The sequence below is a fragment of the Dendrobates tinctorius genome, unplaced genomic scaffold (genome assembly GCF_039654945.1).
Source record: "Dendrobates tinctorius isolate UK_male_01 unplaced genomic scaffold, ASM3965494v1 ptg000162l, whole genome shotgun sequence".
In the NCBI taxonomy this organism is placed as follows: domain Eukaryota; kingdom Metazoa; phylum Chordata; class Amphibia; order Anura; family Dendrobatidae; genus Dendrobates; species Dendrobates tinctorius.
In genome coordinates this window covers 69,937,896-70,009,984 of record NW_027361829.1, presented here as the reverse complement: position 1 = coordinate 70,009,984, position 72,089 = coordinate 69,937,896, and the positions used below count along the sequence as shown (strand labels likewise).

The window sequence follows — 72,089 nt, the reverse complement described above, 5'->3', positions numbered from 1 at the left end:
AAGCCAGGTTATCATTAAATATAAACATAATGGATATAGCATGACCAATAAATGACAAAGCACTTACCGAAAATAGATATATTTACAGGTCAGTGTCAAACCAGGCCAACTGATTGCTGTCACCTGGAGGCAGGCCATCCATAAGATCCTGAGCGTGGCCTAAATCAGGCAAGCCATCAACTGGGTATTCAGCACCAGGATGATGTCCTCCCATGTCGTGGTCCATCATTGGGTCCATTCCCATTGCATCTTGCCCATATCCACCAGCATGGAAAGATCGGTAGCTAGGATCTGCAAAAAGATATGGCATTATAAAGTTATATTGACTGCAAGAACTGCACTACTGCTAACACAGATCAGCTTCAGTTGAGAGTTTTAAGTCCAGAAGCTCAGGCCCCTGCAACGTGCAGAACACAGCCCTCAGCATTAGTACCGTTCTAGATGCTAAAGTTATTTAATGTAAAACTTAAAATAAGTGGGACGCGAGCTTATGTACAACTGAAAAGACAATCTTTGTAGTGCTACAGTCCGCAGCAAACTTTGGTCCCAAAAAAAAAAAAAAAAAAACCACCACACACACCATACGCATCTAATGGCAACTGCATAGAATTGGCAGACCACTGCACAGGAAGATGTTCCAGAAGTACTGATGCGGCCTACGATTGGCTGAAGAGAACAGCGCATCACAAGATGCGCTGCAAAAGTCACCCTAATGCCCCCAATAAGTCATAACATGTCATTCTACCAGCAGACCAAGGAGAAGTCTGCAAAGTTGCTGCAAATAGGCTTTTTTTGTAGCACCAGGCCCTGCATAACTTTTGTCCATACAACCTTTAGTTCCCAGGGCCAGTTCACACTGATGAAAATGTAATCCACCCCAAAAAAAAAAAAAAAAAAAAAAAAAAAGCACAAAAACTCACCATCTTGTCTATATCCAAGTGGTTCTCCAGGGGCACAGATGTCAACACCAAGATCTCCAGCCTGAATAGGAGGGGGACAATTGTATTAGAGGAAACATTTTCTAAGAGGTGCTGTACACAAGTAATCTCTGAAAATAACGCAATGTGAACAGTCATTATGGATTAATCTGAAAAATAAAGGGTCTCAAAATGACAATATAAAGAGCTAAATGTGCAATAAATAATTATCCAAAATATTTTACATGATCAACATATAAAGGTCACAAATGGCATAAAAAGGGCCAAATTTGCGAAAAAAAAAAAAAAAATATATATATGCCAAGATGTAAAAGAAATATATCCTGTGTTAACAATCGTTACATGAAAAGTGGAATATCCAAAGTGTGCAGTGAGTAACAAAAAAAAAAAAAAAAAAAAAAACAACCCATCACTTACAAAAGTAATATGGATCCCACACTCCTGGATGGCGTTCTCCCCTACACGCATTTCGGCACCATCCAGGAGTGTGGGATCCATATTACTTTTGTAAGTGGCCTTTTTTATTGCACATTTAGCACTTTATATTGTAATTTTGTGACCCTTATTTTGTATATTAATCCATAACGGTTTTTGGTCACATTGCATCATTTTCAATTCTTTATTTTTTCCACACATTTTCCTGGTTTCGGCCTTTTTTCATATTTCTGCATTGTCTTTTCCTGTTTTAAACCTGTATTTTACTATGAATAACACAACATTAAATGTCATTACTTTTGTGTTTTTTCATTTATCCGACTGTACGCAGTATATCACCATAGTCCTACTTCCAGGTATACAAGAGTCAATTATTTTTCTGCACTTTCACGTTCCTTTGTGAATTCACCGATTAGATTAATACCCCTATACCACGTGGTTATCCTTTGTTATTTCTCTTGTTACAAGTAATCTCTGCAGTTTTAAGCTAGAGAAGCTTTAGGTCAATCGGGCAAGTACTTTTTTTTTGCATTTTAATGTTACAGAAAGTTGGTTTAAAAGGTCAGTGTGTTTTCAGTGTCTTTTAAAGAGTGTAAAAGATTGAGCATTCTCACCTCCAGCAAGGGGTGCGGTTTTAATGCAACCATTGCTGCTCCCAGCAGACGCAACATTATGTCATATGACCTGAACATCCACCGACTGCCTGCAGCTTGTCAGTATTCCATCAGTGGCTGCAGTGGTTAAAATGACAAAATTTCACATCCCACGCTGGGAGTAACGGCGCTGACAGTTGGAACAGCACCGTGGGGAGGGGGATGGCATAAGTTTTTTGTTGGTTTTTTTTAATGGGAATTTGTTTAGCAGTGGACAACACCTTTAAAGGAAAATTGGGCTTTAAAAAGCTTACCTCATTCCAAGGCATTGGCTCAGTTCTGAACAGGGAGCTTGTAAGTTCAACTGACAAACGCTTCTTGTAGTCCTGAGGCTTGTCTTCAGACATACGGAATAATACAGCAGCTGCATATGTTGCTGTAGAGGGGGAACAAACATTCAATTAACTTAAGCTTGCAGTAGATGGGATATAATGGGGGGAAAAAACCCACAACCAACTACAACACTTTAGGCAGCCAAATCGGTTAGATCTTGATTCACTCTTGCCAAATTATACAAGTTTTAGGTTAATCCCAATTCCTATACATCTACAGGATAAGCAAAATGTGCAATTGCAGGAGGGAACCCAACCATGCACATATCTCCATTCACTTTAGTGCACTTAAGGACATTGACAGTTAAGAGCTGTACTATCACAAAAATGTTTACTATTGTGTGACTATTGGTCCATGTAACTGGTTCCTCCAGAGTCCAGCTCTTAGAACTGGCAGATGACAGGTTTGACATCCAGCAATGACATCTATCATGTATACTGTGGACAGGTGATTTTGTTGGGCCCTCTACACCCACACAAGACAGCCATTACTGCAAGTCAGCTGAAGACTTGATTGGGCTAGTCTTTAAAAGCAAGCATGAAATGCTAATTTAAGAACATTAAGCCAGAACGTAGCCTTCAATATTATAGGCTGGATGATTTGGACTGTTTTTACTCACCAACTCCTTCATTTCTTGAGTGAAGCAGTTCTGTCAGAGGGGCAGTAGCACCTTCAGCCTCAATAGCTTCAGCAGCTTCCTTGTCTTGAGCCAGTTCACAAAGCACACCAGCTGCAACCCTCTGGATGTTTTCAATGGGAGAGTATAACAGCTACAAATAGGAGGAGGAAATTAGATTTCCAAGAGCAGCCCCACATTACTTCAAATGTCATTATTTCAGCCACCACCCCCCATTTCCCCTCCAAAAGAAAATAAATTAAACTTACTGTAGCAAAGGGCTAACAAGAAATGCACCTGCAAGTGGTAAAGTAAGTTTTACCCAAAAGCCACAAGTTTACATTTACCTGTACAAAAAGTGGAATGGTATTTAGCCCTCGGATAACAATTCTGTTGTGCACATCCCGTGCAAGAATATGAAGAGCCCCTGTGCACCCTTCAACAATTTCTTCCATACGTACACCTTCCTATAAAAAAAAAAAAAAAAAAAAAAAAAAAAAAAGGTACAATTAATAAAATATATTATACATACACCCAAGGGGGGCAGAACATTTAACAATCCACTTATGGTAGTGTAACACTGCAAATTAAATTTTTAAAACACTTAAAGGAATCTGTCACCGGGTTTTTGCAATTTTATCGGAGAACCGCATAATGTAGAGACCCCCCCAGATTTCAGTGAATAAATGTTAAGTCCACATACCACCAATGACTAGTAAGCCTGCTGCTATGTAGTCTGCTATATTCATGAGCTTTGTATAACCACCACTGCTCATTGGCAGCTTCACAGTAAGTAGTCAGCGGTGTTGATGGGGTTATACAGAACTGCTAGATCTGCAGCAGATAAGTCATTTCATCAAAACAGTGTGCAGCCCAATAAGTGATGTTAAGCAACTCTCAAATGGGGTATCCTGGCAAAAGAATCTAATATTGATCTGAAATGATGTAAGTGAGCAACAGCTGCTTCATATTAGCAACTGTAGAAGTCACAGTAGTCTGACCTTAATTGATCACCCCTTTCTTGCATAGCTTTTGACCACAAATACAGTTGAGTGGGGAAACTTTAGTACAGCTATAAAGTCAGAAAAGCTAAAACATTATTAAAAAGTGATTACTACATTTGCCTTTTGTCTAGAAGAACTTGATTTTTTTATGCCATCTGTATATCAAAACTTCATTATGATGGAGCCCCTTTACTCAAAGTCGAGGAGTGTTAAGGATTGTTATAGAATCATCCAACATACCACAAACTGTTGCTGTGTTCCCCCCATAGATGTGCGACGTTGGGTGTCCTGGTGTGCACGGACCAGAAGCTGCACCAGCCTTGGAATAGCACCTTGTTCACGTAATGGTGCATGGTTAGCTGGGCACAATGCAAGGTTACGAATCAAGCCAACAGTTGCCTGCAAAAAAAAAAAAAAAAAAAAAAAAAACAACAACAACAGAAATAAGTCGTTTCATAACAAAAAAAAAAAAAATGACTGCCTCAGTTTTCTACCTGCACCAGTGAAAGAAAAGTTGGATAGTTTTGTAGGTGTGAAAAAAAGGTGGTGGGCAAACCAATGTCTGCAGGAACATGCAGAATATCTTGGGGATACAAGTAGCAAAAGCATTATCTTAAAGGTATTTTTAGGTTTTGTGTTCTTAAGTCTTGTGTAGTATGTGCAAGACTACAGTTTTTGGAGCAGAAACTGCAAATCCTATTCAAAATGCCTTAAAAAGGGAGTTTCTGCTCAGAAAACTGCACAGAAATTAAGGCCAAATACCTCATGTGCTTACCTTAATGAGGGGCCAGTGAGAAGGAGGGTGCAGTAACTTCACCACCACTGGGAGTCCATAGTGGAGTCGTACAGCATTCTGAGCCATCTCGGCTTCTTGGTGTCTGCTGGTAAGGTGACGAAGTGCACATATAGCAGGCTCTGTGATGTCCTCTCTGTCACCAGCACGTAGAACTGTGCGCACTAGTGCCTCAATACCTCCAACTTGACAGACCATCATCTTATTCTTGTAGTTGTTGCATGTGAGATTGGACAGAATACCAGCTGCACAAGTTACAACATTGATATCATCTGACCCAAGCAGCTGAACAAGGGTTCCTAGAAGACCTTCCATTCCCTCCTGTAATACAATCAAGTTGTAAACCAAAAAATAGCCAGGGATAGAGGCACAATCCACACTAGACGAAAGATGTAAGAAATGTATACCTGTTTAGTTGCAGCATCGGAAAGATTTCTTAATGTCCAAAGACAATTCTGTACCAGACGCTGGCTTGGGTCTGTGAGGTGCAACCCCAAAGCTTGCATGCCACCTAGAAGACCACAAGAAATGGTATTTAGCATGGACTATAGGTCTAAATAGAATGCAGACCAAGAATTCAAGTTGATTTTTACAGGTCACATTTGTTTATGCAAATACTGAACCCTACTTACTGAACCCTACAAAAGCACTGAGTTCAAGTGCACAAGTGTTGCATGAAAACTCTTCCAGTAATGGATCAATATGACCAAATTCAGTATAAAAAAAAAAAAAAATAAAAAAAAATAAATCCACTAAATCTTACCTGCTTCAACAATAGCAGGCTTGTTACTGGAGCAGACGGATAACACCTTCAGTACACGACTTGTGGTCCACAAAAGTTTCTCATAACTGTAAGTCCTCATTATTGTGACTAATGCTTGAGGACCACCACTTGCAAGAATGATTAACTAGAGGAGGAAAAAAAAAAAAGTCTTAGACTACCACCAACTCATCAACTGCCAAATGTGTAATGTATGAGTAAGTCAGGTTTTTACAATCTTGAACACCATTACACTGCTCACGACCCCATACAGCCATGTTACCATGACATACCTTGCTCTCTTGGTTCCCATAAGCTAAAATTTGTAGACAATCTGTGGTGATGGCTAAAAATTTGACATTTGTTTTGTTCAGCAGGGCAACCATTTTCTGCAATCCACCGGCTAAGCGAACAGCCATTTTTGCACCTTCTTGATGCAAGAGAAGATTGTGAAGTGTTGTGATTGCGTAGAAGAGCACAGAATCCACAGGTGACCTGAGTAAGGAATTATAGAAGAACATATTGAGCACCAAACATAGTTTTAACTGCTAAGTATTAACTTTGGAAACATGATCTAATAAAAATAAACAATGGTTAATTGATACATTTGTCGTTACTACAAGATTGCGATTACCGTTCAGAAAAAAACCTACCCAAGCATTTTGACCAAAGCAGGAATGCCTCCAGATTTGAAGATGGCCAGCAACCCTTCACGATGATGAGAAAGGTTGTGAAGGGTACCAGCAGTACACCGCGCCGTTTCAACATCATTTGTGTTTTGCATGGTACGAACAATAGCAGAAACCATCTGTGGAGAACGCATGATAGCATGGCGGGAAGCTTCCTTTTTTGACAACTGATGAACCATAACTGCAGCTTTGTTAACCACAACCTATAGAATAAAAATTAAGTGTTATGATGGTGATCTGAAGTAGTGTTTAAGTGTAAACATCACAAAACATTAAGCTTAACGCCTTGGTAATGGTTAGCACCAATCTTACATTTCCTTTAAATCTTAATTATACACAATAAATGCTGCTAGGCAACTACAGAAATGGAGCTTACTTGATCCTCATCATTAAGCAGTTTTGTTAGCTCAGGAATAGCACGGGTAGCCAATTCTGCATCATCTTGGTAGTTTATCAAGTTGACCACAGCATGTTTCAGCATCTGGGAAGGTTCTGCCAAGCGCTGCACATTTGTAGGATGAGCAGAATCAAACTGTGTTGAGGGAATCTGCATGCCTTCGTCTAGAGTTTCTGGAAACATGGCAGCACGTACCCTCTGGGCTCTGGTCATTGCAAACTGCCCATCAATATCTGCAAAATAATAGAAACACTAGAATATGGAAGCCTCTGCAAAATAGGAAAAAAAAATTATGAAATATTCTTGTCACCTGCCACTTGATCTTGAGTAAAAGGCTGCGAGAAGCCCTGTTCCCATTCATACAGTACTTGGGATGTGTCCACATCGTCCTCATCTGGATTTCCCTTCCCGCTAAGAGAAGGGGCAGTTGTAGTAGCTCCAGAATGAATTCCAGAATCCAAATAAGACTGCTGTTGCCAGTGACTGACTGCCGCTTTCCGATCTGGCTCCATTGCCATGTCTAGCTCCATTAGGTCAGCTAAGTGGTAAACAAATGCAAAAATTACAACTGACAGCTTCTTCCTGATATAACTATGCTACGCAAATTCATGTGCTGTGTGGTCTATCAAAACAAAAACATGCAGATATTATCCCCCCCCCCCATAACATGTCTAGAGCCTAAAAAAAGATTAGTCACCTTGATTTGCCATGTTTCAGTCCAAGACAGACTGCGGTAATGTAGAAGCCTTAAATAAAACATGAGAAAAAGATTTTTTGTTAGGACACACTTCAATTAAAGGTGGCATAAATATTCTTACAGTAAACTGAAGCAGACATTTAAGCTGAACACGTTATCAAGGGAATTACATAGAACACACTTTCAGTTTAGGTAAAGATATTTGATACTAGGTTTACAGTTATGGCTGCAGAGCTTAAGGTTCAGCTTCTTTCAGAATGCAGAATAGCTGACGACAAAACAGCTCAACATAGCAATAAGCACAGTCATGCACATCAGTTTTCATGTGGAGAGCTGCATGGATGAGCAGAGTTTGTGCACCCACATGGGTATAAGACAAATGCTATGACAGCACCAAGTGCACGTTTAACTCCTTGTAGTATCAAGACCCTAGAATTAACAGTCATCTGTTACACAACCTTTCAATAGACTGGAATAGCAGAGCTAATGCAGGTCCTGTTCAGGAAACCTACAAATTACACTTGCCCCAAAGGCCATTACACACTGTTCTCTTCAGCATATGATCCAGTGTTAGGATTGTGCACATGGAGAACAGTTTCAGCTTTTTGTAATGCAGCCCTATTCCAAGTCAGGAACCAAGCTGTTCCCATGAGTAAGAGAGTACCCATATCATATACAAAGCAGCATTGTGATAGAAAAATCTCCCAGAAAACCACTCCTACAAGTGCAGTGGGAAAAAAATATCAATAAAATTGTAATTTCCTCTGAGGAATTTCTCAAACAAGGTCTTAATTTTAGATTTAAAAAATTGGTGACATTAATACAAGTACCAACCAAGTTATAAAAAACAAACAAAAAAAAAACCTACTAAGGAAAGTTTACACAGAACTCTGGCTGGCAAAGAGTCCAGCACCTTTAAGAGTATGTGCACACGTTGCGGATTTGGCCCTGCGGATCTGCAGCAGATTCTCCTGCGGTGTACAGTACCATTATTTTCAGTGTAAAATAAACGCTGTGCACACGCTGCAGACTTTTCCGCTGGTTTGAATTTGCAGCATGTCAATTCTTTGTGCAGATCCCGCTGGGTTTTTACACCTCTTCCATTATAGGAATCCGCAGGTGTAAAAACACATACTAAATCCACACAAAAACTGCAGGTAAAACGCAGGTCATTTTACTTGCGGATTTAGCAAAATCCGAGCAGAAAAATCCACAGCAGAATCCACAACGTATGCACATACCCTAAATTAGTGTTTGTTTTTTTAAACAACTTTTTATTAACACTTGTATAATGAAATCACGTTGGCCATTCGTGGCTTAAAAACATTTTGCTACTGTGGTTTCGCCCCAAGACTTCTATACCCAATTGAAATCGGTAACAAACCAGCCAAGCAAGTCGTTTTTATTGGACCAAATTTCTCACTAAAACCCTAAACTAAAGTGTAGACACACTGGACACCCAAGACTTTTCTACATTAGACAACTCACGCAGATATGCCGCCAACAAGGTTTACCTGTCTGAGCTCCCAAGGTGCAGTATGGCTTCTATAGAGGGAGCAGGTAGCCACCATGTAACCACAATGAAGCCATTACTGTTATTGTCAGCCTAGAAATTCAACGACTAATCAATAGGCTCAAGAGCCACAAAGCAATGGACTTTCTACATATGTAAATAAAGCAGAGTTTTCAGCATCTTATGCCACACCAGCTTTTGCATTAAAGAGGCCAGGCTAAAACTTGAAGAAACTTGTAAGTGTACTCTGTCCTCAATAATTTGGCCAAGACTGGAAGGATATGGCTCAGCTGCTCACATTTCTTTGCTGTGTGTATGGTCCATAGCCCCAGTTTGTAAGACAAGGACTGACTTATTCCAACAAGGAGGTCAACTGCTGACCATCTAAAACCATTTCAGAGCTATACATTTACAGTCCACAACACCCACAAACCCCTCCAACACTGCAGTAGTCAATAAGGACTGCAAACAGTTCCTACGACTACATGTCCCTTTACATAAAACATTTGTTAGTCTGGAAACTCTGGTGAACAGCATTCACTTGTCATGGATTGGAAATGTTACACTTGTTTAGACTACAGCAAATAGATGAGACGCTGGTAGGCGTAGTTATAGAATTGTATTCAACACAAGTTAAATAAATATGTACTCTTAATCCCTGAAAGCAATTCCATATTCATAGAAATGGCTTGCTTAAGGAAACATATACTAATCAATACTATGATCTCAGGTAACGCTGAAAGCCAGGAAATGCTGAAAAACCAACTGGAATGGAGACTGGGAAAGTTGTCAAAAAAGTGACCGTCCTGAAATGTAGCTTATGGATATTAGTTAGCTGATAAGAACCACAAGCCAGTAATAGCATGTAAAAGCCAGAGGCCAGAAAAAAACAGGCATCTGCCATAAACATGCATTTCCCATATAAATACATATCAGAAGCTTCCCTGCATACACCAGACCACCATGAACATTACGGTTTAGTACATATATCATTCTCCAGCATTGGGAGGGGGAAACAACAATGGCTGCCTTCACCAGTTACCCAGCACATAGAGTCACCATCTGATGAACCCTCCTTTCCCCAATAATGGGAATTATGGAAACCTTGAATGTGATAGCAGTTCCTTCACCATTTTAATAGTCTTCAAAACAGTGGCATTCTACCTGATTTCCACACGAATCCACTGCCAATCTGTTAGGATGCAGAATAAATGGTCCACTGTATATTCACCTAAACATCACACTAGCCAAGATATTAGGCTTTAATGCAGATGTCCATCAATATGGTATATTGATTGTCAAGTTATTAGCAACTGACCTGCATATTAAAAGGCAATACCAGTGTGCCAGATCATTGTGTTCCACAGCAAACCCTGTACTATTACCACGGCTAGCATTGTTACTTTGCATCACTGGGTTCAAATCCCACCAAGGACAACATCTGCAAGGGAGTTTGTATGTTCTCCCCTGGAGTGTGGGAGGAAACCCACAGACATATACTGATAAGGACTTTAGATTATGAGCTCCAATGAGGAGAGTGATGACTAAAGCACTGTGGCATTAATAGCGCGAAAAGGAGTAAAATAATAAAGTTACTGTAAACATCCCTAATAGTATGGAAGTTAACACCTGTGCACACTTATGTACTGCAAAAACCCAGAGCGGAGGTTGTATGTGATCAATAGAAATGATTCTGCAGGCAACACAGGGTTAAGACTGTCCTCAAAGATCTTATTAAAAACGGAAATACCAGGCTGCCAGCCTCATCACTGGCCATCCAGAGAGAAGCAGGAACATCAGGTAACATGAACTGGAGTCCCACACAATGTTTCAGATATTAGAATGATAAACTTTTGCCCAAAAATGTATTGAAAAGTTTAAAGATGTACAAACTAAAGCAAAATTGAGATCAGTTGCATTTATAGTTTTGATTTCTATGAATTGTCACTATACTCACACACAGACTGGGATTAAATTAACAGGGGGGGGGTGAACCTCTAGACTTGCGAAACCCAAAATGCATCTTTAGCAAACACCAAATCTAAGGTGGCAAGGGCAAAATCTAGACCCAACACACCAGTTCAGCAAGGAGATTGTGCCAACAACTGATCTCCCATCTATTACAACCCTGACAATGGTGTCTATACTTAGAGAAGGGTCAGGTCATACAGGAGTGCCCAAACAATGTACATCACATACAACCACACCTACACTGCATTTCCATACCATTTACAGAAGAAAAAAACTAATGCAGCACTGGATCACAGGTAACAACCTGGGAGTTTCTCAAGAGTATGTGTCCCTGTGGAAAGTCATATTCCAGGCTGTACAGCAGGGCTTTACCGCCATGAAGCCCCCTCTCTGGCACATATGGCCATACTTCCCACAAGATCTCATGATCTTCCCATTACTAACCTACATGCAATGCAGTGTTACTAGGTCACAAGAGCTGGAGGTAAAGGGAAGCATTGTATGGTGCAGGGTCTCCGCAGCATTGCACCCTGTGTGTGACACAAAGCTGTGACCACGGAGCCCACACTGACCAGGCTCCCGATGGCCCGGCCATGCAGCAGAATGAGCGCAGCAGCCATCAGGAGAGGGAGCCCTGGACTGGGCAGGAACTCTGTAGAAGGGAGGAGGCAGGACAGGCACCTCCGCCCTAGCAGCCATTCTCACAGGAAGCTACACAGGAGCTCAGGTTACAGCTCCACCGAAAAGTAAACAGTCCCGAGACAAAGAGCAGCGGCGGCTGATCACCCGAGAGCCGGGGAACACAGCCGGGACAGGCGCCCCAGAGCGGCCGGGGCTGCAGGCCGCACCGCACACACAGGCACTGGACACACAGGGACCGCACACATACCGCTCAGTCCAGGCTCCGGCTGCTAGAACAATGTCGTCCGGTGTTGGCCTCCTCCTCCACCAACCCCCGCTCTCTTTATTCCGCGCCCCACGGCAGGAGTAACGTTACATAGGGTTCTGTAGCACGAGGTACGCAAGTCACACGGTAATGTTAATAAATCCCCGTTATCAGCAATGTGCCCGTGGCTTCCAAGCCAGCCGCGTACCTCTCCGCGCTCTCCCTCCTCACAACGCGACACAGAGGCTTAAAATGGCGTCGCACACTCTAGTTTTATACCAGGGCGCTGCGCCGGCTGTGGCTGTATCCCTCCGCCTGCTCGGCACGCAGCGAGGGGGGAGCGAGTGTAGGAAAGGGCGGAGTGATACGAAAAGTACTCCGCCTACGCTCGGTCTGCAAGCATCGCGCTGGTGGCTTGTAGGGTGAAGGTGAAGCCCGCTAACAATACGCCACACATTTTACATAACTACATTGTAAAAGCAGTCTGACACGTTTTCATGAGGAAAATAAGGCATTCATATAATTGATCTGAAAACATAATACAACCAGACAGCGGTGACATAGACAGTAGCGCAGCACATTCCTAGCTGAGCTCCAGGTGGAGGGCAGGGGACGCTTTTCCGCTGCTGCTCATTGTGTGGCTGGAGCTGGCTGGCGGAGTGATCCTAGACTGGTGATGCGGCCCACGCACCTTTTCCCCGGGGTTGGAATGTGGAGGAAGGCAGAGACAAAGCGGGAGGGGCGAGAGCCGGTCACTGCTCAGGACCAACTTCTCTCAGGATGCTGCTTACTTACAGTAAAGTTGTCTCTACACAATGACTGAACATGGCCTGAATTCCTTTATGATGCAAATATAAGGGAAAGTTGGCAGCTCTGGGGATTCCCAAGAATTTCCGCCTCCAAAATCACCTAAAGAGGCCAAAACTCAGCCATAACAAAGCTCAAGTGAGATACAAGTAGTAACCTCTCCACGGACACGGCTGCTGTGACCGTCCTACATTGGCTGGCTCTGTCCTACATCAGCCGGGACTGTCCTACATTGGCAGCTGGGATTGTCCTACATTGGCTGGTGCGGTCCTGCATCAGCCAGGACTGTCCTACATTGGCTGGTGCGGTCCTGCATCAGCCAGGACTGTCCTACATTGGCTGGCGCGGTCCTATATTTTAGCCAGGACTGTCCTACATTGGCTGGCTCTGTCCTGCATCAGCCAGGATTGTCCTACATTGGCTGGCGCGGTCCTATATTTTAGCCAGGACTGTCCTACATTGGCTGGCTCTGTCCTGCATCAGCCAGGATTGTCCTACATTGGCTGGCTCTGTCCTGCATCAGCCAGGACTGTCCTACATTGGCTGGCGCGGTCCTATATTTTAGCCAGGACTGTCCTACATTGGCTGGCTCTGTCTTGCATCAGCCAGGATTGTCCTACATTGGCTGGCGCAGTCCTATATTTTAGCCAGGACCGTCCTACATTGGCTGGCTCTGTCCTGCATCAGCCAGGATTGTCCTACATTGGCTGGCTCTGTCCTATATTTTAGCCAGGACTGTCCTACATTGGCTGGCGCGGTCCTATATTTTAGCCAGGACTGTCCTACATTGGCTGGCTCTGTCCTGCATCAGCCAGGATTGTCCTACATTGGCTGGCGCGGTCCTATATTTTAGCCAGGACTGTCCTACATTGGCTGGCTCTGTCCTGCATCAGCCAGGATTGTCCTACATTGGCTGGCGCGGTCCTATATTTTAGCCAGGACTGTCCTACATTGGCTGGCTCTGTCCTGCATCAGCCAGGATTGTCCTACATTGGCTGGCTCTGTCCTGCATCAGCCAGGACTGTCCTACATTGGCTGGCGCGGTCCTATATTTTAGCCAGGACTGTCCTACATTGGCTGGCTCTGTCCTGCATCAGCCAGGATTGTCCTACATTGGCTGGCGCGGTCCTATATTTTAGCCAGGACTGTCCTACATTGGCTGGCTCTGTCTTGCATCAGCCAGGATTGTCCTACATTGGCTGGCGCAGTCCTATATTTTAGCCAGGACCGTCCTACATTGGCTGGCTCTGTCCTGCATCAGCCAGGATTGTCCTACATTGGCTGGCGCGGTCCTATATTTTAGCCAGGACTGTCCTACATTGGCTGGCTCTGTCCTGCATCAGCCAGGATTGTCCTACATTGGCTAGCGCGGTCCTATATTTTAGCCAGGACCGTCCTACGTTGGCTGGCTCTGTCCTGCATCAGCCAGGATTGTCCTACATTGGCTGGCGCGGTCCTATATTTTAGCCAGGACTGTCCTACATTGGCTGACACGGTCCTATATTGTAGCTGGGACTGTCCTACATTGGCTGACACGGTCTTATATTGTAGCTGGGACTGTCCTACATTGGCTGGCTCTGTCCTATATTTTAGCCAGGACCGTCCTACATTGGTTGGCTCTGTCCTATATTTTAGTTGGACTGTCCTACATTGGCTGGCTCTGTCCTGCATCAGCCAGGATTGTCCTACTTTGGCTGGCGCGGTCCTATATTTTAGCCAGGACTGTCCTACATTGGCTGGTGCGGTCCTATATTTTAGCCGGGACTGTCCTACATTGGCTGGCTCTGTCCTGCATCAGCCAGGATTGTCCTACATTGGCTGGCGCGGTCCTATATTTTAGCCAGGACTGTCCTACATTGGCTGGCTCTGTCCTGCATCAGCCAGGATTGTCCTACATTGGCTGGCGCGGTCCTATATTTTAGCCAGGACTGTCCTACATTGGCTGGCTCTGTCCTGCATCAGCCAGGATTGTCCTACATTGGCTAGCGCGGTCCTATATTTTAGCCAGGACCGTCCTACATTGGCTGGCTCTGTCCTGCATCAGCCAGGATTGTCCTACATTGGCTAGCGCGGTCCTATATTTTAGCCAGGACCGTCCTACATTGGCTGGCTCTGTCCTGCATCAGCCAGGATTGTCCTACATTGGCTGGCGCGGTCCTATATTTTAGCCAGGACTGTCCTACATTGGCTGACACGGTCCTATATTGTAGCTGGGACTGTCCTACATTGGCTGGCTCTGTCCTATATTTTAGCCAGGACCGTCCTACATTGGCTTGCTCTGTCCTATATTTTAGCTGGGACTGCCCTACATTGGCTGGCTCTGTCCTGCATCAGCCGGGACTGTCCTACATTGGCTGGCTCTGTCCTATATTTTAGTTGGACTGTCCTACATTGGCTGGCTCTGTCCTGCATCAGCCAGGACTGTCCTACTTTGGCTGGCGCGGTCCTATATTTTAGCCAGGACTGTCCTACATTGGCTGGTGCGGTCCTATATTTTAGCCGGGACTGTCCTACATTGGCTGGTGCGGTCCTATATTTTAGCCAGGACTGTCCTACATTGGCTGGTGCGGTCCTATATTTTAGCCAGGACTGTCCTACATTGGCTGGTGCGGTCCTATATTTTAGCCAGGACTGTCCTACATTGGCTGGTGCGGTCCTATATTTTAGCCAGGACTGTCCTACATTGGCTAGCGCGGTCCTATATTTTAGCCAGGACTGTCCTACATTGGCTGGCTCTGTCCTGCATCAGCCAGGATTGTCCTACATTGGCTAGCGCGGTCCTATATTTTAGCCAGGACCGTCCTACGTTGGCTGGCTCTGTCCTGCATCAGCCAGGATTGTCCTACATTGGCTGGCGCGGTCCTATATTTTAGCCAGGACTGTCCTACATTGGCTGACACGGTCCTATATTGTAGCTGGGACTGTCCTACATTGGCTGACACGGTCTTATATTGTAGCTGGGACTGTCCTACATTGGCTGGCTCTGTCCTATATTTTAGCCAGGACCGTCCTACATTGGCTGGCTCTGTCCTATATTTTAGTTGGACCGTCCTACATTGGCTGGCTCTGTCCTGCATCAGCCAGGATTGTCCTACTTTGGCTGGCGCGGTCCTATATTTTAGCCAGGACTGTCCTACATTGGCTGGTGCGGTCCTATATTTTAGCCGGGACTGTCCTGCATCAGCCAGGATTGTCCTACATTGGCTGGCGCGGTCCTATATTTTAGCCAGGACTGTCCTGCATCAGCCAGGATTGTCCTACATTGGCTGGCGCGGTCCTATATTTTAGCCAGGACTGTCCTACATTGGCTGGCTCTGTCCTGCATCAGCCAGGATTGTCCTACATTGGCTAGCTCGGTCCTATATTTTAGCCAGGACCGTCCTACATTGGCTGGCTCTGTCCTGCATCAGCCAGGATTGTCCTACATTGGCTAGCGCGGTCCTATATTTTAGCCAGGACCGTCCTACATTGGCTGGCTCTGTCCTGCATCAGCCAGGATTGTCCTACATTGGCTGGCGCGGTCCTATATTTTAGCCAGGACTGTCCTACATTGGCTGACACGGTCCTATATTGTAGCTGGGACTGTCCTACATTGGCTGGCTCTGTCCTATATTTTAGCCAGGACCGTCCTACATTGGCTTGCTCTGTCCTATATTTTAGCTGGGACTGCCCTACATTGGCTGGCTCTGTCCTGCATCAGCCGGGACTGTCCTACATTGGCTGGCTCTGTCCTATATTTTAGTTGGACTGTCCTACATTGGCTGGCTCTGTCCTGCATCAGCCAGGACTGTCCTACTTTGGCTGGCGCGGTCCTATATTTTAGCCAGGACTGTCCTACATTGGCTGGTGCGGTCCTATATTTTAGCCGGGACTGTCCTACATTGGCTGGTGCGGTCCTATATTTTAGCCAGGACTGTCCTACATTGGCTGGTGCGGTCCTATATTTTAGCCAGGACTGTCCTACATTGGCTGGTGCGGTCCTATATTTTAGCCAGGACTGTCCTACATTGGCTGGTGCGGTCCTATATTTTAGCCAGGACTGTCCTACATTGGCTGGTGCGGTCCTATATTTTAGCCGGGACTGTCCTACATTGGCTGGTGCGGTCCTATATTTTAGCCAGGACCGTCCTACATTGGCTGGCTCTGTCCTGCATCAGCCAGGATTGTCCTACATTGGCTGGCGCGGTCCTATATTTTAGCCAGGACTGTCCTACATTGGCTGACACGGTCCTATATTGTAGCTGGGACTGTCCTATATTGGCTGTCTCTGTCCTATATTTTAGCCAGGACCATCCTACATTGGCTTGCTCTGTCCTATATTTTAGCCAGGACTGTCCTACATTGGCTGGCTCTGTCCTATATTTTAGTTGGACTTTCCTACATTGGCTGGCTCTGTCCTGCATCAGCCGGGACTGTCCTACATTGGCTGGTGCGGTCCTATATTTTAGCCAGGACTGTCCTACATTGGCTGGTGCGGTCCTGTATTTTAGCCGGGACTGTCCTACATTGGCTGGTGCGGTCCTATATTTTAGCCGGGACTGTCCTACATTGGCTGGTGCGGTCCTATATTTTAGCCGGGACTGTCCTACATTGGCTGGTGCGGTCCTATATTTTAGCCGGGACTGTCCTACATTGGCTGGTGCGGTCCTATATTTTAGCCGGGACTGTCTTACATTGGCTGGTGCGGTCCTATATTTTAGCCGGGACTGTCCTACATTGGCTGGTGCGGTCCTATATTTTAGCCGGGACTGTCCTACATTGGCTGGTGCGGTCCTATATTTTAGCCGGGACTGTCCTACATTGGCTGGTGCGGTCCTATATTTTAGCCGGGACTGTCCTACATTGGCTGGTGCGGTCCTATATTTTAGCCGGGACTGTCCTACATTGGCTGGTGCGGTCCTATATTTTAGCCGGGACTGTCCTACATTGGCTGGTGCGGTCCTATATTTTAGCCAGGACCGTCCTACATTGGCTGGCTCTGTCCTGCATCAGCCAGGATTGTCCTACATTGGCTGGCGCGGTCCTATATTTTAGCCAGGACTGTCCTACATTGGCTGACACGGTCCTATATTGTAGCTGGGACTGTCCTACATTGGCTGGCTCTGTCCTATATTTTAGCCAGGACCGTCCTACATTGGCTTGCTCTGTCCTATATTTTAGCTGGGACTGCCCTACATTGGCTGGCTCTGTCCTGCATCAGCCGGGACTGTCCTACATTGGCTGGCTCTGTCCTATATTTTAGTTGGACTGTCCTACATTGGCTGGCTCTGTCCTGCATCAGCCGAGACTGTCCTACATTGGCTGGTGCGGTCCTATATTTTAGCCAGGACTGTCCTACATTGGCTGGTGCGGTCCTATATTTTAGCCGGGACTGTCCTACATTGGCTGGTGCGGTCCTATATTTTAGCCAGGACTGTCCTACATTGGCTGGTGCGGTCCTATATTTTAGCCGGGACTGTCCTACATTGGCTGGTGCGGTCCTGCATCAGCCAGGATTGTCCTACATTGGCTGGCACGGTCCTATATTTTAGCCAGGACTGTCCTACATTGGCTGGTGCGGTCCTATATTTTAGCGGGACTGTCCTACATTGACTGTCTCTGTCGTATATTTTAGCTGGGACCCTCTTACATCGGCCAGGAATGCCCTGCATCAGCAGGATATGGATCCTCACGTATTGGTGCATGGCGATGTGTAAATAGCTGGTGTCCAGAATAATGGAACCTTCAAATGGAGGTCTCTATGGAGATACGCATTGAACAATGGGCTGCAGATCCCCCTTATTCCAATGATTGTAGGGTTCCCAATTATTGAAATAGAAGCTAACTATATGTGTATAACACATGCCATATATTGTATTATGGGCTGGTCACGCTCCTGCAGGTCATTCACATCTCACATTGGGGGTTTACAGTTTCACAGTCTGTTTTCTTTTCCGCACATTTGTTATACCACAATGCCATAAATAGATTTCCAGCAGCGACATTCCTGGCTGGCCGAAGCAGCAAGGTCCCTACAATGACTAGCTGGTATGCACTGTACATATGGAGGGACAGCTAATGTGTAGCACAAGTCCATCCATCTGCTGGGCTTCTAATATTGCAGGATGAGCACGTATCTAGACATGTGCAGTCAGTTCTTGTACCATACTCTTCTCCACAGTCCAGTAATAAAAATGATGGACTGCTGGTCATGTTCAACTGGGGTGCTATTTCTATAAATGGCTGCCTATCAGCTGTAATTCCACTTATCCTAAGAGTAATAGTAGGAACCGGTCCAATTTTTGTATCCCCATTGTGAACAGTCACCAAAGTCATGAGGTTACTGTGGCCAGTGGAACACACTCATCCCCCTTTGTGTATGCTATGGACACCTACTGCCTGGAAACTTTATCAAAACAACTATTATACCATACGACTGTATTTAAAGGCGAAAATACCCCACACAAAACAAATAAGGTAAAAACCCCTCTTAACCATAAGTGCCCAAAGTATTTTCAGTTCTTCATCATCTAAAATTTTCATGAGAAATAAATCTGAAAGATTGTGCAAAATAAAGAGTTGGATTGGAGTTGGTTTCAGCCCATCTCAATCTCCTCAGTTTTTGTGCACAAGACAACCAGGTTGTTTGTATCCAAAGATGGTTCAGTTACTGCAACCATGTATCCAGTCTATCGGGTCTCTACAATGTATCAGTGCAGCCCAAGCCAACTCATTGCCTCTAGACTAATTTCATGAAAAGGAATCCAACAGTAGGACCAACCCTCCTAAGCCATCTATATGGGTACGTAGGTCATAGGAAACTGAATAAAATGATACCTTGATAGCTGCAATCCGATTTCTTAATATGTAAATGAGCGGTTAAAAACCATTGTCCAGATACTAATGGATATGAGGATCTGCCTCTAGAGCTTGTTTTACATGAAGGGGAGTTACCAGTGTGATGTGTAATGACGCTCTCTGGTATCCTGATCTCACTGCAGAGCGGTTTGTGATTACACCTGACACTTCTGCAGGTTCCTCTCAGCTTCGGCTTCCTTCTCACAGGCAGACAGGGCTGCAATATTACTGCAATACAGCAGAGCTGTAGTTGCTAACATTTTTGTTATGAGACAAAGTGCAGTTCTTCTGTTCTGTGTTAGTTACATGTCTCACATTGGTAATTCCCTCTTTAATGAGAAATAAGCTCTGCAGGCAGATTCTCATGCAGATCAGTGTCCGGCCCATAGTCCTGAAGAGCACATTTACATTTTAGGAAAATGTGAATTTCTCTGGAATTAAGGGCATGTCACACTAAGCGATATCGCTAGCAATATCGCTATAACGTCACTGGTTTTTGTGACGTTATAGCGATATTGCTAGCGATCTCGCTATGTCTGATACTTACCTCCGACCGCTCCCCCGCTGGTTATCGCTGATCGCGCGAGAACGTCCTGGACCGTTTCTTGTAGTCAGCTTCCTGCTGTGACGACGAGCGACGCGTGGAGGCGGGCTGGAGGACGTCTGGATCGCCTCGTCTGACAGGTAAGTAGCGACCCCCGACCGCTGCTGTGTCGCTGGTGAGATCTGCCTGTGTGGCAGCTCACTAGCGACCACTTAGCGATGCACCAGCGATCCTGACCGCGTCATATCGCTGGTCGGGATCGCTGGTGCATCGCTAAGTGTGACACTACCTTAAGACATGATTATAGATGTGGATAAGAAAGCATCCATACATTTACAGTAAATAGAGATCTTAAAAATGCAAAGGAATAGAAAAAAAAGTATAATTATACAACTTTGTTGGCACAGTATTGCATTTAGATCTATAACTTGCATGTAGACTTTTGAGTCGACCCCAATAGTGCAGTTAAGTAACACATACTTGTTTTGATCTTCATAAATGTAATAGGGGGCTGCTCAGTATACTGTAAATGCCTGGTACGATGGGTGCACAAGCTTGATGTGAGGTGAATACAATAAAGATATCCATACACCTTCAACAGCTGTCAGCTGAACAACTATTTCTCCCAACCCTTACATATGCATGCTCAGCATGTGTATTCTATGACAAGATGGGACTAGGCCACCAGACACCTCTGGGGAACAAACAAAAGGAGGTTTGCCATTCAAATCAACTTGGTGTCCTTTCCTTCATTCCCTCAACACTATCTGTTGGGGGACATTCAGGAAGCCCCCCCCACAAATAACAGTCATTAGCCCTGCCGATATTGATGAATTTGGACAATGTGTTTCTCTAATTTCTATGGGTACTTTAAGGAATTTTCCACCACCTTGATATTGATAGATAGTTCAACAATATGAAATCAGTGGGGGGTCTGACAACCAGCACCCCAGCTGATCTGTTTACAGCGTCAGCAGAAGGCAGTGTATGAAGTGGTGTAACACAGATCTGCAGATCAGCTCTTCTTATTTGTAGTACCCATTAGTGGCCATTACATTGTGGCAGCTGATCAGTGGCTGTTGTCCCACCTCCACTCATCAGACATTGATGGCGTGCCCTAAAATCCTTCCATACACATTAGACTAATTTAGGCTGTACCCACCAATATTGATGGGTTTGGCTGACCTGCTAATGTGTATGGGGGCGAAGGCCAACTGATTGTGGTTGGAGGTGTTGATAAGTATGTCCGGTTTCATACTGCTTCTCTGATCTGGAGATAAGTCGCCGGCTTTCTCATAGAGAACAAAGGCGTGTTCAGCTGAGTGCTCCTGTGAATGGGAGAGTGGGCTGAGATTGTTGTCAGCTGAACGATGGTCCAAAGTATTGCTCGGCAGACAGCCATTTAATGTGTGTGGGTGGCTTAAGGATTGGTCATCAATATCAGAGTGGTAGAACATTCCTTTAAGTTTGTAATGAAACACAACAAATTTGTTTTTGAAATTTCTAAATGGGGCTTGCAGAAATCCATGAATAATGAACAGATCCTTCACATGTGACAATACACTGAAAATATTTTTTCCCAGGAAACATTTCTAAATTTTACAAGGGTCATTCATGTTTTGGGATGATGTATGCTAGGGAGGGTCTGTAGTGATATTAGAAAGCTACTGGCTAAATGTTTGTTTGCTATAGTTTTTCTCATTGGTTTTTACATCTCAATTAGTAGTAAAAGGATGGTATGTAAGAGCCATTCTGAGTTTTATAAAAGGACAGAAATGAATTTTGAGGACACAGTGGTGCTCCTACATATGTTCTCAACATGCCAGAAATCTCTGTCTTCTTGTATGCCAGCAGTGTGTCACTGAGGACATCTGGCTGCAGCGACTTCCTGCTATATTATTGTACACAGGAAGAAGAAGAGACTCATTTCGCTCTCTGTTCCACATATTAATGGAACACGGCAGTGATCCTTGCCAGAACGGCCAACTTCTTTCTCTCTACAGTAGCTGATTCCAGGATTAAAGCAACACTCACATCTTTCAGTGCGTATTCAGACATGTAGAGACTGTAATTGTGTGCATTGATGGGAGCTGCTGAAACAGAAACACAACTGTATGAGCAGAGAGTATACATTTAATGTAACAAGGTAATATAGGTGTCTAGATGTCTACTAGTATACCGACTACAGCAAATGTACTACCACTGAGCCTGACATGGGGAGGGTTAGCGATCCTCTCACTGCTACAAAGATGTATTAGGAAGACAGGACGATAACAAAGGCATCTCCTTTCTAAAAACGGCTTCCCTGATAATGATTGCAATGATGACAGCTCAGTTTTTGAATGTTTCTTTTGGACAAAACAGTTTATCCATAAAGGAATTAAAAAGGAAAGCATTACATTGTGTTACATGTTTGATCCAATTCAAGTTTTAACATTTAAAAAATATTGCAAGGTCACAGCACTGTGTGATATACTCTGTGTCTGGGATTACAGGTCACGCCCTTTATGCAGCCTATGTGCAAATATAGTACTTTCCCCAATAGCGGACAACCCATTTATTGCTATTGGATTCAATGAAATCAATGGGATCTGCTGACAATTTAACATGTAGCCTAGACTCACACATAGCAGAAACATTAGTTTGGGACCAGCCTAAAATTCTGTACCTAAATTCAAACGTAATCCGCATGTGTTTTATGCAGATTTCACTGTTGACTGATGCAGAATTTAGCCACGGATTTCACATACTGCCCTGAATGAAGTCTACAGTGAAAATCTGGAGCATTTCCAGATCAATCCATAGCATGCCTCTTATTTGTTCAAATCACATTAATCAAAAAAAGGATCCTTCATTTAAAGTCAACATGGCAATCATTTGTTCCTCCATTTTACTGTATTTTGATGTGAAATTTCAGTGTGGATATTACTATAGACACTCTGCATCAAGCATGTGTGAATCCACCTGAATGAGAAGAGTCTTACAACTGACCATTTATGGGGCGGTATGGGGAGAGAGCACATCTTATGTAGAAGGACAGATTTCTTGACCTGTCTGTTTTTGGAAATTATTGTATTCTCCATGAAAATAATACTTCTGGAGCACTTTAACTTAGATCTGGGAGAAAAAACTAAATATAAAGTATATTTTACAAAACATTTATGTATACTTCAGGCAGCAGGTACAAACACATTAAACAGTAGAATAATCAGCCGACAACTAAGGCCGGCTTTAGACTTCTGGCATCCACCATCCAAAACGGACCGCAATGTAAGAACTGGACTCTTATGACCCAAATTCAACAGCCTCATATGCTGTTGAGTGTGGGTGAGGAGATCTCTAGCTTGCCAGTGAACCACGATCCTTACTTGGCCCATGAATATCAGAAGCATGAAGCTGGCCTAAAAGCCCCCATACATAATAAATAAGAATCATCTGAGCCCACCAATTTTGGCTGGATTGGTTGGCTGTATAATGTGTAGGGGCCTCCAGAATCTTCCCCCCAACAGATGATGTCATGGAGAGAAAGATCTGTCCATTGGAAATTCAACAGCTGATTCTTGTGTTTGATGGCGAAATAAGCTGCTACCACAGGAGTTTAGCAGAAGCTCTCCAATAGAGAGGTCAGCAATGCTCCACAGAGCAGTCCTGTTTATGGGGAAACAAAAAGCTCTTTCATCCAACAGCTATCCTATGTGTATGGAGGTCCTTAAAGTCTTGGTGTCTCCAAAGAAATATCCATTCTCCCTGTATCTGAAAAAGTCTGTTGCCTCAATGGAGCTGGGATGAGCATCTGCTATATGTGTCTGGTGTACTTATCTCCGGAGAATATAATAGATTGGTTCAAATTTACTAATGGCAGCTTTCTGGGAATTGTCTGCCAAACCACATGAACAGTAAATCTCATATTCCCTGCTTTGCATTTCAGATTCAGTGCTCCTCATAGATGACTACCATATATCTTTGAGACCCCTGAGAGAGCTGGTCATTGCCGCTGAAATAGATGAAAGATACACACCAGTCAATATACGGTAGCTCACATATTTTGAAATTTGTTGCTCTACAACAGAGGTCTTGCCACAGTCTCTCTGTAGAGGAGCAAGTGATTGTAACTGACTCTTATGGCATTTCTCAGCTGGAAAAATAACATTAAAAGGGGTTGTCTAGCCCAAAAAAATGTTTGTTTGTTTTTTTTAAATTAATAATGTATTAAAAAACAAAACAAAAACAAAAGAGCGTCATACCCACCTTATCCATTCCCCATTACTTCCAATTCAACATTTTTTGCCTCCCAACATAAACCTCTGCAGTTAATCACTCTTTGGCTGGGCTGAAAAAGACAAAAGTAAGCAATGCTTTAGTATACAAACACATGCCCTCCTTTAAAGAAACTTGTCTTAGTAATCTCTTTTCAAGGCTTGGTTCATATGCTATAGAGAAAGTCCACAATGGAACCCTCCATACATCTGTAGTTAATCCACATGCATTGTTATAGACTAGGTGAAAGTTTGGGAACATCCATAATAATCTGTGCTACAATTGGGCATGCTTCAGATTGGAAAACACTCAGATTTGCACAGATTTTTTCCACAGCATGCAAATGATGTTTTAAAAACCCTATTCATATTAATTGTACAGTAAGGGCTCATGCAGAAGTCCGTGACACTCAGTTTGAGCACAGATCATGGACTGTGTGTGGGTCTCTCAACCCAAACTTGATAACTTCATATATGCCTATGAGATTGTCAAAGTCAGGCTGCGAGACTCGCAGATAGTCCGAGCACAGTCTGCAATGCATAGACTGAGTTTCACGGATCTCTGCTAGAGTCCTACGGATAAAATCCCAAAATTAGACCAAAATTATAAAGGACACACCTCAAGCTATAATACATACCCAAAGAAACGGAAGTGTGAAACCAAAATATAATTAAAATGAAATGTTTATTAAATACAAAAAATAAAAAAGGATAAAATAATTGCATAAAGGGACTGAAACTGAACAGAATGAGCTCCAAGCGGTCTACATGAGAAAAATATGAAATCACATATAATTAGGTAATAAATATAGGGCAAAATAGCCATATTACATAGGGATTTCAGAAGAAGATAAAGTGCCAAAAATGAAATAAATAGGACCTAGTGGGTCATATAAAAATGTAAGATAACTGCCAAATGGCTGTAAAATTAGCAGCAACGTCATACATTCATGGCAATAAACAGAATATAAAGTGCAATAGTGCAAGGGTTAATTACAATGACAATCAGCGGATTATAAGGTGTAAGCATACAAAGATGGATTGGAAGTATAGGCTTTGTGATGCAAATAATAGTGCAAGTGCCCAATGTGCTATCAACTAACTATAAAACCATAAATTAAAGCATCCATCAAAGCTGACCGTCATTGAGAGGCATAATTACCGTGTAGACTAAGCAAGGAGAGGGCCCCGACGCGCGTTTCGCTTGTCGCTTCTTCCAGCCCTATATAATGTGGCTATTTTGCCCTATATTACCTAATTATATGTGATTTCATATTTTTCTCATGTAGACCTCTTGGAGCTCATTCTGTTCAGTTTCAGTCCCTTTATGCAATTGATATTTTATCCTTTTTATTTTTTGCATTTAATAAACATTTCATTTTAATTATATTTTGGTTTCACACTTATGTTTCTTTGGGTGTGTAGAGTCCTACGGATGTCTGATGTGGAATCTGCACTGAAAAACTAGCAAAAAATACAGTACATGTGAAATGGCCTAAAGACTTTTTATTTGTTATTATTAGGGCTATATGACTGTCATTTATGCAAATGAGCGGATTAATAAAGCCTTTTGCATTTTATTACTTACATTGTCTTATTCCACTTTATTTGCATTCTGAATTTTTTGAGGGCTTTTCTGCTCCTATGTCTATAGGATCATAATATTCTCTTGGAGTTGCTCTTTGCCTGGTAGGGCTTTGGCTCAGGGACAATAATTTTTTATGTGCTTCCGACATGTCAGCTATTGTTAACTACACAAAATATGTTGAATGAAGGTCCAGAGCGTCACACTAAGCGATATCGCTAGCAATATCGCTATAACATCACAGGTTTTTGTGACGTTATAGCGATATTGCTAGCGATATCGCTACATGTGATACTTATCTCCGACCGGCTCCCTCGCTGGTTATCGCTGATCGCGTGAGAACATCCTGGGCCGTTTCTCGCCGTCAGCTTCCTGCTGGGGCTTCCTGCTGTGGAGACGAGCGACACGTGGGCGGGAGGACGTCAGGATCGCCTTGTCTGACAGGTAAGTAGCGACCCCCGACCGCTGCGATGTCGCTGGTGAGATCTGCCTGTGTGGCAACTCACTAGCGACCACTTAGCGATGTACCAGCGATCCTGACCGCGTCATATCGCTGGTCGGGACCGCTGGTGCATCACTAAGTGTGACAGTACCTTAACATTATCTTGTAATAAATGTATACTACATCTATGTTAATACAGCTTATTTATAATGTGTGTTACAGCTTAGTAACCTTTTAATTCTTTATTTACTTCCCATCCCTCCTATTTCCCAAACCATTCCTTATCCCTTCCTAATTTACTCCCCTCCCCTGTTCCAGTTTACTCCATGGTTATTAATTTTCAACTAGTTCCCATTATTTTAAAAATCCCCTAATAAATTTATGTTTTTTGTCAAATTATTTTTAACGATAATCTTGCAGTTTAAACAGGCTGCCAATCAACAGATGAACGAGGAAAACGCTTGTTCATTGGGTGTACACTGATCGCGGCTGATGCAGCAAGTTGTCAGCTATACTGTACAGCCGACAGCTGCTGGATTGTCACCTGCTAGTCTCTCATATCTCAGGTCAGTAAAAAGACGTATTGGCGGTCATTAAGGGGTTAAAAAACTGCATTGCATATGTGAATACAGTCTAAAGCTGGGTTCACATTTGCATACTGGGGCTCTGCGGACGGCTGCGTACTTCCTCCCTGAAGTTCCGCCCACGTCCCCACTTCCGTTTAGGTCCGGCTACTTGTTGCATTCCCATCCCGTGTGGTCAGCGGGCGCTTCAAAACGATGCATCCGCATGTCCTGTGTACCTAATGTTAAAGATAGGTACGCAGGACGCATGCAGAAGTAGGCAGACCTAAACGGAAGAAGTGCGGAAGTGGGCAGAGCTTCAGGGAGGAAGTACGCAGCCGTCTGCAAAGCCCCCGAATGCTAATGTGAACTTAGCCTTAACTAATGCGATTATGACATATAGTGGTGTGAATGAGACTCAAGGTTCACATTAGTTGACATTATTATGTTCTTAGACAGTCATTAATGTCTCCTAACTATTGTGACTAACAGCCCACACCCATGTGATACCATTGCAAGCCACTTCAGGAAAACATGAAGCCAGCAAGACATACAAGGGAGCTGTCATTTGAATTAGCATTATGCAAACAGCTCTCTCTTGACACATGTAGAAATTGCTATTTCAATACTTTTCTGACTTATAGGTTTGGTGCAGGTGTTTTTTCAATGCCATGAAGGTGAATTGTCATATTATAGTGTCCAAGGATTTACTATCAGCCGATGTTGCTGCAGAATTGTGACTGTACTCATATAAATGACACAGGTCGGAGGCAGCTAGGCTCCCTCCCTCCAAAAGAGTGACACAACAATTCCATATAATAAAGTACTATAGGGAAATAAGAAGAGATCCCAAAATGTAATAAAATTAATATACTTTATTAATAGAAAAAATTAAAATAATTATTAAAAATGATAAAAAAGCAGAATACTGTCCAAGGGACACCAAGCGGAAAAGGATACCAATAGTAAAGGTATCTGAAAACTACGAGAAAATCATGTATATAAACAATGCTAAAAAATTACTCCATATACTGCTCAGTGGGTACAGACTAATTAAATAATGCTGACCCTTTTATCAGTGAATCATGTAAACTAAAATGGACACAGGAAAAATATACAAGCTAATACAAAATACAAAATGCTCTGAACACCACAATCACCAGTAAGCATTAATGTGACTCTGCATAATAGCAATACAAATCTATGGAGTTCAAATAGATGTCCATATAGTTCAGGCAAAAGAGGCAGAAATGTTTTTAGCTGTTTCTTCTTTTTCTGTCCTATTTTACACAAAGGCTCAACAAGTACTGTGCATGCAATAGAAGAAATGGCAATTTTGCTTCCTTTATTGGACCCATTATTCAGGCAAAAGATCATGTGATTGCTGCAATACTTGCCCCTTGTTACAGCAGCTGGGTCTAATAAGATCCTGCACTACTTTGTCACAAGGTCAGGGCAGCTTCCTCCTTTGAATATTTACAGGGAAAATCTATATTGCAGCGCAATGCAGATGTTACACACACGTCTTTTCTGGGTGATATTTTGTGTAAAAAAAAAGTATTAAGCCCTCTCACCCCTGCCAAGAGCTCTAAACACATTTTATAAACATATATATTTGCCATATTATTTGTCAAAATATACAGAATACAATGAGCCTATTCATTATCACATTTGAACCTTATTTTCTCTAGTTTTTGGTGTTTTTTTTCTCCCAATTTTCATTTGCACTGTTTGTAAGTTTATTTTATATGTGTTTGCCTGTTATTTTTTTTAGGTGAGGTTTGGGGTTTCCAAATAATTTAGCAGATACATCAATTGCAACTTTTTAGAAATATGCAATATTTTTATGCAAAGATACTAGTCTCTCCTGGAATTTTTTTTACACACATTTTTCCCCTTGCACAAATTTTGCAATATTTTAGCAAAACATGATCAAAAGAACATCTTTATTTCTATGTAAAAAACAAGTTGCTGTTCATATTTTAAGTCACTTGAGAGTCTTTTAACTGCTTTAGGTTTTCAAAACGCCAATCAGTTAACCCCTTATCAGCATTTTTCCTGACAAATATGTGCCTTTAACAGCCCCGAGTTGAGTGAAAGATCAAAGCTTTGCAGTAAATTTTTCTCACAGTGCTGAGATCACCACAGTTCAGCCCAGTTAGGAACACAGCCTCAGTGACCCATGCTAACCTCAATGATGTCACCACTGCTCACTGATGTTGAGAGCAGCTCATTCACCATCGGTTCTCAGTCTGGACAGTCATATATGGCACCATCCAGGTTGCAAACTATTTATCTACCAGACATAGATTACGGCATGGGATATGGTTGTTTTTTTTATTTTTATTTTGTTTCAAGAGACGAGGGCTTCAATGGAATGAGTGTTAGGTGAGTATAACTGTGTTTGTTATTTTTAAATAAAAATGCAAAACTGTGTTTTGTTTTTATTTCAAATAAAAGACTTTATACTTGCTGTGTTTATTTACCATACAACTATAGGATTAGCAATGGATAGGTGTCTTAGGGTATGTTCCCAAGGTCAGTAAATGCTGCTGGTTGGATACTGCGTACATCCGTAGAATCCAGGTATTACAGCATAGTGAATGGAATTTCAAGAAATCCCATGTCCACTGTGCATGCACCGATACCCGCGGCTTAACTGCGGAGATGGACATGTGGCGTGTCTTTCAACTTTGAATTTTTATGCCCTTAAATCACATAGATAAGGCACACAAACAACTTAATAAGTAACATTTCCCACATGCTTGCTTTACATCAACACAATTTTAGAACCAATTTTTTTTTTTTTTTTTAAGAAGTTATAAGGGTTAAAAATTGAATTGACCAACGATTTCTCATTTTTACAACATCATTTTTTTTTAGGTACCGCATCACATTTGAAGTCACTTTGAGGGGTCTATATGATAAAAAATACCCAAAAGAGACACCATTCTAAAAACTGCACCCCTTAAGGGGCTCAAACCACATTCAAGAAGTTTATTAACCCTTCAGGTGCTTGACAGGAATTTTTTGAATATTTAAAAAAATAAACATTTAACTTTTTTTTCACAAAAAAAATTACTTCAGGTCCATTTTTTTTATTTTACTAAGGGTAACAGGAGAAATTGGACTGCAAAAGTTATTGTGCAATTTGTCCTGAATACGCTGATACCTGATATGTGAGCTCAGAAGGGAAGGAGCGCCATTTGACTTTTTCAACGCAAAATTGGCTGGAATTCAGATCGGATGTCATGTCACGTTTGGAGAGCCCCTGATGTGCCTAAACAGTGGAAACCCCCCACAATTGGCCCCATTTTGGAAACTAGACCCCCCTAAGGAACTTATCTAGATGTGTGGTGAGCACATTAAACCCCCAAGGGCTTCACAGAAGTTTATAATACCCGGGAGTGAAAATAAAAAAATCATTTTTTCCTCAGACAGTCCACATTTTTTAGTCCCCAATTTTTTTATTTTCCCAAGGGTAACAGAAGAAATTAGACCCAGAAATTTGTTGTCCAATTTGTCCTGAGTATGCTGATATCCCATATGTGGGAGAAAACTACTGTATGGGCACACATCAGGGCTCGATAAGGAAGTAGTGATGTTTTGGAATGCAGACTTTGATGGAATGGTCTGCAGGTGTCATGCTGCCTTTGGAGAGCCCCTGATGTGCCTAAACTGTGGAAACCCCCCACAAGTGACCGCATTTTGGAAACTAGACCCACCAGGGAACTTATCTAGATGTGTGGGGAGCACTTTGAACCCTCAAGTACTTCACAGAAGTTTATAACATAGAGCCATAAAAATAAAAAAAAACTTTTTCCACAAAAATGAAATTTTTGCCCCCAAGGGTAACAGGAGAAATTGGACCCCAAAAGTTGTTGTGCAATTTGTCCTGAGTAGGCGGATACCCCATATGTGGGGGTAAACCACTGTTTGGGCGCATGGCAGAGCTTGGAAGGGAAGGAGCACCGTTTAACTTTTTCAACGCAGAATTGGCTGGAATTGAGATCAGACGCGATGTTGTGTTTGGAGAGCCCCTGATGTGCCCAGCAGTGGAAACCCCCCAATTCTACCTCCAACCCTAACCCCAACACACCCCTAACCCTAATCTCAGCCCTAACCGGAAAATGGAAATACATTTTTTTTTAATTTTATTATTTTTCCCTAGCTAAGGGGTGATAAAGTGGGTTTGATTTACTATTTTTAGCTTGTTTTTATGTTTGGCAGCTGTCATATGCTAAAAGACGCTTTTTATTGTAAAAATAGTTTTTGCATCACCACATTTTGAGAGCTATAATTTTTCCATATTTTGACCCACAGAGTCATGTGAGGTCTTATTTTTTGCGGGATGAGTTGACGTTTTTATTGGTACCATTTTCGGACACGTGACACTTTTTAGTCGCTTTTTATTTAGATTTTTGGGAGGCAGAATGAATAAAAACCAGCATTTCATGAATTTCTTTTGGGGGGTGCGTTTACACTGTTCCGTGTGTGGTAAAATTGATAAAGTGGTTTTATTCTCCGGGTCAGTACGATTACAGCGATACCTCATTTATGTCTTTTTTTTATGTTTTAGCGCTTTTATGCAATAAAAACAATTTTATATAAAAAATAGTTATTTTTGCATCGCTTTATTCTGGAAGCCATAACTTATTTTTTTGCTGTATGGCGGCTCATTTTTTGCGGGACAAGATGATGTTTTCAGCGGTACCAAGTTAATTTATATGCGTCTTTTTGATCGCGTGTTATTGCACTTTTTGTTCGGCGGTATGATGATAAAGCATTGTTTTTTGCCGCCTAGTTTTTTTTTTTTTAAGGGGTTCACTAAAGGAGTTAACTAGTGGGACAGTTTTATAGGGCAGGTCGTTTCGGACGCAGCGATACTAAATATGTGTATTTTTACTGTTTTTGGTTTTTTTTATTTACAAAGAAAAAATAATTTATTAGGGATTTTTTTATTATTTATTTAGGATTTTTTTATAAATTATTTTTACACTTTTTTTTCACTTTATTATATTGTCCCAATGTGGGACATTACAATAAAGTGTCATCGCTAGTTTGCACAGCACTCTGTCAGATCAGCGATCTGACAGGCGCTGCACAGGCTTCCTCAGTGCCTGCTGAGAGCAGGCACTGAGGAAGCCGCCTCCCTGCAGGCCCCCATGGCCATATTCGATCCGATGGCCTGCAGGGAGACCCTCGGAGCAGCGCGGCACTTCGAGCTGCTCCGAGGGTCTCAGGGAAGCACGCAGGGAGCCCCATCCCTGCGCGATTCATCCCTAATCTCCCAGTACACTGCGATCATGTTTGATCGCCGTGTGCCAGGGGGTAATGTGCCGGGGGTGGTCCGTGACCGCCCCTGACACATAGTTGCGGGGTGTCAGCTGTGATAATCAGCGGACACCCTGCCGCGATCAGCGGCGCCCACCCCCGGGAACGCCGCTAATCGCTATGACATACTATCCCATCCCCGGTCATACGGGCCCGGGTACCGTGGACGGTATAGTATGTCAGATGGCAGAAAGGGGTTAAAAAAAAAACAGAGTGGGGACCCCTGTATTTTTTGAAAACTAGCCTTGGTAAAGCTGACAGCTGAGGGTTGCAGCCAGCACTTGCTCTTACTATTGTTAATGGCAATAGGTGTAGGCTGAAGGGAGTTGTAGTCCTACCAACCGCTGGCTGCTTTCACTCTTATCAGTAGAATATAACAACATTCTCCCCTGCTCAGGCTGATCACAGGCAGAGCAGGGTAGAAAGGTGAGAGAGGTCTTCAGCAGACGGCACCAGGAAACAGGGCTAACAGTACTGCTGCTTCCCAGGTGCCGGTACACGTGACACATTGATGTCATCAGTGTGGGACATCTTGGGGCCCATGCTGCTGTTAAGAAATGGATGTCAGCGTATTTTGCGCACGGACACACTGTCCATGGAAACACACCGATATCTGTACAGACCCATTCACTTGAATGGGTGTGTGTAAGAGTCTCCGGTAAGAATGAAACTGTCACCACACGTGACGGGGCGGACGCGCAGGTCTTGGGGGAGCCAGCACTCTGCACCCGTATACCCTGAAGGTAATTTTACCGCTATATTGATTAAAATGGGGAGTAAGGGAATAGAGGGTTAAATTGGGCTGTTCAGTCTGGGTAATTTTATTCCCCGTATATATCAAGTGGGGCAGCCACTGAGCTGTTGACATAGTTGTATTAATGGACAGATTTTTGGTCCATATGATATTTTTTGACTGCCTTGTAAAGTGTCAGTAATTTATGCAGGGTTGTTTGCGGTTATAATATTGGGAGATGTGCAATAGGATCGTGTATACAATAAACTGATTATATATTAGACCACACATGTGGTGTGGTATCTTTAACATTATAGGTAATGATTTTGTGTAGTACTACCCACTTTATAAGCTTGTTATTGTTTGTATGAACATCTCTGTTGGCACCCTATTGATTTATTATCCTGCATACAGCTGTCTCTCCTGGCTTGTGTGCATCTTATGAGTATTGAGTGACAAGTGTTTTGTACAAATCCCACCTTGTTTGATATTTGACAATGTGAATTTTAATAATGTTCTAATAAAAAATATTTTTTTTATGGGACTATTGCCTTCTAATCATCGTTTTTCTATGATTCTATGTGGTTATTGATGATAGGCTATACTAATCCAGCCATATACATGGTTATTTAACCATGTGTGGTCGTCAGACTCTGTTATATGTCACCACACGTGCCAGACACACAGACGTCTGAAAATAGAATTAGTCTTAGGCCGGGGTCACACTAGCGATTAAAACGGTCGAATGCAATGCGATAAAAAAATCGCATTGCATTCGAACCCATGTTATTCTATGGGGCAGCTCACATCATGCGATTTTTTATCGCATCCGATCCTCGGACCGAGACAATCGCAGCATGATGCGATTGTCACCGATTTTCGGATCGGATTCCCCAATGCAAGTCTATGGATGCGATAAAAAAACGCATGGAAAACGCACCAAACGTGTGACTTGCGATTAAATCGCACAACTTCTCCAGGTCTACAGGATAGGGCATCAGGCATTGGCATTGGATGTCAATTTGATGCTTAGATGCGATTAAAATTGGTTCCTTGCTGGAAAATGGGATGACAGACGGATATCTGGCCAAGAATTCTTTGTGCGATTTCGTACCGTTAAAATGGGACCGATTTTTTAATGGTTGTGTGTGACTCCAGCCTTACAGGTAATTCGGTTTCTAGGAACCTTCCACGACAGCCATATCGGAGGATATCTCCCCGCCCTAATGGGGGACAGGAAATACACAAGAGGTTAAATAACCCTCCTCTTCCTGCTACCTCCAGTATTTTTTCTGTACACACTAGCATGTATAGTTACCACCAAAGAGCAGGAATCATCCAGAAAGCATCAGATAGGGAGGGAAATTAATGCTGTCGTGGAAGGTTCCTAGAAACCGAATTACCGGTAAGACTAATTCTATTTTCTCTAGTCACCTTCCACGACAGCCATATCGAAGTAATACCAACAACTAATTTCTTAGGGAGGATCAACAGCCTGCAGAACATGTCTGCCAAACGTTAAATCCCTGTTGAAATTTACTATATAATGTCTGGTGAATGTATGGACAGACGACCAGGTGGCGGCTCTGCATATCTGCTCAGAAGATGCGTTCTCTCTTTCTGCCCACGATGTTGATACTGAACGAGTAGAGTGGGCTTTCAAAGACATAGGAGGGGGAACGTTCTGTGACGAGTTATGGACTGCCATTGATCTATGAAATTCGAAAGTCTGCCCCCGACCGGAATACTGTCATTGTTTGTCAGTAGGGTTTTGTTGTTGTTGGGGGGCCAGAATATTTCTGCCCTAAACTCCTTTCGGATAACTCCACCGGCCCGTTTTGCCCATCCCTTTGAAATCTCTCTGGGAGCGCTGGTCATGGTCACAGGGGGACGAAAAAATCGTTTCCTAGGTTTCTTTTGTTTTGGAAGCGACTTCTTCTTATCCGTGGCTTTCTCCAGGATGTCATCCAGAGCTGGGCCAAACACATAATTCCCCTGGAAGGGAATCACACAGACGTAAAGTCTCCTCCCCAAGATTTCAGCCACAGTGTTCTTCTGGCTGAGTTGGAGAGGACCGCAGACTTTGCTGCTACTCGTATGGATTCCGCAGAAGCATCAGCTAGGAACCCTGTTGCTTTTTGTAATAGGGGAAGAGAGTCAAGTATTTCTTCCCTGGAGGTCCCTTGAGTGAGGTGGTCTTCCAGCGTACGCAGCCAGCGAAATAGGGACCTGGCGACACACGTAGAGGCTATATTGGCCTTAAGCAGGGTTGTGAAGGCGTCCCAGGATTTCCTGAGCAGGCTCTCCGTTTTCCGATCCATGGGATCCTTGAGCTGAGATGAATATTCGAATGGAAGAGCCATTCTCTTATTCACCCTGGACACCTGCACGTCCACATTAGGGACCTCCCATAGGGAGCAATCTCCCTCTAAGGGAAACCGATTCCTCAGATCTGAGGGGACACTAAGCCCTTTCTCGGGGAGGGCCCATTCCTGCATAACCAGGTTTCGGATGTTTTCGTGAATGGGAAACCCCTTTTGGTCTTTGGGCTTCAGTCCCCCAACATCTCATCCTGGATAGAGCATTCCACTTCCGCCTCCTCCAATCCCATAGTGCCCCTTACCATACTAACTAAATCCCCCATGTCCTCAGACGAGTAGTATTTTTTGTTATCGGGTTTGGGGGCGGAAGTGGAACTCTCATTTTCCCACGCATCCTCTGAGTTAGAGGTATCAATTTCGCCCGAGTCCGATTCCACAGGGGCCGCTTTCCTTTTCCTAGCAGGAGGGGGCTGTGGCTTCGGGGTCTGGGCAACAGTCATCATAGACGTTTGGACTTCTTGTTTGATGAGGGTTTTTATACTGTGCAGTAGGGAGGGCTGCTCTGCACATATTACATCATCCGTGCAGGGCTGACATAGCTTCTTCCTATATGCCGAGGGAAGTTTGCCACACACACTTGCGGCTCTGTTTCTTTATAGGGTCAGGGGCCTTGTCTCCCTAAAAGAGAGAGAAGGCATACTAAGTCACCTCAGAAACCACTTGGACAGAATAAAGGGGGACCTACCCCGCTACTTACAGTAGGAGGGTGAACGCTGGGCTCCGCAGAAGCAGATCGTGAGGGCTTATCGTCGTCCATGGTCAGTCTGTCACAGTCACCAGTACAGAAATGGCCTTACCTTGACGCACCCAGACCAGGGTTTTAATAGCCAAGGTCTACCAGCGTGTCCATGCTCCTCCTCCCCTGGTCCATAGGTGGGGGTCATTGTAATCACCCCTCCTCATAGCTGATTCTGCAGCTGCAGCGGCTGTCCCATTCCCCCACCCCTTCTGGGGTGGCTGGCTCCGCCCCCTTGACCCGGTCCAGCCTCTTGCTTTAGCGGCCGGTCGGTGTGATGCTGGGGGTCAGTAGAGCCACTGACGGGGGCCCAAGACGCTAACGGCGGTCCGGTAATACTGGCCGCATAAGCGTTCCATCCGGGAACGCAGGGAGGCCAAACCGGAAGTTCGGCGACGGGCACTTCCGATGCGCGTGAGCCTGCCGCAAGGGGAGGAGGATGCCGGGGAGCTCACAGAGGACCCTGGCCGCACATCACTGCCTCGCTTTACCCCGAAAGGGGTGCAGGAGAGGTGGACAGGGGTCCCGTGTCTCACCGAAGCGGAAACGGGAGCAGCCATCACACGGAGGAGAGCGGAGCCCCCGACCATTGGCCGCCCGGCTTCAGGTAACCAACATAGTGCCTCCGGTCGCCGGCCACGGCAGCACTATCGAACCTCTTCATGCCCCATAGGGGACAGGAAAAACACTGCAGGTAGAAGGAAGGGGAGGGTTATTTTACCTCTTGTGCATTTCCTGTCCCCCATTAGGGCGGGGAGACATCCTCCGATATGGCTGTCGTGGAAGGTGACTAGAGAAAGCGCCCTTAGTAAAAGGCCAATCTATCCAAATATAAATTAATCCGATCACTAAATGGTGTAGCGAAAAAGAAAAGTCAAAAATATGTTGTTTTGGCCACTGCAACATTGCAATAAATGGTGATCAAAACATCACATCTACCCCAAAATGTTATCAATAAAAATGTCAGCTCCGAGTGCAAAATATAAACCCTCACACAGCCCCATATCACAAAAAATGAAAGCGTTACGGGTCTCGGGTGGCGAGAATTTTTTTTTCCTCACTTCAATAAAAAAGAATTACGCATGTTTATCATTTGCGTAATTGTACTGACCTTTCATCACCTGATAAAATGAATGGGGTCATTCAAAAGTACAACTTGGCCCACAAAAAAACAAGCCCTCACATGGCTATATTGACAAAAAACTAAAGTTGTGGCTCTTGGAAGAAGGGGAGGGAAAAAAAATTCCTCCCCCCCCCCGAAAATAACCCAGGGGTGAAGGAGTTAAAAGTCACTTCGCCATTCTTCAGGTGTCTTCACTCTGACACGCTTTATGCTTTACAAATTAAGTCACTGGGAAGGCCCAAAAGAAATACCTCAATAACTCTGGAAAAATGATTAAAAAAATGGTAGGGTTGGAAAACATTGAAAAAGGTGCTCAGGAAATGACTAGAATATGATAAAAAAAAACATCATGAAAAGGATTGTTTCCTAAAGCATCTTCCACAAAAAAAAGGACATTTTTGGCCACCTGAAAAAAATTTGTGAACATACCCTGAGGGTATGTGCACATGCTGCGGCTCCGCAGCGTTTTTGGCCTTGCGGATCCGCAGGAGTTCTGCAGACATGGTTCAGTACCATGTTATCCTATGGGTTTTCAAAACCGCTGTGCTCACGCTGCGGTTTTGCTGCGGTTTACAAACCGCAGCATGTCAATTCTTTCTGCGGATTCCTCAGCAGTTTGGCACCTGTTCCATTGTCCAGGTGTCAAACCGCAGAGGAAAACCGCAGGTCACTTTACCTGCGGATCCGCACTGAAAGACCCGCAGGTGAATCCGCAGCGTGTGCACATAGTCTAAAAAGTCGATAGGACAGATTACAAAAGGAAAACCTATGACACTAGTGTGATCAGGATCTTCCACCTACACAAAAAAGCCTGCATCCAAAATATATGAAAAGTTAGAGACTGAGTTATCAAATCGTCTGTGCCAGAAATCTGTTCTGAAATGTTGCAACATTTTTTGCGCAACTCGTAGTTGTAAAAACTTTTGGAGTTCAATTTATCAAGGCTGGTATTTTGTGCACAAGTTTTGATGAAGAGTCTATTGGAGTAAGATGCACCAAATTCATTAGGAAGCCCGTGTCTCTAAATTAATTAGGGCCATGCTCCAGCTGCCATGCGCCAGCAACAAAATTTACACCACTTTTGTTGCGCAAACATTTTGTATAATTTCAAAACGTTTTACATCAGATTTCTGGCATGCATTCATGAAAGTTTTCACGCCAGCTCTGACAACGGTTTGAAAAGAGATTTACAGGACGGGGCATGGCCAAGAGCATCACAATTTACGCCACAAAAGTGGAGTTACGCCAAAATGTACTCCAGACTTGGAAACAAATTCATTGAGAAGCATGTCTCTTAATTAGTAATGAGCGAACGTCCTCGGATAAGGCATTATCTGAGCATGCTTGGGCGCTAAGCGAGTGACTTCGGCATGGTCGAAAAATATGTTCAAGTCCCCACGACTGCACGTCTCGCGGCTGGTCGACAGCCGCAACACATGGGGACTGCCTAACTAACAGGTAATCCCTGCATGTATTGCCGGTGTCTAACAGCCGCGGGGACTAAAACATATTATTTGAGCATGCCGAACACACTCGGTTAGCAATGGATGTAAATACTTATGTCCCAATGCTCAGAATGCCATGACTCGGTGTGACCACTGGGGCCAAGTCATGGCATTCGCTGTCTGGAGACCGCCAAGTTCAGTGAGTCACCATTCTCCAGACAGGACAGCCATGTTTGCGGGCTCTGGTCACCAATGCATTAACCACGAAAGTTGTGAAGAGTGAAACTCCAGTGGTGACAGGAGACTGCACAGATAAGGTGAGGCATGGCGACCCCACCACTACTGTCTCCCACCACTCCGCTCAGTTCTCAGCACGTCCTGACAAGATGGCGCACTACTCCGAGCTCTAACTAATTGCATTCAGGACTCGAGTTGAGTGAGAGACTACCGTTACCACATAACTGTAGCCCCGCCCCCTCCGCTCAGCCGTGACGTCACACACGGCTGCCCTGGAAGCCCCAGCAGCAGTAGTAACCTGAGCGTACGCGCGCCTGGTGAGTCATGTGACCACGCCCTGGCCGGCGCTCTCCACGGTCCAGCGTGCAGACGGCCACACCCCAGTCCGAGTTTCTGCCTGGCGGCTACCACTTTGTTTGAACTCTGGTGGTGGAATGTGAAGGCCGTCCCTCCCTCCCTCCCGGCTGCTGTGTCTGCGCTGCAGTGTGGAGCGGAGCCACCGACATGTCTGCACTGTGCAGCGCACAGGAAGTGTACAGCGCGCAGGTTAACCCCATGTTCCCCTCGTACAGCGCCACTTCCCTAACACCACAGTTCTTCACTCAGTTTTTGTGACTTTGTTTAACAGCTAAGAGTATGTTCACACTATTATGGCGTTTTTTGAGTAGACCAGTCATCTTTTTTTATATATATATATATATATATATATAAAAAAAAATAAAAGTTAACCCCTTAATTACTGGAGCTTTTTTTTTTTCATTTTTCACTCCCCTTCTTCCCAGATCCATAACTTTTATTTTTCCGTCAGTACGGCCATGTGAGAGCTTATTTTTTGTGGGACGAGTTGCACTTTTGAAAGACATCATTGGTTTTAGTATGTAGTGTACTAGACAATAGGAAAAAAAATTCCAAGTGCGGTGAAATTGCAAAAAAAAGTGCAATCCCACACTTGTTTTTTGCTTGTTTTTTTTGCTAGGTTCACTAAATGCTAAACCTGACCTGCGATTATGATTCTCCAGGTCATTACGAGTTCATAGCCACCAAACGTGTCCGGGTTCTTCTTTATCTAAGTGGTGAGAAAAAATGACAAAGATTTGTAAAAGAAAAAAAAAAATTGTGCAGTTTTCCGATACCCGTAGCGTCTCCATTTTTCGTGATCTCGGGTTGGGTGAGGTCTTATTTTTTGCATGCTGAGGTGTCGTTTTTAATGATACCATTTTAGTGTAGCTATGATCTTTTGCCCGTTATTGCATTTTATTGCAATGTCGCGGCGACCAAAAAAACGTAATTCTGGGGTTTTGATTTTTTTTTCTTACTACGCCGTTTAGTGATTAGGTTAATCCTTTTTTTTTTTTTTATTATTGATCGGGCGATTCTGAACATGGCAATACCAAATGTGTGTGTTTGATATTTGTTTTTTCATTTTGAATGGGGCGAAAGGGGGGTGATTTGAACTTATTTTTTTTCATGTTTTTAAAACCTTTTTTTTTTACTTTTGGCATGCTTCAATAATCTCCATGGGAGGCTAGAAGCTGCCACAACTTGATCGGTTCTACTACATTGAGATGATGCTCAGATCACCTCTATGTAGCTGAATTACAGACTTGCCATGAGCGCCAACTACAGGGCGGCGCTCACAGCAATCCGGCATAAACAACCATAGAGGTCTCAAGGAGTGTGCATTTCCGGCTGGATGGCAGGAAGCGCTTGTTAAATGACGCTATCACTTTGACAGCGGCATTTAACTAGTTAATAGCTGCAGGCGGATCGTGATTCCGCCCGCGGCTGTTGCAGGCACATGTCAGCTGTTCAGAAAACGGCCTAAATGTCCTGGCTTTGAGGTGGGCTTACCGCCGGAGCCCACATCAAAGCGGGGCATACTAACGTCGGCATAAGAGTATGTGCACACGTTGCGGATTGCTGTGCGGATTCTGCATGTTTTGGCAGAATCCGCAGGTCAAAATCCTCGTGTTTTTTTCTGCGGATTTATTGCAGATTTGGCATGCGTTTTTACACCTGCGGATTCCTATAATAGAATGGGTGTAAAAACATTGCGGAATCCACACAAAGAATTGACATGCTGCGGAAAATAAACTGCGTTTCCGCTCGAATTTTTCCGCAGCATGTGCACAGTGGTTTTTATTTCTCATAGATTAACATTCTACTGTAAATCACTAGGAAATCTGCAGCGGCAAATCCACAACGTGCGCACATACCCTAATAGTACAGCCGATGTCAGTAAAGGGAAAAAAAATGCCAATATTGAATTTTTTAATCACTTTGAGTCCCTAAAAAATGCAATAAATACAGATATGATGAGCTGAAAATAAAGTATGGCTCTTAGAAGACGGGAAGGAAAGAATGAGAGTGCAAAAACAAAAATTGACTGTGTAGGCAAGGGGTTAATCACTTCAAAAATGCCAAGTGTCTAAAAGAAGTTACATGTCCAATTTAAAAGTTTTTTCCGCTATGAAAACATTCCATACTTTAGAATAGAAGTCAATGGGGAGGCTTAAAAACACAGCCAAGCGATGTCGGAGTGTCTTTTTCTGATCATTCTGGATTCGGTTTCACTTGTTTTATTCACTGCTAAAATACATTAACAAAAACACTTCAGGGTTAAAAAATGCACAGAGATGACAGACAAGGAGCGATCACTGAAGCGCCTTCCGCTTGAAAAAAAAAAACGTTTTTGGCCTGTTCAAAAAAAAAAATGTATGAACATAACCTAAAATTTTTCACTGTTTTCAAAATGACTACTTCACTATAATTTATGCCACATAATTCTATCTATATTTGTGTGCCATTTTACGCTATGTGTACACGTTGTGGATTTTTAGCGTTTTTGCAGCATTTTTTTGCCACGAAAAAAACGCGTGCACAACGCAACCCATTGTATTCAATGGCATTCCGCACATGCTGTCGCGATGCGATTCCACAGCGGAAAAATACACAGCATGCTCATTCTTTTTGCGGAATCGCGGGTATTCCACACACATAGGCATGCATTGTTCCGCTTACTTTCCACATGTGGCTATGCCCACCATGCACAAAATAAGCGCAAAAATGTGCGGATGGTACCCAGGGTCTGGAGGAGAGGAGACTCTCCTCCTGGCCCTGGGGACCATATCCCTGTTAAAAAAAAGAATTTAAAAAAAATCCTGTTATTCTCACCTTCCGGCGTCCCCCGCAGCGTTCCCAGGCCTCAGCGATGCTCCCGGTAAGTCCCGTTCCCAGTGATGCCTTGCAACAATGACCCCAGATGATGTAGCGCTCCCGACAAGTCCCGTTCCCAGCGATGCCTTGCGACAATGACCTGTGATGACGTAGCGGTCATCACAGCATTTTGCAAAGGAAAGCATTTATTGCCTAAATACTTTATGAAACTTGCATGTGTTCTAAAACCTAAGAGGGGAATCAGGCTTGACTAGACACTGATGACAAGGCTTATCTCCATTTAAATTAAAGGATCTAGTATGTCAAAATTCAGCACTCCTGATCCTTTTTTTCCTGAAATCTGCCAAGCAAATGCCGGCCAATCGAAAATGCATATTAGATTGTTGTTCCTTCCTGACGTAATATGTGGCTTCAGCTGACCCAAGTCTAATGTACAGTGTTTACTATGTACCCTATGTTAATTATATAATGCATTTGCTTTTTTAGTTATTTTCATTAGGGTATATGCCTACATTGTCTTTTCTTTGGATTTGCTTTTTTAATGTACAGTAATGTATAAAAAAAAGATTTTAGGCAGATGAGGATCCAAACCTCTTGGAGAACCATAGATCTTCTGTGGATGTAGGCTAAACGAATGGGGTACAAATTACCTGGGAGGGATATATTACTAATTGAAACAAAAGGGGAGATCCCCCATTGCGTAACCCTCTCTAACAGGGGTGATGCAGTGACCCCTGTGACAGCTAGGGGGCGTGTATGGGCTGCCCGGGACATGCATGCAGGCATTCCCTTTGTTATGATGGGAAAATGGTGAGTGGCAGGATTATAAATGGTCGATATGTATCACAGGGATGGGTACCCTGTGCTGGAAGCTGGGATATGTATTAATCAGCAGAGATATACTGCTGAGGATTTGTTGCTGTTTTTCAGGGAAGCTTCCAGGTGAGATGGGTGAGACCAGTCACCTACAAACCCACCCAGGGGCATGTGTATGAACGCCCAATGTAAAGCCTGTGTGTGTATGGCTGGGTGTGTTGAAAGGACCTGCAATGAGGTCATGAGCCATGTGATCCACACCTCACCTGTTGGTGTGGCTACGGATCATATATTGTGCCTGAGGTCTGGTCACATGGGAGAGAATGCATGGACCTGATTGGTTCGTGTGGAAGGTCCTGGAAGGCCTAGGTGTTGGAAGGTGTGTGCTGCCTTCCTGAATAGCACCCAGTGAGGCGTGAGTGTTGGACGGTCTCAGGATGGGACTGACGTCCTGAATAGCACCCGCTGAGGCCCTGGACCTGGTGTGGCCGGTGTGTTGGGAGACCTGGGGAGTAGGGTCGGATTTCTGAATAGCACCCGGTCAGGCCTGTGTGTTTGACAGTTCCAAAGTGTGGACAGACGTCCTGAATAGCACACAGACAGGCCACGTGTGTTTGCAGAGTCAGTGATGACACTGCATTGGAGGAGATACTGTCCGTCTGTGGATCTGGACTGTCAGGTGGCCTGGTGAGCAAGGCGTTGTCCGGGATGGTGATCCAAGTTCGGCAGCTTCCCTGAGAGAGAGGACTACCAAAGAGTCGGCAGCTGGAGCTCCTGCAAGGTAACCCTGGACATGGGGATATAACTGTTGGTGCCCGTGATGTTCTATGGACACTAATAAACAGTACGGCGTGTGGTTGTGGGGAGGAGGACTCCCATAGGGTGACTGGACCGGAACTAAGGGGACCGCCATCAGGGTTCCTGAAGAAACGACATCGGTGGGGCAAGAAAGGGAGAGAGACGACTGAAGGTTGCCGGGGGACGGGGCAGGGATAAAAGGAGCAGGGGGCGCGCTCAGTTGGCAGAGAGGCCGACAAGGGACAAGACTCCGTGCTTGACAGAGAAAAACAGTGTAACGGGCGTAGTGGTGTTGAGAGGCCAGCAGGGGTCTGTGAAGGGTAAGGGACAGACTAACCGTCAAGTTACGTGTGCCCAACCCCATCGGGAGCCGCCCGTCATTCACATTCAGAAACAGCCGGGCTCACTATCGCTCGCCACGTCGCGGCTGGTCCTCGACCCCTAGCCGCTGCTGTAATTGTACACCGACAGGCTTCCGCAGACTGGACATTACCTCCCTGTCTCTGCCCACGGCTGCGGCCCTTCCATTACTGGCCTCAGTGGACACCTTCTCACCATCCGTCGGTGACAGCAGAGGCCCACGCCCCGTCCACAAAGGGACCCTGAGCAGAGGCTGGTCAGCGGTCACCTGAGTGACTGCGTCATTCCTGCGCACTGGGGACTAGAGCCGACTCAGATTCCTTCAGGGCCTGCTGCGCCCCAACAGCACAGATTCTTCAGGGCCTGTTGCGCCCCAAAAGCACAGATTCTTCAGGGCCTGTTGCGCCCCAACGGCAACAATCCTTCAGGGCCTGTTGAGCCCACTCATCCCTGGATATCTAGGCGCCAGGGCAGCCGCATCAGCGACCTCTACGCGGCCACGTTTGTGTACCTGAAAGACCCCTGGAAGGATAAGTTTGCTATAGGAAATAAGGACCCATAGTTTGGTCATACGTGGCCTATAGCACCCGGACAAACTGGGTTAGTTGCATTTATATTAGGAAAGTGTTGTTAATATTATTGGGTCCCTGCGTGGGCCGGTTGTTATTGACCCCTTTTGTTTGCTCAATAGAGCCCGGTGGCTACAATTTATAAAAGTTAAGTTTACAAACCAAACCACACTCAGTCTCGTGTCTCGTCACTGCATCCTGAGAACCTGCTGGTGAGCAAGGCGTTGTCCGGGATGGTGATCCAAGTTCGGCTGCTTCCCTGAGAGAGAGGACTACCAAAGAGTCGGCATCTGGAGCTCCTGCGAGGTAACCCTGGACATGGGGATATAACTTGGTGCCCGTGATGTTCTATGGACACTAATAAACAGTACGGCGTGTGGTCGCCCACGGTAACTGGACAAAGATTCAGCGTGTTTAGTGACAGCGTATTAAAGCCGTGTACTATGTAATGTTATTGACTGTGTAAGCCTGTGAAGTATAACATGGCTTACGGTGCGGTTTATGATGGCACAATAAACTGCTCTAGACTGTTAAAGTGGCAAGTGTTCCTGTGTGCATCAGTATCGCAGCCAAGTGAGTGTTGCCCAACGCACTCAATGAGCGCTACCTTACACAGGTCATAAAACTTAACTTTTATTGATTATAAAAATAAATGAAGGTATAACAGGTAAATGATTAACCCCTTTAGTGACAGAGCCAATTTGGTACTTAATGACCAAGCTAATTTTTACAATTCTGACCACTGTCACTTTATGAGGTTATAGGTCTGGAACGCTTGAACGGATCCCACACATTGAGACTGTTTTTTCGTGGCATATTGTTAGTGGTAACGTTTTTTCGATATGACTTTTTTGGTTATGGAAAAAAACAAATTTGGCAAAAATTTTGAAAATCTTGCAATTTTCAAACTTTTAATTTTTGTGCCCTTAATGGCCGTCGATACGCCTTTTAACTACGGTAGTTAAGGGTACTTAAACCACAGCGCTGTTAATTAACGGTGCTGTGGAAAAAGTGTATAGCGCCCCCCAGAGTCGGATTTTCTCTGGGGTCTCCGCTGCCGGGGGTAGTCGAGACCCCAGAGAACATGATTTGGGTCGGTTTTTACCAACCTCGCTTTTGTGATCGCCGTTATGAATAGTATAATGGTGACCGCACATCAGAGGAGAGAGAAATAGGGTCCCCCCATCCCCCCGGAACCTCCCGGTGGTCCTCGGCCCGTGTTAGTCCCCTCCATGGGTGCCGGGATCTTCCGGTTAGAAAATGGCGGGCGCATGCGCAGTGCGCCCGCCAAGATCTGCCGACCGGCAGATTTAATTAATTCATTCATTGAACATATATTTTGATCACTGTGATAAACCCTATCACAGTGATTAAAATAAAAAAATGGTGAATAACCCCCCCCTTTATCACGCCCTTAAGTTAGGGAAATATAATGAAATAAAGAGAATATATTTATTTTCATTTTTCCATTAGGGTTGAAATTAGGGTTAGGGGTGTGTTGGGGTTAGGATTGGAGCTAGAATTGAGGGGTTTCCACTATTTAGGCACATCAGGGGGTCTCCAAATGCGACATGGCGCCACCATTGATTACAGCCAATTTTGCGTTCAAAAAGTCAAATGGTGCTTCCTCCCTTCAGAGGCCAGACGTGTGCCCAAACATTGGTTTACCTCAACATATGGGGCATCAGCGTACGCAGGACAAATTGCACACCAACTTTGGGGGTCTAATTTCTCCTGTTACCCTTAAGAAAATAAAAAAATTGGGGGCTAAAAAAATTTTTGTGGAAAAAAAATGATTTTGTATTTTCACTGCTCTGCGTTATAAACTTCTGTGAAGCACTTGGGGGTTCAAAGTGCTCACCACACATCTAGATAAGTTCCTTGGTCTAGTTTCCAGGATGGGTTCACTTGTGGGGGTTTCTACTGTTTATGCACATCAGGGACTCTCCAAATGCGACATGGCGTACAATCTCAATTCCAGCCAATTCTGCATTGAAAAAGTCAAACGGCGCTCCTTCCCTTCTGAGCTCTGCCGTCCACCCAAAAAGTGGTTTACCCCCACATATGGGGTATCGTCGTATTCAGGAGAAATTGCACAACAAATTTTGTGGTACATTTTCTTTTTTTACACTTGTGAAAATAAAAAAAACTGGTTCTGAATTAAAATGTTTGAAAAAAGAGTTAAATGTAAATTTTTTCCTGCCATATTGCTTTAGTTCCTGTGAAGCACGCAAAGGATTAATAAACTTCTTGAATGTGGTTTTGAGCACCTTGTGGGGTGCAGTTTTTAGAATGGTGTCACTTTTGGGTATTTTCTGTCATATTGACCCCTCAAAGTGACTTCAAATGTGATGTGATCTCTAAAAAAATGGTTTTGTAAATTTTGTTGTAAAAATGAGAAATCGCTGGTAAACTTTTAACCCTTATAACTTCCTAACAAAAAAAAAAATTGGTTCCAAAATTGTGCTGATGTAAAACTGACATGTGGGAAATGTTATTAAGTATTTTTTGTGGCATATCGCTCTGATTTAAGGGCATAAAAATTAAGTTTGAAAATTGCAACATTTTAAAACGTATCAACATATTTGTTTTTTTCATAAACGTAAATCATATCGAAGAAATTTTACCACTAACATGAAGTAAAATGTCACGAAAAAACACTCTCAGAAACAGCGGGATCCATTAAAGCGTTCCAGAGTTATAACCTCATAAAGTGACAGTGGGAATTGTAAAAATTGGCCTGGTCATTAAGCTGCAAATTGACTCTGTCACTAAGGGGTTAAATTAGTGTCAAATAGCACAAAATAGTTAAGAAATAACATTTCCCACATGTCTACTTTACATCAGCACAATTTTGGAAACATAATTTTTTGTTAGGATGTTATAAGGGTTAAAATTTGACCAGCGATTTTTCACTTTTCCAACAAAATTTACAAAACCATTTTTTTAAGGGACTACCTCACATTTGAAGTGAGTTTGTGGGATCAATATGACAGAAAATACCCAAAAGTGACACCTTTCTAACTGCATTCCTCAAGGAAAACCACTTTCAATAAGTTTATTAACCCTTCAGGTGCTTCACAAGAACTAAAGCAATGTGGAAGGAAAAATGAATATTTTACCTTTCACAAAAAAATTACTTTGGAACCAAACTTTATTTTCACAAGGGTAGCAAGAGAAAATGGACCACAAAACTTGTGCAATTTCTCGTGAGTACGGCGATACCCCATATGTGGGGGAAAGCCACTGTTTGTGTGCATGGCAGAGCTCAGAAGGGAGGGAGCACTGTTTAACCTTTTGAACGCAAAATTGGCTGGAATCATTGGAGGGCTCCATGTCGTGTTTGGAGATCCCCTGATGAACCTAAACAGTGGAAACCCCCCCACTCTAACTCCAACCTTAACACAGCCCTAACCCTAACTCTAATCCCAACCATAACGCTAGCTCCAACCCTAACCCTAGCTATAACCCCAACAATAACCTTAGCCCAACCCTAGTCCCAACCCTTGCTATATAACCCCAACCATAACACTAACCCTAAAGGAAAAAATGGAAACAAGTACTTTTTTTACTTTATTATTTTTACCTAACTAAGGGAGTGATAAAGGGGGTTTGATTTGCTATTTTTTTATTTTGATCACGGTGATAGGGTCTATCACAGTGATCAAAATGAACCAATAGGAGAAATCTATTGTTGCCGGGAGCCGGCCGGCAGATCTCAGCGGGCGCATTACGCATGCGCCCGCCATTTTTTTCCCGGAAGAAGATGCCGAGGGCCTGGGGATACAGCCGAAGGGACCAGGGGACATCGCAGATCCTGGGGGGCACGGGGACCCCATTTCTCTCCTCTGATGTGCTAGATCATATCAGAGGAGAGAGAAATAAATGGGAATTCTAACTTTTTTTGTTGCGGTCGCCGTTTTTCCATAAATAACAGTGATTGCAACACTGGGGTCGGTAAAAACCAACCCGAATTATGTTCTCCGGAGTCTCTGCTACCCCCGGTAGCCGAGACCCTGGAGATTTTCCAACGCTGGGAGTTTAAAAAAAAAAAAAAAAAAAAGCGCTGAGGAATAAGTACCCTTTACTGCCGCCGTTAACAGGCATATCGGTGGTCAGTAAGGGGTTAAAAATTAATAAGCCCCTAATCTGCTCACATAGCAATTCCTATTTCTGTTCTTTTACCTGATAGCTCCGTGTATGTGGTGAAACATGTTAGGGGGACTTTATGCTTCTAAATGAGTTCCCTTTTCTGCCTAACAATCATAGCACTCTGGGGTGCCATCCTATGATAAATAGAAGCAATTGCTTATTCAATATATACTAAGTGAGCAGGGGCTTATTCCTTTTTAATCATTCACCTGTTACACCCTCATTTGCAAGGAAAGAAACTTTTTCATTTGTAGGTTGATGGGGATTGTGATGGTTTGTTTTTTGTGTGGCAAGATATTTTTATTGATACCATTTTAAGGTAGCTATGATGTTTTCTTTGCTTTTTATTGCATTTTTTGTAATATTACTGTCGCTATAAAAAATGCAATTTTGGTTGTGGAGCAGAGATATTAGGGAAATTAAGTTTGATTACCTCTTGCAGTGACTATTTCAACGTCGTTCAAATGCAGGTTTTTGCGTAAGAGACCGAATTTTTTCTTTGTTCTTACACTTGTTCTTATGGACAAAGGAATCATTGGCATGTCTATCTCTGCTCCACAACCAATCCCGCCATTCCTTAAACTGTTTATAAACACAAAAGGTAACTTGAAAATAATAGCTACAATCAGTAGAAATTTAGCCAAAACATGATGTTCCAGATTTTATTAAAAGATGGGAATTAGAGCTAAACAAAAAATTCCACACTGAGAAAATACTCATTGGCTAGCTTCTTCCTTGAAATTTCAAGAACTCAATTACAAAATTATCTCAAGATGGTATAGAACTCCGGATATACTAAGTAAAATGAACAGTTCTATCTCTCCTCTATGCTGGAGATGCAATGGAGAAAGAGGTACCCCAACACACATTTGGCTAGAGTGCTCAAAAATAAAACAATTTTGGGTAAATATTAAAGCATGTATTAAAAAGGTCCTTAATATAGACATACCGTCTTTATTCTTCTCAATTTGGACCCCTCCAATATATTGCACGACACTGGAAAGAAATTAAAACCCCTTCATGTAAAGAATGGTTAAAAGAAGTGAATCAAATAGTCTAAGTTTTTCATATATGCATATCTAATTCCAAAAACTGAAAAATTATTGACTCCTGGACCCGGTGGCTAATTACTTCAGAAAAGCCACCAGAAGAAAATTCATAACCCTTTACGATCCTATTATTTCCTCATGTCTATACCTTCACTGGAAAGACTGCACTCTCAAACCACTTATTCAGCATTATCATTTTAAGCAGGACACTCTGAAACCCTTAACCCCACCCTCCAACTTTTCCCTAATTGTCAACTTCAACCCCCCCACCCCTATACTCTCTCTTAGTGAACTTTGATTATTTTCTTAATACATTTGGCCATGCAAATAGTAACTTGTTCTACATGACATGGAAAAAATGCTATGTATTCTTTCTGTTATGTTTTTTCCAGTTTGTTAAAAATTTCTTAAATCAAGAATTTATATTTTAAAAAAAAAAGCAATTTTGGCATTTCTTTTTTCTATTTACAATGTTTACCGAGCGGGTTAATTAGTTTTATGTGTTGATAGGACAGCAATACCCATTAACCCCTTCACGACCTTTGATGCCACGTAGGCATCATGAAAAGTCGTGACAATACGACCCATGATGCCTATGTGGCGTCATGAATTGATTGCCCCCTGCGGGTCGGGTGACCGGGGTCACTGAAAGGTCACCCGACCCGCACACAAAGGACCCTTCAGAGTTAACACCTGGGGACTTGGCTTAGCCCCCACGTGCCTACGATCGCTCTGATTGGCTGTTAAAAGCCAATCAGAGCGATTGTAATATTTCACCAATGAAAATTGGTGAAATATTACAATCCAGCCATGGCCGATGCTGAAATAGCTTCGGACATGGCTGGAGACCGAGACCCAACCCCCCCCCACACCGACTGACGGCACCGATCGGCAGCCGCCGTCATAATCTGCCCCCCCGCCTTCCGATCATCCCCTCTCACCCTCCGATAACTCCCTCTCACCCTCCTTTGTGCCTCCGACCTCCCGCTATCCGTCCCGGTGTCCTGCCATCCAGCGTCATGGGCGCCGCCATCTTAGAAGATGGCGGGCGCATGCGCAGTGCGCCGAATCGAATCTGCAGCGCTGCAGATTCATTCATTTATTTTGATCACTATGATAAACTTTCATAGTGATCAAAATAAAAAAAAAAGTAAATCACCTTCCCCCTTATCACCCCCATAGGTAGGGACAAATAATAAAATAAAAAAATATATATATATTTTTTAGGGTTGGACTTAGGGTTAGGGTTGGACTTAGGGTTAGGGTTGGACTTAGGGTTAGGGTTGGACTTAGGGTTAGGGTTGGACTTTGGACTTACGGTTATGATTAGGGTTGGGATTAGGGTTAGGGGTGTGTTAGGGTTGGAGATAGAATTGAGGGGTTTCCACTGTTTAGGCACATCACGGGGTCTCCAAACGCGACATGGAGCCACCATTTATTCCAGCCAATTTTGCGTGTCTAACGGTGCTCCCTCCATTTCGAGCCCCGACGTGTGCCCAAACAGTGGTTTACCCCCACATATGGGGTATCAGCGTACTCAGGAAAAATTGCACAACAACTTTGGGGGTCTAATTTCTTTTGTTACCCTTGGGAAAATAAAAAATGGGGGCTAAAATAATTATTTTTGTGGAAAAAAAATGATTTTTTATTTTCACGGTTCTGCGTTATAAACTTCTATGAAGCACTTTGGGGTTCAACTTGCTCACCACACATCTAGATAAGTTCCTTGGGGGGTCTAGTTTCCAAAATGGAGTCACTTGTGGTGGGTTTCCACTGTTTAGGTACATCAGGGGCTCTGCAAACGTAACATGACGCCCACAGACCATTCCATCAAGTTGGCATTTCAAAACGTCACTACTTCCATTCCAAGCCCCAACGTGTCCCCGAACAGTGGTTCCCCCCACATATGGGGTACCAGCGTACTCAGGACAAACTGGACAACAACTTTTGGGGTCCAATTTATCCTGTTACCCTTGTGAAAATAAAAAATAGTGGACTAAAAATCATTTTTTGAGGAAAAAAAATATTTTTTATCTTCACGGCTCTGCGTTATAAACTTCTGTGAAGCACTTGGGGGTTCAAAGTGCACACCTCACATCTAGATAAGTTCCTTGGGGGGGTCTAGTTTCCAAAATGGGGTCCCTTGTGGGGGGTTTCCACTGTTTAGGTACATCAGGGGCTCTGCAAATGTATCATGATGCCCACAGACCATTCCATCAAGTCAGCATTTCAAAACGTCACTACTTCCCTTCCGAGCCCCAACGTGTGCCCAAACAGTGGTTCCCCCCCCACTTATGGGGTACCAGCGTACTCAGGACAAGCTGGACAACAACTTTTGGGGTCCAGCTTATCCTGTTACCCTTGTGAAAATAAATAGCAGGCTAAAAAAATATTTTTTGAGGAAAAAATTTTTTTTTTATTTTCACGGCTCTGCGTTATAAACTTCTGTGAAGCACCTGAGGGTTCAAAGTGCTCACTATTCATCTAGATAAGTTCCTTAGGGGGTCTACTTTCCAAAATGGGGTCATTTGTGGGGGAGCTCCAAAGTTTACGCACACAGGGGCTCTGCAAACACGACATGGTGTCCGCTAACGATTGGAGCTAATTTTCCATTCAAAAAGTCAAATGACGCTCCTTCCCTTCTGAGCCATGCGTGCGCTCAAACAGTGGTTCCCCCCCACATATGGGGTACCAGCGTACTCAGGACAAACTGGACAACAACTTTTGGGGTCCAATTTATCCTGTTACCCTTGGGAAAATAAAAAATAGCTGGCTAAAAAAATCATTTTTGGAGGGAAAAAAATATTTTTTTATTTTCATGGCTCTGCGTTTATAAACTTGAAGCACTTGGGGGTTCAGAGGGCTCACCACTAGAGTTGAGAGAAACGGGTCGAAAAAATTCAAAAGTCGCCGACTTTTGGCAAAGTCGGGTTTCATGAAACGAAACCCGACCCTAGGATGAGGTCGGCCACGAGGTCGGCGACTTACGCGCCAAAGTCGCGTTTCAAAAGTTTGTTTTGCGCTCTTTTTCAGCCAATCAGGATCCACGGACACTGTGGGCAACGTGATGACATAGGCACGGGTCACCACCATCTTTCAGAAGGGCATGCAAGTGATTGGCTTGCTTTGGTGGGCGTCACAGGGGGTATAAAAGGGCGTGCACGCCGACCGCCATCTTACTTCTGCCGATCTTAGTATAGGGAGAGGTTGCTGCTGATTCTGTAGGGAGAGCGTTAGGCAGGGAAGAAGACAAAAAAACTGCTTCTGCTGCTAGCGATTTGGCCTGCACAACACACAAGTCACTGTGTGTGCAGTGCAAGGGGAGGCTATATTGTGGTGTATCAGTGGTGTTGGTTGTTGGGCTGCCTTTTAAGGCTTCCTGACACGCTGGCATTGCTGTTTACCCACTGCTCCGCAAACTGCTTTTTTAAAAGCAATCCAATCTCCCTTATCCTCTCGTCACTTTGGTCACAGGCAGCTGTGCCATCGAGCGTGTCACATAGCGCTCAGATATCAGTGGGCCTCACACAATCCACAAGTGTCCAGTGTCCAAAAGTGTACGCAGACATTCAAAATCTCCATTATCCTCTCGTCACTTTGGTCACAGGCAGCTGTGCCATCGAGCGTGTCACATAGCGCTCAGATATCAGTGGGCCTCACACAATCCACAAGTGTCCAGTGTCCAAAAGTGTACGCAGAGATTCAAAATCTCCATTATCCTCTCGTCACTTTGGTCACAGGCAGCTGTGCCATCGAGCGTGTCACATAGCGCTCAGATATCAGTGGGCCTCACACCATCCACAAGTGTCCAGTGTCCAAAAGTGTACGCAGAGATTCAAAATCTCCATTATCCTCTCGTCACTTTGGTCACAGGCAGCTGTGCCATCGAGCGTGTCACATAGCGCTCAGATATCAGTGGGCCTCACACCATCCACAAGTGTCCAGTGTCCAAAAGTGTACGCAGAGATTCAAAATCTCCATTATCCTCTCGTCACTTTGGTCACAGGCAGCTGTGCCATCGAGCGTGTCACATAGCGCTCAGATATCAGTGGGCCTCACACCATCCACAAGTGTCCAGTGTCCAAAAGTGTACGCAGAGATTCAAAATCTCCATTATCCTCTCGTCACTTTGGTCACAGGCAGCTGTGCCATCGAGCGTGTCACATAGCGCTCAGATATCAGTGGGCCTCACACCATCCACAAGTGTCCAGTGTCCAAAAGTGTACGCAGAGATTCAAAATCTCCATTATCCTCTCGTCACTTTGGTCACAGGCAGCTGTGCCATCGAGCGTGTCACATAGCGCTCAGATATCAGTGGGCCTCACACCATCCACAAGTGTCCAGTGTCCAAAAGTGTACGCAGAGATTCAAAATCTCCATTATCCTCTCGTCACTTTGGTCACAGGCAGCTGTGCCATCGAGCGTGTCACATAGCGCTCAGATATCAGTGGGCCTCACACAATCCACAAGTGTCCACTGTCCACAAGTGTGTGCAGAAATTCTAAAACTCCCCTGTCTTATAGACACCTTGTACCTTGTTTTACATTACTATATAGTTTGTTGGATTTTGTCTACATTTCTACCAAAAATGAGGAAGGCTGGTGGAAGAGGCCGTGGAATTGGGCGGGGGTTGGCAGCTGGTAATGATGGTGTTGGTGGTGGATCTGATGGTAGTGGCAAGAGCAAAATAGGACCGAATGCAGGAGGTGCTGACCCTGCGTCATCGTCTGGCTACATAAGGCCTCGAACGCTTAGTTTTCTAGGAGTTGGCAAACCGCTTTTAAAGGCAGAGCATCAGGAAAAAGTTTTGTCTTACATTGCTGACTCAGCCTCCAGCTCTATCGCCTCCTCTTCTTCAGTTGTAAAAAGTAAAAGCACTGAGTCGTCATTGGAGGCTCATGTTCATGAACCACACCTTTCCTTGTGTCCTTCACCCCAACCAAGATTGAAGGATGACGCAGGCCATACTACTGATTACTCCATGGAGCTGTTTTCACATACCATGCCTGGATTATCAAGTGAAATGGTGAATTACCCAGGCCAAGATGAATCTGACATGGAGTGCACTGATGCACAGTCGCTGATGGATGATTCTGCTGGTACATTCACTCAGAGCACTACATTGTCCTCGCAGTGTACAGAGCCAGATTCTGACCCTGATGAGACTCAGGTGCCCCTTCCCGCACACTATACCACCATACACGGTGACACAGAGGAAGGTGCACATGACATAGAAGAGGAGGTGATGGATGACCCAGTTGTTGACCCAGATTGGCATCCATTGGGGGAAGAGGGTGCTGCTTCCAATAGCTCAGATGAGGAGCATCCACAGCAGACATCGACATCGCAACAGCTGTTATCTGGCAGGCCCGGAGCACTCCAAAGACAGGTTCCAAACATCAAAAGAGTTGCTGGACAGCTTGTCCAGAGGGTCAAAAGATCACAGCGTGCTAGGCCGCAAAATGTCTGCCAAAGTAGGAAGAGTGCAGTGTGGCACTTTTTTGAACAAAATCCTCATGATCAGGCCAAGGTTATCTGTAAGAAGTGCGCAAAGACCTTTAGCCGAGGGAAAAATCTGAAAAATTTGAATACCAGTTGCATGCTTAGACATTTAACCAGCATGCACTTGCAAGCGTGGACACAACACCAAACCTCAAGTGCCACATGTGCACGCTACATTGTTTCCCCCACTGTAAGCCCACCGGTTAGCACAGCAGCAACTGTTGAGGTGTCGTTGCAAGGCCACAGCAGTCAGGGAATCCCACTGTTATATCAACGAAAGACTGATTCTAGGCCATCAGAAAGAACACCAACTCCATCACTATCATCAACCCTCTCTCAGTCCGCCCTGTCCACCGCTACTTCCACCATATGCAGCTCTCAAGTCCAGCTCACCCTCCCAGACACTATGAGTAGGTCAAGAAAGTACTCAGTCTCTCATCCGCGTACACTGGGTTTGAACGCCCACATTGCCAAACTAATCTCGTTTGAGATGATGCCCTTTCGGTTGGTGGAAAGCACAGCTTTCCGCGAACTCCTGGCCTATGCAGTACCACGCTATGACCTACCCAGTTGCCACTTCTTCTCTCGCAAAGCCATCCCAGCCCTCCACCATCATGTGAAAGACCGCATTGTCCATGCACTCAAGCAGTCAGTGAGCGGAAAGGTGCACCTCACAACTGATGCATGGTCCAGTCGGCATGGCCAGGGCCGTTACGTGTCCATCACTGCGCACTGGGTTAATGTGGTGGATGCAGGGTCCACAGGGGACATCGGTGGTGGGACAGTGCTGCCTAGCCCACGGTATAGGAAACAGTTGGCTGTAGGCGTTCGACCCTCCTCCTCCTCCTCCTCCAGAAGCGAAAGCTCGTCCACAGAGCGCAGTCGTACGAGCACTCCATCTGCAGCTGCCACTGTTGCACACGATGTGTCCCCCTATCGAGCAGCTAGTGGAAAGCGTCAGCAGGCTGTGTTGCAGATGATGTGTTTGGGCGACAGACACACCGCCGAGGTGCTGGCCGAGTACTTGAAGCGACAAACTGAGTCATGGCTGGGCAGTGTACATCTTGAGGCAGGCAAGGTAGTTAGTGATAACGGCCGTAATTTTGTGGCAGCCATAGCCCTTTCAAAACTCAGCCACATACCTTGCTTGGCTCACACCTTGAACCTGGTGGTGCAGTGCTTCCTCAAAAATTATCCGGAGTTAACAGCCCTGCTCCAGAAGGTGCGAAGACTGTGCGCGCACATCCGCCGGTCGCCTGTACACTCCGTTCGTATGCAGAAGCTGCAGCGATTGCTCCACCTTCCCAACCACCGCCTCATTATCGACATTGCAACAAGGTGGAACTCCACCCTGCACATGGTGGAGCGGCTGTGCGAGCAGAGGCAGGCCATAATGCATTTGTGGGAGGATACACGGCCAGGCACTTTGAGCGCAGACATGGAGTTGACAGGCGTGCAGTGGTCGAAGCTGAAAGACCTTTGTAAAGTCCTTCAGTGTTTTGAGGAATGCACACGGCTGGTAAGCGCAGACAACGCCATCCTAAGCATGAGCATCCCACTTATGCGTCTGCTCATGCAAACTTTGACGCACCTTAAGGAGCAGGCGTCTGCAGCCAATGTTGATGAGGAGGAAGAGGAGGAGGGAATCCTTGATGACATTCAGCCATTGTCTGCTCAGGGACCTCTCCTGGACGAGGTGGAGGAAGAAGAGGAGGAGGAGGAGGAGGATGATGGGGATGATTACTTAGGGGAGGAGGATGCATCTCGTGGGGCAAGTGAAAATGTTGGCGTGGCAAGGTCTGGTACAGGGTTTGTGCGTGACTGGAGGGATGTGGATTTGCCAGAAAGTGCTCCTCCACCCAGCACTCGCAGTGCATCATTGACACCGGGAACATTGGCCCACATGTCAGATTATGCCTTGCGGATCCTAAAAAGGGACCCCCGCATTGCCAAAATGATGAACGATGACGACTACTGGTTGGCCAGCATCCTGGATCCACGCTATAAAGGCAAATTACAAAACATCATGCCACAGGAGAACCTTGACCTAATATTGGCTAATAAACAAGCAACTCTGGTAAATCGGTTGCTTGAGGCATTCCCAGCACACAGCAGCGGTGATGGTTCTCACAAGAGCCGTACGGGCCGGGGGCAGCTTGGCAGAGGTGTTCGTGGTGCACACAGCAGAAGTGGCGTTGGAGACAGGGGTTTCATGACAATGTTGTGGACTGATTTTTCAAATACCGCTCACACAACTGGTAATACTGCATCGATGGAAAGTGACAAGAGACAGCAGTTGTCAACTATGGTTACAAACTACTTTTCCTCCCATATCGATGTTCTCCCACACAGGTCATTCCCCTTTGACTATTGGGCCGCTAAACTGGACACCTGGCCTGAATTGGCCCAATATGCCTTACAGGAGCTCGCTTGCCCAGCTGCAAGTGTGCTATCGGAAAGAGTCTTCAGTGCAGCTGGATCAATCCTGACAGAAAAAAGGACCCGTCTGTCAACCCAAAATGTGGATGATCTAACCTTCATTAAAATGAACCACGCATGGGTTTCCAAGGATTTTGTCCCACCTTCCCCTGGTGACACATAGGGTGACAGAAAAATGGCTTGCTTTGGGCCACCTCTTCCTGGTACTTCACCTATTTCGCCTTTTGCATCAGCTGAATGTCCAACATCAACATATGCCACTTTCTAAAACTCCATAACTGTGCTGCCTCCCCCCCCATGGCCGGGGTCACCACCTACCGCACGACACCGTGCGAGTGCCGTTGCCCTGGACAGGTGGGTAGGCCGACTCTTGGGCGCGGGCACTGGCACAGGGTCCCTCATAGTGCAATCAAGTGTCTCTGACGGTGGTGGTGCACACCCGCCGTCAGACACACCGCTGTACTATGAGGGGCCCAGTGCCAGTACCGACGCCCACGAGTGGGCCCCCCTTGCTTGGCCAGGGCCCCAGCATTTGCAATCTTTACCTCTCCCTGCTCCTCCGCTGTGTAATCTGGGCCGTCAAATCCATACTGTGCCTGACACCGTCTGAGCCTGCCTCCTGAGACATATATTTTGAATGTGTACGCTATCCATACATGTTATCCAGGGATACGGTACCCTTTCTAACCTTTGTGCAATGACGTGCAATCCATACTGGGCCTAACACCGTCTGAGCCTGCCTCATGCTGTATAGACATATATTTTGAATGTGTACGCTATCCATACATGTTATCCGGGGATACGGTACCCCTTCTAACCTTTGTGCAATGACGTGCAATCCATACTGGGCCTAACACCGTCTGAGCCTGCCTCATGCTGTATAGACATATATTTTGAATGTGTACGCTATCCATACATGTTATCCGGGGATACGGTACCCTTTCTAACCTTTGTGCAATGACGTGCAATCCATACTGGGCCTAACACCGTCTGAGCCTGCCTCATGCTGTATAGACATATATTTTGAATGTGTACGCTATCCATACATGTTATCCGGGGATACGGTACCCTTTCTAACCTTTGTGCAATGACGTGCAATCCATACTGGGCCTAACACCGTCTGAGCCTGCCTCATGCTGTATAGACATATATTTTGAATGTGTACGCTATCCATACATGTTATCCGGGGATACGGTACCCTTTCTAACCTTTGTGCAATGACGTGCAATCCATACTGGGCCTAACACCGTCTGAGCCTGCCTCATGCTGTATAGACATATATTTTGAATGTGTACGCTATCCATACATGTTATCCGGGGATACGGTACCCTTTCTAACCTTTGTGCAATGACGTGCAATCCATACTGGGCCTAACACCGTCTGAGCCTGCCTCATGCTGTATAGACATATATTTTGAATGTGTACGCTATCCATACATGTTATCCGGGGATACGGTACCCTTTCTAACCTTTGTGCAATGACGTGCAATCCATACTGGGCCTAACACCGTCTGAGCCTGCCTCATGCTGTATAGACATATATTTTGAATGTGTACGCTATCCATACATGTTATCCGGGGATACGGTACCCTTTCTAACCTTTGTGCAATGACGTGAAATCCATACTGGGCCTAACACCGTCTGAGCCTGCCTCATGCTGTATAGACATATATTTTGAATGTGTACGCTATCCATACATGTTATCCGGGGATACGGTACCCTTTCTAACCTTTGTGCAATGACGTGCAATCCATACTGGGCCTAACACCGTCTGAGCCTGCCTCATGCTGTATAGACATATATTTTGAATGTGTACGCTATCCATACATGTTATCCAGGGATACGGTACCCTTTCTAACCTTTGTGCAATGACGTGCAATCCATACTGGGCGTGAGAACGGCTGGCGAGCTGTTAAGCAAGCTACAGCACCTGTCCAGACAAGTACAGGGATTCCCTAGCGAGGAGACTTATTTGATTGTTTTCAATGTTGGGACAGCAATTTTTGGGGAGCACTATACTCTGGAGAATGATAGATGGGGCCCACCATACACTGGAACATTCCAAAGGTGGACATCAGACACTGGAGCAGCATTTACAGGGCCCATTATACACTAGAGCATTAGAAATGGGGCCCATTATGTTTGGAGCATTATTTGGGCCCATAAGACAGTGGAGCTTCATCCATGGGGACCAACATATACTGTAGCATTATGTGGAGCTCATCATATACTGTTTCAAACATTATATGGGACCAATGATTTTGTATGGAGAAATAGATGGGCCTCGTCATGAGATGTAAAAAGTGAGGTATTTTTCATTGTAATATACCGCTATTTCTCTGCCGTATCGGAGCATGATGAGTTGTGGTATGTGTTAAAGGGGCGCTCTTTCGCCCAGGGCACATGAAAACCTGCAGCCAGCCCTCCCCCCCCACAAATTTAGCCAAATAACCCCCATTTTTCAGTGCGTAACTTGTATTATGAAGTTAATTAAGGTTGACAAGCTTAAGTAAGAAGAATTGATGCTTTTGGCATTCAAATGGGCACTGTAGGTGTGTTTCCTGTCCTCCTCTCACTGCCGACTTTTATTCCCCATTGACTTACATTGGGTTTCGTGTTTCGGGACGACCCCGACTTTTCCCTATAATCGGACGATCTTGCTCGACCCGACTTTTGGAAAAGTCGGGTTTCACGAAACGAAACGCGACCCTAAAAAACCAAAAGTCGCTCAACTCTACTCACCACATATCTAGATAAGTTCCTTCGGGGGTCTAGTTTCCAAAATGGGGTCACTTGTGGGGGTTTCTACTGTTTAGGCACACAGGGGCTCTGCAAACGCATCATGACGCCCGCAGAACATTCCATCAAAGTCTGCATTCCAAAATGGCGCTCCTTCCCTTCTGAGCTCTCCCGTGCTCCCAAACAGTGGTTCCCCCCACATATGGGGTATCGGTGTACTCAGGACAAATTGCACAACAACTTTTGTGGTTCAATTTCTCCTGTTAGCCTTGTGAAAATAAAAAATAGCGGGCTAAAAAAATCATTTTTGAGCAAAAAAAAATGATTTTTTATTTTCACTGCTCTGCGTTATAAACTTCTGTGAAGCACTTGGGGGTTCAAAGTGCTCACCACACATCTAGATAAGTTCCTTCGGGGGTCTAGTTTCCAAAATGGGGTCACTTGTGGGGGAGTTCCAATGTTTAGGCACACAGGGCTCGACAAATGCGACATGGTGTCCGCTAACCATTGGAGCTAATTTTCCAATCAAAAAGTCAAATGGCGCTTCTTCCCTTCCGGGCCCTGCCGTGCGCCCAAACAGTGGTTTATGACCACATATGAGATATCGATGTACTCAGGAGAAATTGCCCAACAAATTTTAGGATCCATTTTATCCTGTTGCCCATGTGAAAATGAAAAAACTGAGGCTAAATAAAATTTTTGTGAAAAAAGTCTTTTTTTTTACGGATCAATTTGTGAAGCACCTGGGGGTTCAAAGTGCTCACTATGCATCTAGATAACTTCCTTGGAGGGTCTAGTTTCCAAAATGGGGTTACTTGTGGGGGAGCTCCAATGTTTAGGCGCACAGTGGCTCTCCAAACGCGACATGGCAACCGCTAATTATTCAAGCATATTTTCCATTCAAAAAGTCAAATGGCGCTCCTTGCCTTCTGAACCCTGCCGTGCGCCCAAACAGTGGTTTATGACCACATATGAGGTATCAGTGTACTCAGGAGAAATTGCCCAACAAATACTAGGATACATTTTATCCTGTTACTCATGTGAAAATGAAAAAACTGATGCTAAAAGAAAATTTTGGTTGGAAAAATTAAAATGTCCATTTTTTCATTCCATGTTGCTTTAGCTCCTGTGAAGCACCTGAAGGGTTAATAATCTTGACTGTAGTTTTGAGTAGCTTGAGGGGTGCAGTTTTTAGAATGGTGTCACTTTTGGGTATTTTCTTCCATATAGACCCCTCAAAGTGACTTCAAATGTGAGGTGGTCCCTAAAAAAATGGTTTTGTAAATTTTGTTGTAAAAATGAGAAATCGCTGGTCAACTTTTAACCCTTATAACTTCCTAACGAAAAAAAATGTTTCCAAAACTGTGCTAATGTAAAGTAGACATGTGGGAAATGTTATTTATTAACTATTTTGTGTCACACAACTCTGGTTTAACAAAATAAAAATTCAAAATTTGAAAATTGCAAAATTTTCGCCAAATTTCCATTTTTTTCACAAATAAACGCAAAAATTATCGACCTAAATTTACCACTAACACGAAGCCCAATATGTCACGAAAAATCATTCTCGGAATCGCTAGGATGCGTTGAAGCGTTCCTGAGTTATTACCTCATAAAGGGACATTGGTCAGAATTGCAAAAAATGGCCACGTCATTAAGGTCAAAATAGGCTGGGTCATGAAGGGGTTAAGGTCAAGTGGTCTGAGGGGAAAAAAAAAAAAATCGGAGACATGTTTGATTTTAATTCAAGTGTCGGATCAAAATCGGCAAAGCACTCGGATAATTTTTTTTTTTTTTTTTTTTCCTGTCCAAATTTCAGAAAAACTGTTGCCACTCTGAACAGATTAATTGGACCAATTTTCTCAGATGGAGAGAAAATGGTTGTGTGACCCTACCATAGGCAGATATGATCCTGTGACTAGCCGATTGCTTATACTATATATAACAATACCATTGCGGAATATAGCAAAAATTATGGTCTCCTATGAAAGCCAACCAGAGGCTGGGCTTTAAAGAAGCACAGTCATGAAATGCACTGGAGTTTTCATGAGACCCCTGGCTGTGATGGCAACTTGACTGTCATCTGTTTGTGTGACGACACATCATTTAATTTTAATCATGCCAGATGTCTATTTTCAGTAGCCCAGGAGACATAGGCTATTGTCTGAACATTGAGTATTCAATATGTTTTTCTTCAGTGGGTTAAGAACCATAGACTTGTCATATTAGTCTTAAAGTTGACTCTTATTGTTGAATGACTGCTGTTTACCTCTTATATCAGCACTTACAGGTATTATGTTGCTGTCTTTGGTGGACAGGGACACTGGGTCATTGAACAATGGATGTTTGCTAATATGTTGATTAACCATTGTATAAGTTCATGTACAGTGGGTATGGAAAACATTCAGACCCCTTTAAATTTTTCACTCTTTTTCATTGGAGCCATTTGGTAAATTCAATTTTTTTTTTCTCAATGTACACGCTGCACCCCATCTTGACTGGAAAAAAACTGTAGAAATTTTTGCAAATTTCTTAAAAATGCATAAGTATTCAGACCCCATGCTCAGACACTCATATTTAAGTTACAAGCTTTCTATTTCATTGTGATCCTCCTTGAGATGGTTCTACTTCATTGAAGTCCAGCTGTGTTTAATTAAACTGATAGGACTTGATTTGTAAAGGCACACAGCTGTCTATATGTGACCTCACTGCTCACATTGCATGTCAGATCAAATGAGAATCATGAGGCCAAAGGAACTGGCCAAGGAGCTCAGAGACAGAATTGTGGCAAGGCACAGATATGGCCAAGGTTATAAAAGAATTTCTGCAGTACTCGTGGTTCCTAAGAGCACATTTGCCTCCACAATCCTTAAATGAAAGAAGTTTGGGACCACCAGAAGTCTTCCTAGACCTGGCCGCCCAGCAAAACTGAGCAAATGTGGGAGAAGAGCCTTGGTAAGAAAGGTATAGAACCCCAAGATCACTGTGGCTGAGCTCCACAGATGCAGTAGGGAGATGGGAGAAAGTTCGACAAAGTCAACTATCACTGCAGCCCTCCACCAGTCGGGCCTTTATGGCAGAGTGGCCCAACAGAAGCCTCTCCTCAGTGCCAGACATATGAAATCCCACATAGAGTTTGCTTAAAAACACTTGAAGGACTCCAAGACTATGAGAAATAAGATTTTCTGGTCTGATGAGATGAAGATAGAACTTTTTAGTGATAATTCTAAGTGGTATGTGTGACGAAAACCAGGCACTGCTTATCATCTGCCCAATACAATCCCATCAGTAAAACATGGTGGTGGCAGCATTATGCTATTGTTTTTTTTTCTTCTGCAGTGACAGGACGACTGGTTGCAATTGAAGGAAACATGAATGCGGCCAAGTACAGAGCTATCCTTGATGAAAACCTCTTCCAGAGTGCTCTGGACCTCAGACTTGTCTTGTTGGAAGGTGAACCTTCGGCCAATAACCCTAATCACACAGCTAAAATAACAAAGGAGTGGCTTCAGAACATTTCTTTGACCATTCTTGACTGGCCCAGCCAGAGCCCTGACCTAAACCCAATTGAGCATCTCTGGAGAGATCTGAAAATGGCTGTCCACTAACACTCACCATCCAACCTGACGGAACTGGAGAGGAAATGCAAGGAAGAATGGCAGAGGATCCCCAAATCCAGATGTGAAAAACTTGTTGCATCATTCAAAAGAAGACTCATGGCTATATTAGCTCAAAAGGGTGCTTCTACTCTATACTGAGCAAAGAGTCTGAATACTTATGACCGTGTGATATTTCAGGTTTTTTTTTTAATAAATTTGTAAAAATTTCTACATTTCTGTTTTTTTTTTCAGTCAAGATGGGGGTGCAGAGTGTACATTAATGAGGAAAAAAAAACTTTTTTGAATTTACCAAATGGCTGCAATGAAACAAGAGTGAAAAATGTAAAGGGGTCTGAGTACTTTCCGTACCCACTGTAGCTTGTTGACCTCCAAGACAGTGGAGGACAAACTATGCAGCTTGATTAACGCTCATTGTTTGAGGATTTTAATCTCATCCCACCTCCCCTGACCTGTGGATGATGACCTGAACCACAGATGTGAGTATAAAAGGGGATTTCTATCCTTCTGCAGAAACAAAAGGAAAAGACTCTACATGACTATAGCCATGGCATTATGGCTCCAACTGAAGGAATACATAGCTGCTGCATTGACCACCACTGAACCCTCAGACGTTTGGAAAATTCAGGTTGGGACAGTCCGGTCACCTGGCCACGTGCTTCAATGGACAATCAGCTTCTTAAACTTGTTACCACCTCGCTCTGAGTGCCCGCCAAAAATGGGGTGCCACTGGTCGGGGTAGTCAGCCCTGGAAGCCCTAAAGTTGCAGCTGCTCTAATCCCGGCGATATAGCGGTAGGTTGAGACTGTAATTTGTATCATCTTGGTATTCAGTAGGATGAGCCCTGGTCCATGCGTTTTCAGGCAAGTGGATGAGAGCACCCACTGACACCCCTCCCCTCATGTCTCCACAGTGTGCTATCCTTTTAAAAATGGACAGCATGTGGATAAGAAAAGCTATTGACTCGTGTGAATATACCCTGATATTCTTGGACCTCCGTCAGATATGTCAGACAATCTAGTTTGTTTCCATTCATGTTTGTTCAGAAATGGTTGAGGGAAAATTAACACAAAACTGGTCCAAGCTATGGAAAATGGGAACAGTAAAGTACTTTAAGTCCATGGCCACTTGCATCTGAATTTTGCAATGGCTTTTGTTATAACTGTCGCAATAAAAAAGTGAAATATACAGCAAAATGTGCAAAAATTATGACAGATTAAATTCAGTATATTCATTTTATGCGCACATGTATCACACATGGATTACCATATCAAATATCTGTTACAAATAGTTGCTTAACCTGGTCTTAAAGCTATTTTTTTTGTTGTTTTTTTTTGCTGGGTAGATATAAGATACTGTTGAGCATTGGCCATGAAGATTGTAAACCTGAGACAAGAATGAATTTTGGACATGTTTTTGTTAACTTTGAAAAGAATGTTTGAAAAACATTTTGACACCTGGTATCTGCAGCCTAGAGTTCAAATAACCTTGATTCACGTTTGAAATAGCAATTTCCAAGCTACCATTATATATATATATATATATATATATATATATATATATATACAGTGGGGCAAAAAAGTATTTAGTCAGTCAGCAATAGTGCAAGTTCCACCACTTAAAAAGATGAGAGGCGTCTGTAATTTACATCATAGGTAGACCTCAACTATGGGAGACAAACTGAGAAAAAAAAATCCAGAAAATCACATTGTCTGTTTTTTTTTCATTTTATTTGCATATTATGGTGGAAAATAAGTATTTGGTCAGAAACAAAATTTCATCTCAATACTTTGTGATATATCCTTTGTTGGCAATGACAGAGGTCAAACGTTTTCTGTAAGTCTTCACAAGGTTGCCACACACTGTTGTTGGTATGTTGGCCCATTCCTCCATGCAGATCTCCTCTAGAGCAGTGATGTTTTTGGCTTTTCGCTTGGCAACACGGACTTTCAACTCCCTCCAAAGGTTTTCTATAGGGTTGAGATCTGGAGACTGGCTAGGCCACTCCAGGACCTTGAAATGCTTCTTACGAAGCCACTCCTTCGTTGCCCTGGCGGTGTGCTTTGGATCATTGTCATGTTGAAAGACCCAGCCACGTTTCATTTTCAATGCCCTTGCTGATGGAAGGAGGTTTGCACTCAAAATCTCACGATACATGGCCCCATTCATTCTTTCATGTACCCGGATCAGTCGTCCTGGCCCCTTTGCAGAGAAACAGCCCCAAAGCATGATGTTTCCACCACCATGTTTTACAGTAGGTATGGTGTTTGATGGATGCAACTCAGTATTCTTTTTCCTCCAAACACGACAAGTTGTGTTTCTACCAAACAGTTCCAGTTTGGTTTCATCAGACCATAGGACATTCTCCCAAAACTCCTCTGGATCATCCAAATGCTCTCTAGCAAACTTCAGATGGGCCCGGACATGTACAGGCTTAAGCAGTGGGACACGTCTGGCACTGCAGGATCTGAGTCCATGGTGGCGTAGTGTGTTACTTATGGTAGGCCTTGTTACATTGGTCCCAGCTCTCTGCAGTTCATTCATTAGGTCCACCCGCGTGGTTCTGGGATTTTTGCTCACCGTTCTTGTGATCATTCTGACCCCACGGGGTGGGATTTTGCGTGGAGCACCAGATCGAGGGAGATTATCAGTGGTCTTGTATGTCTTCCATTTTCTAATTATTGCTCCCACAGTTGATTTCTTCACTCCAAGCTGGTTGGCTATTGCAGATTCAGTCTTCCCAGCCTGGTGCAGGGCTACAATTTTGTTTCTGGTGTCCTTTGACAGCTCTTTGGTCTTCACCATAGTGGAGTTTGGAGTCAGACTGTTTGAGGGTGTGCACAGGTGTCTTTTTATACTGATAACAAGTTTAAACAGGTGCCATTATTACATGTAATGAGTGGAGGAAAGAGGAGACTCTTAAAGAAGTTGTTACAGGTCTGTGAGAGCCAGAAATCTTGATTGCTTGTTTCTGACCAAATACTTATTTTCCACCATAATATGCAAATAAAATGAAAAAAAAACAGACTGTGATTTTCTGGATTTTTTTTTCTCAGTTTGTCTCCCATAGTTGAGGTCTACCTATGATGTAAATTACAGACTCCTCTCATCTTTTTAAGTGGTGGAACTTGCACTATTGCTGACTGACTAAATACTTTTTTGCCCCACTGTATATATATATATATACACACTTGTGGTAGCTTGAGACGGACTCTACAACCCACACAAGTGGTTCAGGTAGTGCAGCTCATCCAGGATGGCACATCAATGCGAGCTGTGTCAAGATGGTTTGCTGTCTGTCAGTGTAGTGTCCAGAGGCTGGAGGCAATACCAGGAGAGAGTCCAGTACACAAGGAGATGTGGAGAGGGCCGTAGGAGGGCAGCAACCCAGCAGCAGGACCGCTACCTCAGCCTTTGTGCAAGGAGAAACAGTCCTGCAAAATGACCTCTAACAAGCCACAAATGTGCATGTGTCTGCACAAACTGTTAGAAATCGACTCCATGAGGATGGTCTGAGTGCCCGACGTGCACAGATGGGGGTTGTGCTCACAGCCCAACACCGTGCGGCCCTCCAAAGAAATGCCACCCCACACCATTACTGACCCACTGCCAAACCGGTCATGCTGAAGGATGTTGCAGCTAGCAGATCGCTCTCCACGGCGTCTCCAGGCTCTGTCACATGTGCTCAGTGTGAACCTGCTTTCATCTGTGAAGAGCACAGAGCGCCAGTGGCGAATTTGCCAATCCTGGTGTAATGTGGCAAATGCCAAGCGTCCTGCACGGTGTTGGGCTGTGAGCACAACCCCATCGGTGGATGTCGAACATGATCGCAGTGTACTGGGGGCATAGGAAAGAATCGTGCAGGGAGGAGGCTCCCTGCGTGCTTCCCTGAGCCACTCGGAACAACGATGTGCTCGCGTTGTTCCAAGGGCCTGCTTCTTGCAGGCCCCCAGATCCAAGATGGCAGCGGGGTCCTGCAGGGAGACGGCTTTTTCAATGCCTGCTGAGAGTAAGCACTGAGAAAGCCGCCTGCACTGCTTGTCAGATCGCTGATCTGACACAGTGCTATGCAAAGTGCCAGATCAGCGATCTGACACAATATAGTAATGTCCCCCACGGGACAAAGTAATAAAGTAAGAAAAAAAAGTGTAAAAATTTTTAAATTCCTAAATAAAAAAAATATTCCCTAATAAATTCTTTTTTTGTAAATAAAAAAACAATAAAAGTACACATTTAGTATCGCCACATCCGTAACGACCCACCCTATAAAACTGTCCCACTAGTTAACCCCTTTAGTGAACCTTTTTTTTTTAAAAAAAGGCAAAAAACAATGCCTTATCATCATACTGCCGATCAAAAAGTGAGAACGCGATCAAAAAGGCGGATATAAATAAACATGGTACCGCTGAAAACATAATCTTGTCCCGCAAAAAACAAGCTGCCACACAGCATCGTCAGCAAAAAAAATAAAAAAGTTAGGGCTCGCAGAATAAAGCGATGCAAAATAATTTTTATACAAATTTGTTTTTATTGTACAGTATAAAAGCACCAAAACATAAAAAGAAATATATATGAGGTATTTCTGTAATCGTACTGACCTGAAGAATAAAACCGCTTTGTCAATTTTAGCACACACGGAATGGTGTAAACGCCCCCCCCAAAAGAAATTCATGAAATGCTGGATTTTGTTCATTCTACTTCCCAAAAATCGGAATAAAAAGCGATTTAAAAAAAAAAAAAAAAAAGTCACGTGCCCGTAAATGGTACCAATAAAAACGTAAACTCATCCCGCAAAAAATAAGACCTCACATGACTCTGTGGATCAAAATATGGAAAAATTATAGCTCTCAAAATGTGGTTTTGCAAAAACTATTTTTTGCAATAAAAAGCATCTTTTAGCGTGTGACAGCTGCCGAATATAAAAACCCGCTATAAATAGTAAATCAAACACCTTTTATCACCCCCTTAGTTAGGGAAAAATAATAAAATTACAAAAAAGTATTTATTTCCATTTTTCTATTAGGGCTAGGGTTAGGGTTAATATTAGGTTTAGGGGTTTCCACTGTTCAGACACATTAGGGGCTCTCCAAACACGACATGGCGTTTGAGCTCAATTCTGCATTGAAAAAGTCAAACGGTGTCCTTCCCTTCCAAGCTCTGCCATGAGCCCAAGCAATGGTTTACCCCCACATATGGGGTATCAGCCTACTCAGGACAAATTGCACAACAACTTTTGGGGTCCAATTTCTCCTGTTACCCTTGAAAAAATAAAAAAAAATTGGGGACTAAAATCATTTTTGTGGAAAAAAATGATTTTATTTTCACGCCCTGGCGTTATAAACTTCTGTGAAGCCCTTGGGGGTTCAAAGTGCTCACCACACATCTAGATAAGTTACTTGGGGGTCTAGTTTCCAAAATGGCGTCACTTGTGGGGGTTTCCACTGTTTAGGCACATAAGGGGCTCTCCAAACGCGACATGGCGTCCAATCTCAATTCCAGCCAATTTTGCGTTGAAAAAGTCAAACGGCGCTCCTCCCTTCTGAGCTCTGTCATGCGCCAAAACAGTGGTTCCCCCCACATATCAGGTATCAGCGTACTCAGGACAAATTGAACAAATTGGAGTCCAATTTCTCCTGTTACTTTTGGTAAAATAAAAAATAATTGGGCCTGAAGTAATTTTTTGTGAAAAAAAAATTCATTTTTTTAAAAAGCATTCAAAAAATTCCTGTGAAGCACCTGAAGGGTTAATAAACTTATTGAATGTGGTTTTGAGCACCTTGAGGGGTGCATTTTTTAGAATGGTATCACTTTTGGGTATTTTCTATCATATAGACCCCTCAAAGTGATTTCAAATGTAATGTGATTCCTAAAAAAAAATAAAATAAATAAAAATGGTTTTGTAAAAATGAGAAATCGCTGGTCAATTTTTAACCCTTATAACTTCCTAACAAAAGAAATTTTGGTACCAAAATTGTGCTGATGTAAAGTAAACATATGGGAAATGGTACTTATTAAGTATTTTATGTGCCATATCTCTGTGATTTAAGGGCATGAAAATTCAAAGTTGGAAAATTGCAAAATTTTCAAAATTTTTGCCAAATTTCCGTTTTTTTCACAAATAAACGCAAGTTATTTCAAAGAAATTTTACCACTAACATGAAGTACAATATGTCATGAGAAAACAGTGTCAGACTCACCAGGATCCATGGAAGCATTCCAGAGTTAGTACCTCCATAAAGGGACAATGGTCATAATTGTAAAAATTGGCCCGGTCATTAACGTGCAAACCACCCTTGGGAGTAAAGGGGTTAAAATCTCAGCATGGTGACGGGCGGAGTGCTCAGTCAGAAAGCCAGCATACAAATAACAGAAAACTGACAGCACATCAAGAACTAGTCTGAACAAATGCATACCAAAAAACAGCTTACCTATTAAAATGAGGAAATGGTTGTACTCAATTGCAATACATGAAGTGTGAATAGCGTAATTGCTTTTGAAATTTAGGAAAAACACATGTGATGCTCAGCGCAAAATTTGGCCAAAAAATGTGAGCCCATTCACCAACGTCAAGGTAATTTCATGAGTATGCACTTGTTCAGACTAGTTCTTGATGTGCTGTCAGTTTTCTGGTATTTGTATGCTAGTATGCACTTGTTCAGACTAGTTCTTGATGTGCCATCAGGTTTCTGTTATTCAGATGTGTGCCTTGCCACAATTCTGTCTCTAAGCTCCTTGGCAAGTTCCTTTGATATCATGATTCTCATTGGGTCTGACATGCACTGTGAACTGTGAGGTCTGATATAGACAGGTGTGTGCCTTTACAAATCATGTCCTATCAGTTTAAAGGGAATCTGTCACCTATTTTTCTGACTATAAGATGCAGCCACCGCCATCAGGGGCTTATCTACAGCATTCTGCTGTAGATAAGCCCCCAATGTAACCTGAAAGAGAAGAAAAACGAGTTATATTATACTCACCTAGGGGCGGTCCGGTCGGTGCCTCCCATCTTTGCTTCCCGTCGCGGCTCCAGCGCAGGCGCACTGCTCTGCCCTGTTGAGAGCAGAGTGCTGCAGTGCGCCGGCATCGGGCCTCACGTTAGAAAATGCTGTAGATAAGCCCCTGATGGCGGTGGCCGCAGCTTATAATCGAAAAATAGGTGACAGATTCCCTTTTAACACAGTTGGACGCCAATGAAGGAGTAGAACCATCTCAAGGAGGATCACAAGGAAATGGACAGCATGTGACTTAAATATGAGTGTCTGAGCAAAGGGTCTGAATACTTATGACCATGTGATATTTCAGTTTTTTTTTAATAAATTTGCAAAAATTTCTACATTTCTGATTTCCTTCAGTCAAGATGGGGTGCAGAGTGTACATTAATGAGAAAAAAGTGAACTTTTTTGAATTTACTCAATGGCTGCAATGAAAGAAAGAGTGAAAAATTTAAAGGGGACTGAATACTTTCCCTGCCCACTGTATGTCCCACATCCTGGGCTAGTTTCACATATATATGTACCCTGTCCTGGTAGATCTAAATACTCCATGCTGATATATAGATTTCCACATTCTGGTATGTATGTCTCTCATCCTGGCTCTTACTGGTATATATGTCTCAAATACTGGGCCTCTTCCTGGTGTATATGTCCCCCATACTGTGCTCATCCTAGTATATGTTTTCCTTATCCTGGGCCCCATCCAAGTATATATGTTCCACATCCTGTATCCATCCTGTTATATATTTCCCCCATACTGGGACCATTCTGGTGTATATATATATTCCATTCTGGTATATATCGCCCATCCTGGTCTATATGTTCCCCTTTCTGCAGTTGCTTTTTAACACAAAAAAATGTTCTACTCACCTTCCTTCATTCCCACGTCATGTGGCATCTTTGATAGCAATGAGCAGTGCAAGACGCCATTGCCATGTGCCAGTGACTTGCATGGCAACATTAGCTGCCAGCCTCTGACTAGCCAGCAGCTTGTATTGCAATGCAGAGACCCGATGGGTCTCAGCATGGCAATGCATTTCAGTGAATGTGAGTCTTCAGAAGCATATCCAACTGAAATATGAGCTAATATCTGCGAGCCCCCACCTGCACTGGCCCGTTTGCAGTCGCACCCTATGGTACAAGTACTGCTAGAGGAAGTATGCTGTAAGGGG

General features: G+C 43.9%; 1 protein-coding gene and 1 long non-coding RNA gene across 4 annotated transcripts in view; both read right to left on the bottom strand.

The window, feature by feature from the left end:
• Positions 1-11,993, bottom strand: part of CTNNB1 (catenin beta 1) — a 12,892-nt gene extending 899 nt beyond the window's left edge. Inside the window, exons 1-15 of one of the 2 annotated variants that reach the window (XM_073550090.1) lie at positions 11,894-11,993; positions 7,316-7,364; positions 6,929-7,156; positions 6,598-6,851; positions 6,186-6,424; positions 5,826-6,027; positions 5,536-5,680; positions 5,180-5,283; positions 4,755-5,093; positions 4,220-4,378; positions 3,323-3,442; positions 2,979-3,129; positions 2,281-2,402; positions 921-981; positions 68-291 (exon numbers count right to left, since the gene is read on the bottom strand). In XM_073550090.1, coding sequence (XP_073406191.1) covers positions 83-291; positions 921-981; positions 2,281-2,402; positions 2,979-3,129; positions 3,323-3,442; positions 4,220-4,378; positions 4,755-5,093; positions 5,180-5,283; positions 5,536-5,680; positions 5,826-6,027; positions 6,186-6,424; positions 6,598-6,851; positions 6,929-7,156; positions 7,316-7,328 — 2,346 coding nt within the window. In that variant the 5' untranslated portion in view covers positions 7,329-7,364; positions 11,894-11,993 and the 3' untranslated portion in view covers positions 68-82. Of the gene's footprint in view, positions 1-67; positions 292-920; positions 982-2,280; positions 2,403-2,978; positions 3,130-3,322; positions 3,443-4,219; positions 4,379-4,754; positions 5,094-5,179; positions 5,284-5,535; positions 5,681-5,825; positions 6,028-6,185; positions 6,425-6,597; positions 6,852-6,928; positions 7,157-7,315; positions 7,365-11,688 lie in introns of both variants that reach the window. The other variant, XM_073550089.1, reaches the window with a different exon arrangement.
• An 8,208-nt stretch (positions 11,994-20,201) lies between these two features.
• LOC141052599 (uncharacterized) lies at positions 20,202-39,134 on the bottom strand. 2 transcript variants are annotated; one of them, XR_012220857.1, is made up of 3 exons: positions 39,007-39,134; positions 24,122-24,203; positions 20,202-21,963 (listed from the first exon to the last, which is right to left on the bottom strand). It is a non-coding gene; the product is annotated as an uncharacterized lncRNA (long non-coding RNA). The 2 variants fall into 2 exon arrangements; XR_012220856.1 differs by lacking the exon at positions 20,202-21,963 and adding an exon at positions 22,037-23,867.
• Between the last annotated feature and the right edge of the window lie 32,955 nt (positions 39,135-72,089).